The 72,089-nt window shown below is 34.7% G+C and overlaps 5 protein-coding genes and 1 pseudogene across 5 annotated transcripts; 5 read left to right on the top strand and 1 right to left on the bottom strand.

Moving 5' to 3' along the window:
• The first annotated feature begins 3,891 nt into the window (after nucleotides 1-3,891).
• Nucleotides 3,892-7,427, top strand: LOC120169320 (phosphate transporter PHO1 homolog 3-like). The gene is made up of 11 exons (XM_039177498.1): nucleotides 3,892-4,626; nucleotides 4,692-5,028; nucleotides 5,123-5,243; nucleotides 5,327-5,456; nucleotides 5,529-5,649; nucleotides 5,768-6,026; nucleotides 6,122-6,226; nucleotides 6,324-6,368; nucleotides 6,459-6,887; nucleotides 6,985-7,118; nucleotides 7,200-7,427. The coding sequence occupies exons 1-11, from the start codon at nucleotides 4,035-4,037 to the stop codon at nucleotides 7,297-7,299; spliced, it is 2,373 nt and encodes a 790-aa protein (XP_039033429.1). The 5' UTR covers nucleotides 3,892-4,034; the 3' UTR covers nucleotides 7,300-7,427.
• Nucleotides 7,428-11,797: 4,370 nt separating this feature from the next.
• Nucleotides 11,798-12,806, top strand: LOC120169310 (NAC domain-containing protein 2-like). Its single transcript, XM_039177493.1, has 3 exons — nucleotides 11,798-12,022; nucleotides 12,101-12,381; nucleotides 12,472-12,806. The coding sequence occupies exons 1-3, from the start codon at nucleotides 11,857-11,859 to the stop codon at nucleotides 12,763-12,765; spliced, it is 741 nt and encodes a 246-aa protein (XP_039033424.1). The 5' UTR covers nucleotides 11,798-11,856; the 3' UTR covers nucleotides 12,766-12,806.
• A 22,329-nt stretch (nucleotides 12,807-35,135) lies between these two features.
• Nucleotides 35,136-38,005, top strand: LOC120169301 (expansin-A10-like). Its single transcript, XM_039177481.1, has 4 exons — nucleotides 35,136-35,147; nucleotides 36,619-36,747; nucleotides 36,835-37,147; nucleotides 37,254-38,005. Exons 1-4 carry the CDS (start codon nucleotides 35,144-35,146, stop codon nucleotides 37,558-37,560), a joined length of 753 nt encoding a protein of 250 aa, XP_039033412.1. The 5' UTR covers nucleotides 35,136-35,143; the 3' UTR covers nucleotides 37,561-38,005.
• A 1,811-nt stretch (nucleotides 38,006-39,816) lies between these two features.
• LOC120168053 (agamous-like MADS-box protein AGL30) lies at nucleotides 39,817-43,296 on the bottom strand. Its single transcript, XM_039176903.1, has 12 exons — nucleotides 43,164-43,296; nucleotides 42,749-42,935; nucleotides 42,161-42,217; nucleotides 42,032-42,050; nucleotides 41,838-41,902; nucleotides 41,704-41,719; nucleotides 41,528-41,589; nucleotides 41,340-41,436; nucleotides 41,064-41,114; nucleotides 40,839-40,948; nucleotides 40,316-40,673; nucleotides 39,817-39,885 (listed from the first exon to the last, which is right to left on the bottom strand). The coding sequence occupies exons 2-12, from the start codon at nucleotides 42,931-42,933 to the stop codon at nucleotides 39,817-39,819; spliced, it is 1,089 nt and encodes a 362-aa protein (XP_039032834.1). The 5' UTR covers nucleotides 42,934-42,935; nucleotides 43,164-43,296.
• A 3,149-nt stretch (nucleotides 43,297-46,445) lies between these two features.
• On the top strand, nucleotides 46,446-48,553 carry LOC120166792 (annotated as a pseudogene).
• Nucleotides 48,554-69,834: 21,281 nt separating this feature from the next.
• LOC120166783 (myb-like protein Q) lies at nucleotides 69,835-71,265 on the top strand. The gene is made up of 3 exons (XM_039175985.1): nucleotides 69,835-70,319; nucleotides 70,407-70,931; nucleotides 71,020-71,265. The coding sequence occupies exons 1-3, from the start codon at nucleotides 69,917-69,919 to the stop codon at nucleotides 71,256-71,258; spliced, it is 1,167 nt and encodes a 388-aa protein (XP_039031916.1). The 5' UTR covers nucleotides 69,835-69,916; the 3' UTR covers nucleotides 71,259-71,265.
• The last annotated feature ends 824 nt before the right edge of the window (nucleotides 71,266-72,089 follow it).

Here is a 72,089-nt window from a genome sequence, read left to right as displayed (position 1 = left end):
TCTGGTTTCATCTTCTTGAATTTCACCATCATAATAAACAATAGCTGAAAGTCGCGTCATTCTTTGAGTTTAAAAGTGCGGCAATATTATATCTGCAAAAACAAATAACTGAAACAAACCTGATTAAATAAATAATATATGAACGAAAATATAACACATTAAAATTTTTACACATCAACGTAAATAATTTAAATAATATAATTTTATATTATTACATGCACCACAAAACTATTTCGACGTATGCTCTCGCTCTCCAATTTTACAAACACAAATTAATTGAAAATAATTAGTATAATATTTTTTTCTAATAATCATAATAAACAATAAGTATAATAAAAACAAATTTATAACAACATTACCTTATAACGAAAAATCGCACGAACTTCTAAATCAAATATGAGAAAATTGTCAAAATTATTGACTCGTTGACGGAATTGTTGTATTAATTTATAAGTTGAGATGAGAGATGTGAGGAGATATGAGGAACTTAACCGGGGGAGAAAGGTATTTATAGCCGAAAAAAGTTGTTATAATTATACAAGGCACGGTACCTGCACCGCGCCTTATATAATTATATCAGTTAAAGGTATGGCGCGGCCCCTGCCCCGCGCTATATATAATTATGTCAGAATTAAAGGTAAGGTGCAGCCCCTGCCCCGCGCTAAACCCTATGTGGTGTAAGGTGCACCCTAGGGGCCGCGCTATACCCACGTGTCTATGTTAGCATATAGCGTGGTGTAGGGGGGCGCCTTACCCCACGTGACGCCAAATCATCATATAGCGCGATGTAGGGGGCACATTTTACTGCAAAGGGTGTTAGATCGAGAAATATAATCTGACCGATGTTAGATCGATAAATATACCGGTCACCGGTGATATTTCGGGAAAAACGCCAATATCATCCCTAATTTGGACAAATTATTTTCAACAGGTGTGTGTACATCTCTTTTACAATTTTATACAATGTTTTTAAAATCGGACCGGACATTGAACCGGTGAAGGTATTGGTTCACTAGTTCAACCGGGTTCAACCGCGGTTGAACCGGATTTTATATAAAATAATATTTTTTTTAATTTTACATAATATTCAAAGCAATATTAGTATATATGTAACACTTTTTTTAAGTTTATAATATTAAAAGGTATAAAAATATCACAAGTCATAACATATATAAATTAAAAACCATAAAATCAAGTGAAACAAAATGATTCAAATCAACTACAACATAATATTTAAGGTAAAACATATTAAATAATAAATATAATTATATAACTATAATCAAAAAATAAAATTGTGGCTTAAAAAAATCATAACAAATGATGTCATTTGGTTTAATTTTTTTTTAAAAATAATCCCACATGGCTAAAAAACATAGAAGAGCATCCCAAAAGTTTAAAGAGTAAAAATATGAGAACAAAACAATTCCATATGACTAAGAAACATAGAAGAGCATCCCAACTTGCTTCTATAAATAATAGAGGTAATTTGACATTCAAAATCATGGAGCCTTTTGGTGAGCACAGAGCGAATTATTCTTTCGCTTCAATTGAGCTCAAATTTTAGACTTCAATCGAACTTCTAAATTTTTTTTTAGTTTGAGCCTTTTCGAGTTCAAGTTTTAATATTATATTTCGAGTTCGAGTTGAACTTGATAATTTTTAGCTCGTGAGTTTTTGAGTCGAGATGATCTTACTTTTAAAATTTTCGAGTTCGAGTTGAGCTTAGCAATACTCGAATTTGACTTGGCTCGTTGAACAAACGACGTTGTTTGGTTTAATTTTTTTTAAAGAAAAAAAGTGAATCGGCGGTTCAAACTAGTTTTGCCGGTTTTCAGTCGGTTCATCCCACTTCTACCGGTTTTCAACCGGTTCATTGCCAGACCGGTTTTGTGAGGTAATCGGACCGGACATGCCACCGGTTCACGGTTCAACCAATCGAACCGACCGGTCCGGTCCGATTTTGATAACCATGGTTTTATATAATTAATACATTTTTATTGTTGTTTTACGTTATATTAAGATAAACCTTTTAATATTAAATTTTTTAAAAAATTTTATATAAATCTAAAGTATGTCTTGTTTCAACTTAATCTAAACTTTTCAGAATAAAAAATATTAACTCAAAAATTTAATTTATTTTTAAAAAAAATTACAATATATTTCGTCATTATATTTAACCTTATCTTATAAGGGGACCGCTTGGATATTTATTGATTCTGCTTTTATCGAGAACTCAACCATCTGATCCTATCTTTTTACATTTGTGTTGGTTTATATATATTTTATATTATAATTGTTTAAAATATTTTGTTATGAAAATTAATATTTAGGAAATTGAATCACATGGATTTAAAGTATTAATTAACAATCAGATTCTAATTGAGGAACGAAAATCTATAAGCACAACGCTGTACAATTCGTGGATACAGAGTGGCCAAGCAAGACTAGTTCTAAAACTAAACCAAATTTATTACTTATAAAAGTTACCCTAACGTGCAAAATTGAACTACTCATATTAAAATTATAAGGAACGTGTACAAGTTGCAACTATTTCAGTGATCAGTGAATTTAAAAGACTTTTTATTTTAGTAATCAAATTTTAAAAATCTTCATTTTTAGTTGTATTCCCTAAATTTTCCGTAATACAACTTTTTGGTTGTACTAGAAAATGTTATAAATTTGTAAAAATTTTTAAGTTGAACGTGATAACATTTTAAGTTAGAACAATTTTAAATTAATCTTAAATTGAACTGTCGTATAGACTAACATAAATTCATTAAAAAAAAGTAAAACTATACATCAAAATAGTATTTTTTTTAAGTAATTTAATTATAGAAATTTCATTTTTTGTTAATTGAAGTATTATTTGATATATAAGCTGTGCAAATTTTATTTTACGCTTATTTATTTTCATAATAAATATATATATATATATTTTTTTTAAAATAGTATGGGTGATTATAAAATAATATATATTCATAATTTTTTCTTACCTATCGACAAAAAACATATATCCAATAAATGCAATTATTTAAACCCAAAACCTCTAAAGAGAACAACACTTCCTTAATCGTTAAGGTCATTTGATGAATTTATTTTAACAATAAATCTTAAATTTTAAAGCATAAACCACTAAAGTCTAAACTTAAAATGATACATGACATTAAAATAGATATGTTTGTATAAATTAAAATTTACCAAACTATGTATAAGATAATTTTTCCTTTTAATTATCTTTTTACTTGCTAGTTTTTTTATAATAATTTAATAATGTATTAAGTATTTAAACTATAATTTAAACTAAAAATTATATACAATTAAATTAGCTTACTGTGTGGTGTAGCGATTAAGGATTTAATTATCTGAATTCATTTTTGTATCTTTTTCAACTAACAGTGTAATGACACTGTCAATAACAAAATTTACTCCCCTAATCAAAATGAACATGAAAGCTAATATTTGTAAATTTTTAAAACCTGATGACCAAAATATTCTTTTTAGAAATTTACTGACTACAAGTGTAATTTAATGACATACTGTTTATGTGTCTTCTAGTATTTGTATCCATTTGAACTTTTGGCCAACTAATATAAATTTTTAAGATTAAAATTATATAAAGAAAGGGTTATAATAATACCATATGGGTCACCTAATACAGAAAAGTAACGCTGAAGGGACACATTATTCAATGGTGGGGTAGTCAATCATGCGGACTATGCAACTTTAAAGTAAAAATAATACAAAAAAGAGTAAAGTTTACCTGACACACGTTTTTTCTACTGTAACCAAGGTCAATAAAAGGAGTCTTCGTGTCTACAAGAATTTCTCGGCTGCTTCCGACCCTTCAACTGAACTGCTACTATGTATATTATACCTAACCAAGTCTTCCTCATCAACTTGTTCTTTTAATTCTTTTCTCAACTCGTTCAGTGATTCAGTGAAAACTGTGTTGAGTGTTAGCCTATACGTAGTTACAGACTTACAGTATTTCAGCATTGTTTCATCTGAACTTGCAGCGGTAGTGACCGGAAAAGATGAAGTTCGGGAAGGAATTCGCGTCTCAGATGGTGCCAGAATGGCAAGATGCGTATATGGATTACGGTTACTTGAAGACTCTTTTGAAAGAACTGCACCGTTTCAAACACAGGAACAAGCCGCCGGCTGCTCCCGGGCTAAAGCGAAAGCTAACACTGTATAGAGCTTTCAGTGGCTTAACACAAAGGCACCACCATCATAACCCGACAAGTCCATCGTCACCCGACGATATTGAAAGTCATCCCATTTTGGTGAATTCCGTCGACCGGAATGGGTCGCGAAGTTATGAGACTACGTTCTTGATGACGACGGAGGAAGGAGGAGAGTATGAGCTGGTGTACTTTAGAAGGCTTGATGATGAGTTCAATAAAGTGGACAAGTTTTATAGGGTTAAAATGCAGGAGGTGATGAAAGAAGCTGATGTTTTGAACAAGCAAATGGATGCTTTGATTGCTTTTAGGATTAAAGTTGAGAATCCTCCCGGGATTCATTTCGACAGGTCGGTGGAGATGACTCGTCTTGCTTCGGATATTGCAGCTTCTGCTGCTGCACTCTCGGCTTCTACTCCATCTGGTGCAAAATCAGCGAGCAGTAAGTTTCTCTTCTGTTAAAAGCTTTTGTTGTTTATCAGTCAATTGATTGCCTTTGATATGCAGAAAGGGCACCTCACCTGGAAGCCATTGAAGAAAGCATCCATGGTCAAGCCAATGACGACGACAATGGTGATGAGAAAGAGAGAAATACTCCGATCGAAGAACCCAAACCAGCGAAACCCGAAGTCAAGGTCATCAGACCCGCTCCACTTGAAATACTTGACCGGGTGAAAATGAACAATCACCTCGAGACTCCTCGTTCCACCATTAAAGGTGTCCTCAAGGTTGAAAAACATGCCGAGTTGAGTTTCAGTAGGGAAAATCTAAAAAAAATTGAAGAACAACTTAAGCGTGCTTTTGTTGAATTTTACCATAAGCTTCGCCTGCTTAAAAGTTACAGGTAATGCTTGCTTCTGCTAGTTTTCTACTTATTTCATCATTTGTTACCTATATACTCTGATTGTACCAATACTCATGCTCTTAAATTTCAACAGCTTTCTGAATACATTGGCGTTCTCCAAAATAATGAAGAAGTATGATAAGATCACTTCCAGAAATGCATCAAAATCTTACATGAAGATGGTGGATAACTCCTACCTAGGTAGCTCTGATGAGGTGAAGTTTCTTTAGTACTTCAAAATTACTCTGTTTAATGCCTTAATTTACCAGTGGCCTAATCTAGAAGCTTTTCATTGCAGATTACAAGGCTCATGGAGAGGGTTGAAGCAACATTCATCAAGCACTTTTCAAATGCAAACCGTTCCAAGGGAATGAGCATTTTAAGACCCAAAGCAAAACGAGAAAGGCATAGAACAACCTTTTCAACAGGTAAGTAATGGTGTAAACTAATGTCTTCAAATGTTATTGCTTTTCCTTGACCACGTCTTTGAATTTTTTTAGGTTTTTTCGCTGGCTGTTCAGCCTCTCTTGTTCTAGCCCTTATTCTGATCATACGTGCCCGTAACATTATGGATAGTGAAGGAAAGAGCAAATACATGGAAACCATGTTTCCTCTTTATAGGTACTTTTGTTTCGTTCTTTTTCAAATATACCAGTGTTTAGAACTTGACAATTCAAACATAGATATGATCCAAAGTAGCAATGTGATGATAACAGATAAACCATTTTTCTCTTGGCAGTTTGTTCGGATTCATTGTTCTACACATGTTAATGTATGCTATCAATATATACTACTGGAGGAAGTACCGAGTCAACTACGCCTTCATATTCGGTTTCAAGCCGGGAACCGAATTGGGTTATCGACAAGTTCTTCTTCTGAGTTTTGGTCTTGGGGCATTGGCATTAGCTAGTGTGCTCTGCAACCTTGACATGGAGATGGATCCCAAAACAAAAGACTACAAAGCATTCACTGAACTTCTTCCTCTAATGTTGGTTGTGGTAAGATCATCTGTCCAATATCATATAATTGATATATATTGACCCCATTCATTTTCCGACGACACGTATTAACTCTTCGTTTTGCTATGTTGCAGTGTCTATTTATCATCCTATTCCTGCCATTCAACATCTTGTATCGATCAAGTCGATTCGTCCTTCTCACATGCTTGTTCCACTGTATTTGCGCTCCTCTGTACAAGGTAAGTTGAAGAAATATATGAAGAAAATTACATAAATTTATCAAACAAAATCGTGGAAGAAATCTTTATTCACTTGCAAGTTTCTTTGTTGCTGAAGGTCACACTCCCAGATTTCTTCTTGGCTGATCAATTAACTAGCCAGGTTAGTGGCAGATTACTCCCTGCAGGTTTCTTCTCGGATGATCCTTCCAATTCATTCGAAGTACTCACATCGTTGGATTAATTTTTACAGGTGCAAGCCATTAGGAGCTTGGAGTTTTACATCTGCTACTATGGTTGGGGAGATTTTAAACATAGAGAGAACACTTGCAAAGATAGCAGCGTGTATAATACTTTCTACTTCATCGTGGCAGTGCTTCCATACGTGGCTCGCTTCCTTCAGTGCCTGCGTCGCCTCTTTGAAGAGAAAGATGCGCTGCAAGGACTCAATGGATTGAAATATTTCCTGACGATCGTAGCTGTTTGTCTGAGAACAGCTTACAGCATCAACAAGGGAATAGGATGGAGAATAATAGCCTGGATCGTCTCAGCCATTGCTGCAATATTTTGTACATATTGGGACTTGGTCTACGACTGGGGGCTTTTAAATCGCGACTCCAATAACTTTTTGCTGAGAGATAAACTCCTTGTTCCTCACAAAAAAGTATATTTTGGAGCCATGGTGAGTTACAAAAGTGAAAAAAGAACAGTAGTTTTCAACTTGGAACTCATCAGTTCATCCTACTGATCTCTAACGAATTATGTACACGAAATTTCAGGGATTGAATGTTCTGCTGAGATTTGCCTGGCTCCAAACAGTGTTGAACTTCAAGTTTACATTGCATCCGCAAACACTGACGGCAATTGTTGCGAGTCTCGAGATCATTCGTCGTGGCATATGGAATTTCTTCAGGTAATCAACAGTTTATTCATCTATGACCACCTTAATCATTTCCATCATCTTATCAATTGTGTAATGGATTATGAAAATTAGGTTGGAAAACGAGCATTTGAATAACGCCGGGAAGTATCGAGCATTCAAGTCTGTACCATTACCGTTCAATCATGACGAGGACGATGACAAAGACGATTAAGTTTGTAGCCACCTGGTAAAGAGAAATAAGTGAAGCTGGTGGTAGTTTTTGTCGGTCTAATGTACGAAGTCCACGCTTTGTAACTTTCAAGAGGGGTCATTGTACTAATAACAAAATGACAAAACAAATGTAGTTGAGATTCTTTACATGTAACGCTTCTATCAAAATACATTTGCTTACAACTTTAATATAAGAGTAGTAATGAGAGAGACAGAGCCGCCACGCCAGACAGTCGCAGGTGGTGGTTAGGATAAAATAAGAGAATCATTGACCTGAAAGACGGTACAGATTTAATATCTTACAAGTAGTGAATCAGGTTCGTAGTTCTATCGTTACTTTCCCTCATAAACTAACAAGATATAATAGCTTACAGTAAGACTGTTGCAAAATAAAATTAATCGTAAGGAATAAAGTAAGTGTTAGAGTTTGACTCACATTTATTTTGATTGAAATTAATGAAAATATAAATTTGAGAGAAAATAGGAACAGTAGATCTATTTTGATTAAAAGTAGAAAATATGGTTTGAGTAGAATTCTTATTATGACTATCCAATGTACTTCTGTAATTAAATCCTTATCCCTATAATTAGATACACGGGACTAGAGTTTAGAAGCACGTTGATTAAAGTACTTATATTTAGAAAAAATCCCTTAGTAATCTCTTTTTCGTCATAATAAAATTTCTCCTTTATGATTTTTTATGTTTAGATTTTCCACATAAATTTTGATGTTTTATTTTTGTTTCTTTTATTAAATTTTGGTTTTTATTTTTGTTTCTTTTATTTTACGGTGTGTCTATTCATCGTCATTAAATTCTTCTATTACAAACTGGTATTAAGGCGTTCATGTTGCTCGTCTTAATCATAACAATGACAATATTAAAGTATAATATTCCACTATTAGATCGTAGGTTTGTGTTGTGGCAAGTAAATACTAGGGCAGTTATTGCGTAGAATATAGTTTTAAATTATGTCTTGTCGGGTTTAGATGAGTTGCCTTTGACATTACTATCCATTCTATGTGGATTCGGCATTTGGTGTGTCTCAACACGTCACGCCCATTTTGTTATTTGTATCGACATATGTATACTTAGTATCATAATCACATCTTATTTCACAAGCGATCAGTGACCATTTTGTAAACACTTCGTTTTAGGAAACCATAAACTAAAATAGCATTCGAAACTTAAAATTATATTTTCAGAAGAGTTCCACGCGAACCAAAACCTCAGTGATTGGATTTTTTTTTTTTTTTTTGCGATAGCCACTAGGTCGGTACACTCACACTACATATATATCCTTTTACCATATAATATTGCATTTAAAGGCTAAAAATAATTTTATCTTCAAACTCAATTAAAAAATTAATTATGTCCCTTTTTTACATCATCATTTATATGTAGATATACTATGTACAACTTTTGTACCCTAATGATATTTCTTTTTTGGATAAGTAAAATTTTTATTACCCAATTAAGAGAAATACATAACGCTCAATCAATGATCGAAGACTAGCTAATTACAACAAAAGAATGGTTAGCCTATACCTCAATTGGTACATAGTTGCATATTAACAAAATCAAGCTTATTAAGTTCTCTATTCCTAAGTTGAGAACCAACAATCTCCTTAATAGAAATGAGCAAATCATCCATAGTTCTAGCTCTACCTTGGAATGGACGTCTATTTCTTTCTTCCCAAACAAAGTAGATGAAAGAGCTCCAAGCAATCTTCAAAACAGAGGAAAGAAGAGATTTACCTTTCCAACAAGAAATAGCCCAAGCAAGCTTGATATCCCAAGTCACATGAGGCTTGGTCAAGAGAGAAAGATGCAGAATTCTATTTCAAATAGAATCAACCATAGCACAATCGGCAAACAAATGATTTCTTGTTTCAAGACCATCATTGCATAAGGTACAAGAACCTTTAGTGGTTATCCCCATTCGAATAAGTCTTTTTCGAGTGGGAATCCTGTCAAGAATTGACATCCAAGTGATGATACTGAATTTAGGAATATGGAGGGAAAACCAGATAAATTTATGCCAAGGGACTTTTTCCTTTTTGGTACGAATCTCATCCCAAATATCTTTGCTTTTAGTATCTCCTGCATTGAGAATAGGGATGGCCTCAGCTTTCATTTGTAACAGCCTGTTAAAACAGTTGCTGTAAGTAGCATTGCTAGGCAACTGAAAGAAATCCTTTGATTTAATAACAAACTTTTGGTTCTTAGAAAAGTGACATAGTTTTCCATAACGAAATTTGGTTAAAAGGCCTTGTAAATAACTCATAATTTTAAATTTTACAAATTAATTTTTATTATAAAATATTTTAGATGTCTCATTTTAAAAAGCAACACAGGATCTATCAATCTTTTAGTATTGACCTATTTATATGTGAATTGTCATATCAATATTACGGATCACCATGTTAGTACAATAAACCATTATGTGAATACAGTTAATTTTAACGTTAATATCATAACGGTCAATATTTATCCTAAACTAAAAATAATACAATTAAATGGGTTCTAAAAAAATAATACAATTATAAAATAAAGACAAAATTATCAAAATTCTAAAATCCAAGAGTGAAAGTCAACTTGACTGGTGGTGATTCTATCAATTATTTTGAAAATCGGATCGGACTGGTCGGTTTAATCGGGAATCGTTACCTAGTCCAGTTCAATTTACATAGATTGAACCGCTACTAGTGAACCGACCGGAACCGTTGAACCGTTCGAACCGAACCTGCTAAAAACCGAAAAAAACGGAAAAAACCGTCAATTTTTTTTTAAATTAAACCAAACGACGTCGTTTGTTAAACGAACCAAGTCGAACTCGAGTATTGCTGAGCTCGACTCGAACTTGAAAACTTTAAAAGTAAGCTCAACTCGACTCAAACTCACGAGCTAAAAATTATCAAGTTCAACTCGAACTCGAAATATAATATTGAAACTTGAACTCGAAAAGGCTTGAACTAAAAAAAATTAGAAGCTCGATTGAAGCCTAAAATTCGAGCTTGATTAAAGTGAAAAAATAGTTCACTCAATGCTCACCAAAAGGCTCTATGATTTTGAATGCCAAATTACCTATATTATTTATAGAAGTTAGTTGAGATGCTCTTCTATGTTTCTTAGCCATGTGAGATTGTTTTGTTATCATATTTTTACTCTTTAGACTTTTGGGATGCTCTTCTATGTTTCTTAGCCATGTAAGATTGTTTTTTAAAAAAAATTAAACCAAACAATTCATTTTGTTATGATTTTTTTAGCCCTAAATTTATTTTTTAATTATAGTTATATAATTATATTTATTATTTAATATGTTTTACCTTAAATATTATGTTGTAGTTAATTTGAATCATTTTGTTTCACTTGATTTTATGGTTTTTAACTTATATATGTTATGATTTGTTTTAAATATGACTTGTGATATAAAAAATTATTTTTTATTAAATATTTTTGATATTTTTATTTAATTTTTTAAATAATTATGACATCGTTCGATTTTTTCAACCGATCAAATCGATTCGATTGATTGAATCAATAAACCGATAACATAACCGATTCGCTAACCGATCCGATTCTGAAAACATAATTATATCTTTCCATTTTTATCCATATAAAATAAAAACTAGTAACTAGTAGTACTCGTATTTAATTAAAGAAATATATTCATGTATGAAAGAGAGAGAGAGAGAGAGAGAGAGAGAGAGAGAGAGAGAGAGAGAGAGAGAGAGAGAGAGAGAGAGAGAGAGAGAGAGAGAGAGAGAGAGAGAGAGAGAGATTTATGTAAATAATTAACCCCCTAAAGGATGAGTACAATAGTAGGGTCCATTTAATGACGTGGCTAAGATAAGAACCACAAAGCGAATACTAATCTTCTTTTATTTATTTATTTTAATTTATGCCATACTTATCCTACTCGTCTCTGCTACTTTTGGCTCCAACACGTTTTCTCTCGATAAACTCTACAACCAAACCAAAAAATTTAAGGTTCAATTCCATTACTTGTAGGAAATATGAGTAAAAATTAAAAAGAAAAAATAAGAAATTTTATTTTTTATTAATATTACGTAATTAAAAGTAATATCTATTCAAAAGTTTATTTTACAATATCTATTCAAAAGTTTATTTTATAATAAATGTTTAAACATTATTACAGACAATGTGTTCGAACTCAACATCTTTAAAGATAATAATTATTATTTTAACAATTAAGATTAGTTGATTCGCATAAAAGTTAATTATAAGTGTTAGTATCTCATTGGTTGATATCTCAGGAATACAAGTCATTTCATATTGTTTTTGGGTGGTAGGTGTTGAAAGTGGCACGTGTTGTCCACGTTCTTACCCTTTGTGGCAGTTGATAACAATACGAGGTTCATGTCTTTGATGAAAGTCATTCCAGCAGCCAATCACACGACAATACCATCAAAATTGCTTCAACATAAAAGCCGTAGCCGTCTCCTTGCAAACATTTCAAACACCCTTCTTCCTCCTTATCCTCTTTTGGCTTTTCTTAATCAACTTTTCTTCTTGCTTGTATTACAAGTAACAGAATGGAAAACATAACCAGCTCAGACCTGCCACCTGGTTTCAGGTTCCATCCCACAGATGAAGAACTGATCATGTTTTACCTTAGAAACCAGGCCAAATCTAAGCCTTGTCCAGTTTCCATAATCCCAGAAGTCGATATCTACAAATTTGATCCATGGCAATTACCTGGTTAGTATGTTTTATGATTCCTGGTTAATATGTTTCATGCTATGCTGATTATGTACTGATTTGCCTATGGTTTTGAAGATAAAGCGGAGTTCGGTGAAAAAGAATGGTACTTCTTTACCCCACGAGACAGGAAGTATCCGAATGGGGTTCGACCCAACAGGGCCGCCGTGTCAGGCTATTGGAAGGCTACCGGCACCGACAAAGCCATAAACAGTGGTTCCAAATATGTCGGAGTGAAGAAAGCTCTTGTGTTCTACAAGGGCAAGCCACCAAAGGGAGTCAAGACTGATTGGATCATGCATGAGTATCGGTTAACCGATTCCAGAAACCAAATCAGCGTGCAAAACGGATCCATGAGAGTAAGTTAATTTGTTTATTTTTCTCTCGTTCATTTTCGTGTATTGTTGGTGAGTCAAAGAAAACTGACTAGAACCAGGGGCCTGTTTCAGCTGGATGATTGGGTCCTTTGCAGAATCTACAAGAAGAAGAACTCTGGAGGAGGAAGGGTTTTGGAACAAAAAGGGGTCGAGTCAAGCACCCAAATGGACTCAGTTTCTCATCTGCTGGAGATGGATTACATGAGTTCAGTTTCCCAACTGTTTGGTGAAAATTCAAGCTTTGAATATTTCCCTAACACCATAGGATCAAAAATACCTTACCAATACACTGATTCAGGGAAGCTTCAAGTGAATGAGAGTGGGTTCTTGAACCAGATCAATCCCCTGCTGCATCAGTTTCAATAATGGATTGTTTTCACCTTAACGAAAATGTAAAAAAAAAAAAATGTTAGCAGATAGGTTATATGTAGTTTGCTTGAAATTTGGAATATAGGCTATATTCTAAATATATAAAGGAATCTTACATATGAATAAAATAGATGTAATTTAAATATTTAATAAATATAGGTTATGCTTATCTGTTACAACATTAGCAAGTCCATTTGGAATCGATGAGGATAATAATGAGACAGAAAAGAAGATATTTTGAAATATAAAACTTGGATATTTAAAATTGGAACAAGATTGGCATAGCCGTTCTGAGAAATAATTGGCAGACTTTTGGGATAGCTGGCATCTCTTGCCCACAGGATAAACAATTGCTTGGAAAAGTTAGTAGGGAGTGGTCAAAAGACATTGTGTATGATGCCGTCTAATCTAATATATATATATATATAAATGTCAAATGCATGGGTTAAATTTCTCCATCTTTGTATGTGTGAACGTAAATAAAGTTTTATGATAATCATCATTAATAAAATAAAATTTTAACATAAAAAATATAGATTTTAGAACGAAGACGTGTCGAACGTTACTTAGCTCCGCTACTGCAGTGCACAACATGCTGACGTGGTTATTTCATTCAGGCATCTGGACCTGGAATCTCAGGATTCTGCTTTCAACAAGCTAACCTTATCCTCTAGCATTGAATGAGTCGTATGATTAATGAATGGGGTTAATTCATATTTTAAGCTCACTCAATTTAGCATTAAATTCTATGGACGTACGATATTTTATTTCATAGAACTTTTATTATTTGTCAATTCTGTTGAGTAATTTTCATAGAAAAAGCAGCTCATAATGCATTTGAGACTTAATACTAGTAGACCAGTCCAAAATAAAAGCCATTATCTAAAACTGTTCCAGTCTCAAAACCGGCAGACAAATGATAGGTGGCGGTATAACAGAGGTGAAGCCATGACTCAGTGCAGAACCTCATCATATACCTGGGACCACACCAAGAATCTCACATATTTAGGGAGATTCTAACATTTGGTGTTGTCTGTGGGAACCGAGTGGAAGGCCATGAATCACATCACTGAATTAAACCACAACCACCATTTAGTTCCAAAATCTACCCCTTCATTGCATTACCAACAAATTCCTTTGAGCCAACACAAACATCCCTGATGATTTTAAAGCAGCCGCCAAGGTGCAGGCTGCTAAGTGAACTACCTCTGGTGTTAATACATTCATGGTAAGTACCTCCAGATCCAGTATAAGGTGAACCTAGCTTCACTATCCTCAGCAAAAACATCCTATACTTCAGTAGGATCTTCTACAATGCCATCACTCAAAGCACCTCCAACCCCGTTGGGTGCACCAGGTCTGATTGATTGAAAGATCGGTGGTCAAATTAGAATGTTCCTATAGTTAACTAATCATGAGTGTAGTTTACCCAAAATTAAAATGCCATTTTGGGCTATGAATCCTCTAGCACCTCTTTATTTTTGGTATCCAATCCTAGTACCAAGCTTGCTTGGGCTTGAAGAATATATATTCGAAATGATCGGCTCTTTAGCTCCTGCCCTCAACCCAAAATATAATAATATGGGCCGATTTTGGATTACAACTTGGTTTCTTCATCCCAATCCTAATGCAAGGTATACAACTTGAAGAATATATATTCAAAAGGGCGATATACATTAGGCCCAAGCTGAAGATAGAGCAAGATCGGTCTTATACGTCTCTTGTGTGCAGAAAGTACAAAAGAAACATTATGTAATCTGTTGCAGAAACATAGCAGTGAAGGGTTGCCATCAGTACTGTACTTGTCACTTGTGGTTAAATATCAAATTTATGGACCTCATACCCCATGTGGTTGTGTGAGAGCTCATAGCCTTCACATTTCCCGAGCCATTGATAGTTTTTTGTTTTTTACTGTGGTTCTTGTCGTCTAGGGAACGCAGTTTAGAGTTGAACAAGGCGTATTGTAGCGTAGGGGACCATGTTTCCATGTGGTCTGCTGGAACCACCCGGGACAATAGGATCCTTCATATATAGTTGTTTTGTATGTAAGCCATTCGTTTTCAAGGCCATGGCAAATCTTTTTGCAATTGGGGTCTGTGGGGTTATATCTAGGATGGGCATGGGTCGGGTTCCCAAAAAATATCTGACCTGACCCGACTCGAAAAATATATATACTCCACCCAACCCGAACCCGACCTGATTTTTTGAGATAAAATTCAAACACGATCCGACCCGACCTGAAATAATAAAAATATTATTTTTGTTCAATGAAAACGGTGATTTAATTGAAAAAAATAATATATAAAGAGGTATTATTGTAATTATTCCTAAATATATAAGGTAAAATTATACTTTTTTCGGGTCGGTCGGGTATTTTTCACCCTAAACCTAAATCTAACCCTACCCGTACATCGCCTTTTAAAAAATCTGACCCGACCCGACCCGAACCTAATTTTTTTTTAAAAACTGACCTGATTAGGTCGAGTCGGGTCAAAACTCATCGGATTTGGGTCCCATATCCATCTCTAATTATATCTAGGGTTTACCTCCCCACTAGCCATGTTCTTTAGTGGCCCTCCACTTCCCATTTGGACATTGCTATCCCAATAATTGGATCCCAAAATGAAAGAAACACAAACTCTCCTTAAAAATTAAAATTGGCAAATTTGATTGGATAACGTGATTGCAAATTTTCTTAACTAAGATGGAATGAATAGGGGATAGGGGAAAATGTTCATACCACCTGACGTATTTAGGAAGATGCTAAAATGACATATCTTCTTCTGGGTTGATACGTTATTAAGATTGGCGTTCACACTACATGCAACCTAAGAAAGACGTGTCTTCTTAGCATCTTTCTAAAGACACCACGTAGTAGTTCGAGCTTATTTCCCTATGCACTATTCATTCCACCATAGTTGAGAAAATAACTTCTCATGCACTGTTCATTCATATAATTGTTTTAGGAAGATGATGATTGTAACGACTGTTGATAGTTCACCCTTTTTAGTTTATGAGGAGAGTCGTAGATAAAGGTTCTGTAGATATAGAAGGGAAGATAAACAATGTTGAAGAAGATGAATAATAACTTTAGATTTAGAGAGCGAACAAGAGAGAAAATAGAGAGATCAACGTTTTAACTTTGCATGACAATCTATACAAATTCCGTTAGTGCTTGTGACAAGTTTAAAGTAATGATGGTTACTAGTCGATTTACAGGGTGAGTAGACCCAACCATTATATAGTAAATTTAGTTGATGACAGGATTGACAACAGTCACATCAAGTAATTATACGAATCTGAATGATATAGAACTCTGAAAATCTTAACATGCGGATAATTGTCGGTAGAGATACATTTTGTGACGAAGATCATGACGAGATATAACAATAATCATATATAACATCATCTGTTTTATAGTTTATGATTATTAGGCTAAAACACATACAAAACGGAAGTCTAAATTCAAATTGCCTTTTTCCACATCCCAAAAGAAAACTTTATTTTGGAGGATGACTCTAAAATAAAACCATGTGATGGGAGGGAAACACACAGAGAGGAATCGAAGTCGTAATCAGAAGAACAAAAAACAAAAACAAATGGTACGAATGCAGCTCAGCATGATGGCCCCGACATGTAAGACTGTCCCCAAGCAATTTAATATAATCAGGCAGCAAAGTTAAGTTTATGGGATAGCATGCAGAAGCATAGGTGAAAGTGTTGATTATGGTTGCTAAAACCGAACTATTGAAGTGGGCTTTGCTTTGTTTTAAAGAAAACGGAAATTTCTTAATATATCGTTAAAAAAAATGTTATTGATTTTGTTATTATTTTTTAATAAAATCGGTAAAAAATTAGTTAAAATATTATTATTTTTACCGTTTTGTTATTATTGTTAATTATCGGTATTGATAAACGTGGTAGAAAAATCCGGTAAAAAAATAATGTTTTAGGTAATATTTTATCGGATATGTTACTAAAACCGGTAAAACACCCAATAATAATAAAATCGGTAAAAATAATAATATTTTAGATAACTTTTTATCGATTTTATTAAAAAAATAATAACAAAACCAATAACACATTTTAACAGTATTTTAAGACTGGTGCCCTTATAATTTCCCAAAGAAAACCCCTTACAAGATTGTGACGCTTCCATTAACGCACGTCTATGCTTTTTCCTTTTTGTTTAGGGTGGGATGACTTAATTGTGATGCAGACCTGGCTTCAATCTACCTCGAAAAAGACCAATTTCTTTAATTCTGATCGACATTAAATCTCAAATTGGATTCGGGATCATATCTATATATTGAATCATATCTTGTTTTTGACAAAATGGCATATTGTGATTAAACTTCAAACCTACTAGTTCGTAGTGGTAGAAGCAGCAGCTGGGTGATTAGTGTTTTAGTCACAGGTGAGATGCTGAAAATTATTAGCCATTAGTGGCAAACAAGAGGATTTTTGTTATTTGTGAGGTAGAAAACAAAGAAGATCAAATTTATTTACTTATTGAGAAGATTCTGCCTCTTTTCTTTAACGTGGTGTTTGTGGGATTTGTTCAGCCTATTGACACTATAAATATTTTTTTGGTTGAGCAATTTTAAATTACAAAAGCAAAATCCTACACACACGACCTACCTTTTACAGCATCAATGAATGTAAAATTTAAAACACAAATGGTGCAATAAAAAGCAAAAACTAGAAATGGTGTCGCAAGGCACATTCTCCGAAATTAGTCCCCACACATGCTCCAAAAATAATCAAAGGGTGATGCCCACAATTCATCAAACGGTCCTTAAAACCCCTCAACAAACATGTTAATTGTTTTTTTTTGGATAATTGTTAATTGTTTTTTACCCTCGCCTTGTTATCATGTTTGGAACCCTCTAAAGGTTACCCTAATTATGATAAAGCAGAAGTTTATAGAGCAATTGGGTAGGGCGGGGAATCTAAAAAACACTCCGTTAATATAAGGTTTAAAAAAAATGCAATCAGTTGTAATTCGAAATTTTATCAAGTGTACAATTGTTTAGAGTAAACTGAATAATATTTTATATTGAAACTGAAAATATTACGTTCTTTATAACCGAAAATTTTAGGGTTTTTTAGTTTAAATATTAATCAAATATTAATATTTAATAGACTCTTGTTCCTTCCAATGTTTGCTCATAGATGCGTCCATGTCTATAACAAATCACATAAATTGTTTTACTATTTTAGTTGTAGCTTAAATTATTATTAATTGTTTACCTTTTTATGGTAGACATAATAATATGTTAAGTTAAAACTCACAGTAATTTAACATTTTTAGTTGTAACTAAAATTATTATTAATTATATAAATTTTTAAATTAGAACTATAACATTTTAAGTTAACAAACGCAATAAATTAGCCTTAAATTTCTCCACTGCACAGCAGAACTACCGGGTAGAGTTCCAAAATTTGGTGTTTTAAAAGAATCCATAGGCAGTTAGGGTTTAGGTTAGCTATGCCTTTACGACAATTAAAAGAGTTGAGAGACATTGCAGCAGCATATCTACTCACTCTTTTCCAGGCAAATATTCCATTGATCACGGGCATGAATCGACTCCATTCCACGCTCTGCCCAAGAGAGTGGCTGACCCATCATCTTCCTTCAAATAACTTGGGATTCCATGAGACACTTGTTCAGCTTTTACTATTACTGCAACACACATTTGTGGTGAGCATGTATTGGCAGCAGCTGCTTTCATTTGTTTAATAATTTTGTTTGGGAGACTGACTTCACGCTCCATGAAAAATCTCCTGGCAAAAGGCTTCAGATGTTAGGGAGTGGTGCTTTCTTGTCTGTTTCATTACAGCTTTATGCATGGTGAGATTTACCTTTTCTTAACTTTTCCACCATAAACAATTCTAAAACCTTGTTCTCTTGTCTTAAAAACCAATCCAATCAATGAAGTGAAAATGACAGCACTGAGAATAACACAAATAACGCAAATTATATATATATATATATATATTTGTTTTTCTTAAAGGAACTCTTTACTGCTTTAATTTGAATATTGTGTTCTAAAGGTAAAAATGTGAAGCTAAAGGAGAAGAAAGGTTAATTGAGATTTAGAGTTATAATAAGATATTTTTACATGTTCAGTGAAGCTGTCTCAAAATGGAATGCTCACTATAACGAGATGTAAAACACGACTCACGTTTAAATTAAAAGGAATGAACTTAACTAGAAAAGAACAGAACAACACATCAAGATATTGGAACAGAACAAGTAAAAACATAAAGGTGCAACTTTATAATGTTCCTTAGAGGAGATAAATGTTATATCATTTCATTGATGATCGAAAAGTTCTAAAGCATATGTGTAATAAATAGATTATTCCATTACTTGTTAACGATAAAAAGAATAAATTTAATATGTAAAATCTCAAATTCCATCTCTAATCTATCCCGACTTATGAATTGATCCCCAAATATCCCATCATATAACGACAGATTGAATTAATTTTTTTTTTTTTTAAAATGAGTTTGATCATTTATATAAAATTTATAAATTCAAATTTCTTGATAAATTTTAAATCTAAACTTAATCTTAGAGGGAAAGGAGGATTCTAGAACGAGAGGATGTGCTCCTAGTGGATGTAGAACCCGTAACCTAAAGAAATATAATAAAATAAAGATGAACAATTTAATCAATTAAATGTGTTTCTCTATAAACTCAAATTTTTTTTCTATTGAATCGATTCATCTTTTTTTTTATTAAACATTCACCTCTAGATAAAAGATAAAGTGGGGACTCAACAGTCCATACCAATTCTTAAAAGCATTGAAATTTTTTGTTTTTAATTTAAGGATTAATAAAAAAATAAGTGCTCAAACTATATCTTATTAGGTATTTAAAGAAATTTTTGTTAAAAATAGGTTTTTGATATTTCTAACGTTACACTTTTAGGTGCCTAATGTTTTCACCGTTAAACTTTTAGGTGTCTATATAGTAACGATCGTTCAAAAAATCGTTAAGTGACACATGTTATATTTATATTTTGGCTTAATGCAAAAAAAAGTGTCATTAAGTTAACTTTACATGCCTAAAGAATTTTTCGTTAAAAATAGGTGTCTAATGTTTCCGACATTACACTTTTAAGTGTCTACACAATAATGGGCGTTAAAAAAATCGTTAAATGGCACGTGTCATGTTTATATTTTTAAAAAAAATCTTAATAATATTATTAATTAAAAAAACCATTTGTTGTAAAAAAAACTTGTAACCCCTAAAATCTCTCATTTCAACCCATCATCATTTGTTGTTGCTCATCACCGGTTACCTTTGCCATCGTCGAACAACCACTCACATGTCATTGGACCTCCACTGTCGACCACCGCTCTTATTGTTGTCTCAATCTCTTTAAATCCATAAATCCAAACTTAAATCCCTAAACCTAATACTTGAATTCCTAACCCTAATCTCGAATTTACCATTCTCACCCTAAGTTAACTTTAAGAATTTATGGGTCGATGAAGGGGTTCTAAATGCAACTGAGGTGGGGAAATTTTTTTTTGCGAAGAAAGAAGGAGGATTTTATTCTTAAAAATTATTTTTAATAATATTTTAACTTAAAATTTTTTTGAAAAAAAATTTAACACAACATATGTATTAGTTAACTGCCAAATTTAACAGTTATTATAGCCTAGACACCTAAAAGTGTAACATCGGAAACATTAAACACTTATTCTTAGAAAAAAAATCTTTAGGCACCTAAAGTTAACTTAGGGTATATTTTGAGTATTTATTTTTGCATTAAGACAAAATATAAACATGACATTGTCATTAATTGTTTTTTTTAACTAATGTTACTATGTAAGCACCTAAAAGTATAATACATAAAAATATAATACAAAAATGTTAAACGTTTAAAAATGTAACAAAAAAAAACGTTAGACACTTATTTTTATATTAAACCTTAATTTAAAGAAGAGATTGAAGTTGGAAGTTAAGGATGTTAGGATCTTTCATCGCATCCAAACGACAAGTTGGTTATTGGCGGTTAAAGTTCTGGTGTTACCGCCCATTCCCATTTGTTTCATCAAATATTATTACTTATTGTTTCGATTTTGGATGGCTTAAAACCTCACCTTTTCTACGACTGGGATTTTATACTTTGATTCGTTTAAATCAAATTTATTTATATTATAATTTACAAAAATTTAAAATGAAATTTATTTATGTTACGATTTTTCAAATTAAATTTATTTATTTGGATAAAAAAAATTAAATTATTGAAAAAGTCAACTCAAATTATAAAAAGATTTAAATTTATTTATTCCAATAATTGCAGTAAATTTTTGTCTAAGAGTATGTTAGTTCATGTAAAAATAAGTATTCTAATTAAAAAAATATAATATTATATTAAATATTTAATTAAGTAGGGACCGAACTAAAGAAAAATAATCACATGTTCTCAAAATTTTTGGTCTAATAACAATTTATGTCAATACAAATTTAAACATTAGACAAATTAGACATTGTCTTTTGAATTTTGAGTTTAAATATCTAATAAGCCATTTATTTTTCATAAAAAATTCAATATTTCAACACCTGCCAATATTTATTCATGTCTTTGTCCCTGCATGTGTGTATGCATTATCAACAACTAAGAAATATTCTGAATATATACTACCTTATAATCACCACAAGACTATTAAAAAATCTATTTTAAAAGGAAAAATCGATTAAAACTTGGGTAAATTACATGTTTATTACATAAACTATTACTTTGTGTTGTTTTGGTACCTAAACTTTTGTTTTTTTTTTTCAAAATCATACATGACATTTAGTTTAGGTTTTATTTTGATATTCTGCCATTAAAAACTTAACGAAACAGTTGTGTATGCGGTATTTTTTATGGGTAAATTACATCATTAATTAGTTAACTAACTTCTCACTCCTATTTTAGTCTCAATTTTACTAGTCAACTTTCAAATTGTTCATGTTTTAATCGCTCTAATTTATTTTATTAATAATTTTTGTGATATGACATTTTTATTATTATTTTATTAATATATAAGTAAAATAAAAAATTATATTTGAAAGTTAGAGTGCTTAATTTAGGAGTAATTTGAAAGTTAAGTAATTAAATTAAATTAAATAAATTTCAGTAATAAAAATTGAGTGAGAAGATAGTTGAATGATGAATTATGTAATTTTCTCATAAAAAATGTCATGTATAATAGTACCGTCAAGTTTTTAAAGAGATGTTAAAACGAAACAAAAAGTAAATGTTAAGTATAATTTTGATAAAATTAAAAACTTAGGTATTAAAACTAAAAAAATAATAGTTAAATACTAAACGTAGTTTTTCCGAAACTTTTACTTATTATATTCGTGATATTTTAATGATCAAAGTTTGATTGAAAACATGTATTTATTTCCTGACACAACACTAAGTAAAACTTTTGAATTACCTTAACTAAATGATGAATAATAAACACTTTTAACAACCCACATGCAGTTGAAAATATTCTTTAAACATCTTTTTCAATTTATGCAAACCCTTGTTAAAAGAGTGAAGATTTAACTTTATAGCATAGTTGCACGAATCCCATTGACCTCGGTAATAAATGAATTATTATTATTATTTGAGGTCTTGGGTTCAAGTAATAAAAATGACATAAATACGAGCATTTAATATCAAATGATTAAGATTGAATAAATATTGTATTGTATTTATCCCAGATTAATAAAAAAAACTTTTTAACATAGTTAATTTGGTATTAATGATAGAAATTGAAGTTTTGAAATTTTAGAGTTTGGTAATCTATGCCGTTAATTGCTCACTTTTTATCTTGATGGTTTAATTTTAAAAGTTTTTGATTATCCATCAAATTTTCAGATTTCATTTTTTGTCATTCTATCATTAAATGTTTAATATCATTTATATTTTTAGACAAATTTATGTAAAAACTCTCTAAAATTTGTCTCTCAAACTCAGATTTTCAGACACCATTTGATTCATCAACGATAGAGTATTGTCTTTATATTTGAACTGTAGAGAGATTGAAAAGGAGGATAAAAAGTAGAGAAAATAACCTCAGTAACCAAAAATGCCTTATAATATACAAATTTAACAATTTTTTTTTGGATTTGCCAAAATGACCAACAAATTCGTAACGCGAATTCTAATTTTGCAACCCAGTTTCCAATTTTGCAACGCGAATATGTAAATCGCATTGCGATTTTCCAAATTCGCAACGCGATAGTCAATTTCGCAACGCGAAAGTCAAATTTGCAACGCGAAAGTCAAATTCACGTGCGAATTTGTAAATCGCAACACATAAGTCAAATTCGCAACGCGATAGTCAAATTCGCAACGCGAAAGTCAAATGTTTTTACGCGAAACACAATATTAATCTCGCAACACAAATGTAAACAGTATTATCACAAATCATCTCTAACCTAAAACCCTAAAGCACAACTCAGTCCCATCTCCATCTCTCACTCTCTACGGCAACATCCGTCCCCATCTCCGACGAAATCCGTCTATCTCCATCTCTCAGAGCAACCCTCACAACCATTCACGGTCAGAAATGGAAAATTAACCACCGATGGTTAGTTTTTTCATTATTTTTATTTTGAAATTTTTGTATTATTATTAGATTAACCATTTCACTGAGATTGCTAAATTCATTCGGTTGCTGCCAATACTGCTAAATTGTTTAGTCTTTAACCCTGTGAAGTTAGTATTTGTCTTTGTTTTGTCTTTTTATTGTCTTTTTGTTGAAGAAACCCTAAATTACAACACCAAATTCGCAACGCGAAACTAAAATCGCATTGCGAATTTAAGTTTCAGAAACTTTTTTTATTCTGCAAATTAAAACTTGAATGAATTGCATTTCTTCAACCAAAAAACAAAGACAAATACTAACTTCACAGTGTTGCTAATTTAAGTTTCAAGAATAAACTATTACTCTTTATGTTATCCTTGAACCTGCATTAAACCTATATGTTGTCCTTTTAAATGTTTATATAAGTGTTTACTTCTGGAATGTTATCTGATGCATTTTGTGAACTATGATGGAATAATGACTTGGGTGAATACCATACTAGTTTGAAACATATTTGGCTTTGTTTTCACTGTTTAATATCATGTCTGTTTATAGTGTATAATTTGTAGTTTTTGGTATATCTAACTTGGTATGTTTATTATTTTTGTAGAAATTTTTTTCGGCTGCATTGACCTTAAGGAATAAATTAAGCCTAGCCACTAAAATTGCGTCGACGCTTACACCTCTACAAAGAAAATTGTTTGAGGATACTTGCTTCGGGCCATGGCTGAAAGTGCAACATACGGGTGGAGATGCTATGTTGACACATTTGTTTCTTCAGACCATGACTAACGATATACCCGAGGGGGTACAACGTGGTGATGAGGAGATATGGTTTCATTTTCCTCCGGCACTGGCGTATACTTGTTTTGGGAGGGAGGAGTTTTGCTTAATCACCGGTCTACGCTTCAGACACGATGATGTAGGTCGGTACACTAGTCATATCGCCCGCCCATCATGGTTATATCGGGTTTTTCCTAAGTTGGCAAAGTCGAAGCCGAGTATACACGTCGACGACTTGAAGAGATTATTTGATAAAGATGGTTTTACTCGGATGGATGACCTTGATGTTGTCCGAGTATGCCATTTATTACTTTTGCATGCCGGCTTTTTAGGCAAATAGGGCAGACAACCAATTTCCGAGGACCTAATATTATTGGTAGATGACCTAAATGCATGGAACCTGTTTCCGTGGGGTTCATATCTATGGAAAGCTACCTGGAAGAAGTTGTCGTCTGCCTTTGAGGACTGAAAAAGTTTGTGGGGCGATGGTTCTAAATACACTTTGACAGGCTTAACTTGGGCCTTTAAGGTATGGATTTCTATATTATAATGTTTCCAAAATTATAATTAATTATTTAACAATTACTAATGTTTGTGTATTATATTGTTTGTAGATTTGGATATTTGAGGCTTTCCCCAACATGCAGACATATGCGATAAAAAGATCAAATGATATTCCTAGGGCTATTACCTGGAAGAGGATCCGCATGTTGGATTGGGAAGAGTTACTCCCATATACGACGATGAATGATGTAAGTTAACACACAAATAATACCATATAAACAAGTTGATTTCTAGTACAAGTTTAACTTTGTTTGAGCTTTTATATTGTTAGGTGGCCAACTATCCATTACAGAGGCTGACACCCACACAGGCTGAGCTTGCCACTGATTGGTGGCAAGCTAGTAAACGGTTTTTTGATGGGACGGATGATGAACACCCCCACCTCGAGAGTCATCACCTGATCGGGCCGATTCTACAGCTCGACACTCGGAGCCATCACCTGATCGAGCCTCTTCTCCACCTCCACCATCACCTATTCCATCACATCATCGAGTCTCTTCTCCACCATCACTTCATGATAGGCGACCGACAAAGAGCCAACGACATTTATCTCCCTGTTCTCCACCTCCACGGGATGAGTTAGGGGAATTACGTGATGAGATCGGTGCTTTGCGTCATGAGGTCGGTACTTTACGTGAAGATAATGGTGCATGGCATGATGAGGTTCGATCTTTACGTTGTGAGGTGGATTTTTTACGCGATGAAAATGGTGCGTTACGCAGTGAGGTATCTACCTTACGTGATGAGGTTGCCGCTCTACACGAGATTGTTTCATTGTTGCAGAATGAGGTTAATACTCTACGCAATGAGGTAAATTTATTTAATACTATACTAAAAATGCAAATAACTTTTTTTCAGCATTATTTATTTATTTATTTACTGATTTATATATTAATTTATTTTCAGCGGCCCGATAAGGTAGATTCTTTACGTCAGGTTTTTCTTGCATAATGGGGTTCACGCATCAGACGTCGTGCACGTGCCATTACGTCTTCGTTCACCCCACTAGTGCCAAGACTCCGTAAGAATAAGCCCGATGCACCTATCATCATTCAAGAGGCGCCTCCTATAGTTCAAGAGGCCCCTCTCATCATCGAAGAAGCCCCTCTCATCGTTCAAGAGGCCCCTGTCATCGTTCAAGAGGTCTTGCCCGCCGTTCAAGAGCCTGATTCACATGTCGTCATAAGTTGACATATTGATAAACCCCCTCCCGTGCCCGATATGATGGATACGAGTTGGCTTTCGTATGTGCTACCGGCCAGTACCATTCCTCAGCAGGAGAGGGAAACACTACCAGAAACAATTACGGATAATACCCTTTGGGCTAAGACCGCAGTTGATTTTTATCTACATGAGCAGAACAAGGGGTGTTATTCTGACCTATACCAAATCAACGATGCTATTCATTTGTTTCTTGATTGGTCTTGGTGGGGTATTTTATTAGGGGTTGAAGATAATGGCTACCTCGAAGGGTTGGTAAGTATTATATTCTTCTTATATTGTATTTTGATTATTTTTTTTAAATTATTAATAAATTCACTAATATATTTATTTTTTTATAAAACAACATATTGATGCATGGGTGTCACGTCTTCTAATAATAAGGAAATTGAAGAAAAGAGGTACTCGATGGACTATTATGCCGACTTCTTTTTACGCAGCTCACTTGAAGGATCAGAGAGATGCTTCATATAAGTTGGCCAATGGAAAAGCTAAACTTTATCCTGCGTGGTGGGAGGTCGATAAGGTTAGTATTTATTTTTTTGAATATTTTAAAGGTTTTCATAAATTTTATTTAATGTGCGCAATTATTTATGATTACAGGTGTTTATCCCTATTTTAGAACGTCATCATTGGCTTCTCGTCGAGCTTCAGCTCCCATCCCTGAAGACAATGATATATGACAGCGTGTTGAATTACACACCATTGTCTGATTTGAGAGATATTATTACAAAGGGATTGAGCGATCATTTGGCTAAATACTTGAATGCGATTGATTATTAGACAAATTCTGGAAACAAGAAGCCAAAGAAGTTCAAAATTATAATGATCAGAGACGAGACTGCGCCACAACAAACGTAGGGAGCCAGAGGGGATTATGGTCCTCTCGTATGCTTGTGCTTGGAACGTTTGATGACAGGAAGTATACAGTATCTACCTCCCACAGATAGAGATAGAGTTGCAGTAGGCTTGTTGTTTCGGCATTATATGGCCATATCGATATATGCGAGACACTGCCTACCTGCATCCGCGTAATGAAAGTTGTACATAAACAATTGGTAAGTTTGAGCAAGTGTTGTTAACATATATACTCTTTAATTGGTTTGAAAATATTTGGTTAAGTACCTAGAGTAATTTGATGTTTGTTGGTTTTAGATGTGTAGAAAGTGTTGTTTGAGCAAATGTTTGGTTTCTGCAGGTTAATCCTAAAGTGAGCTGCGTGAAATGTATTTGTGCATAAACAACAGTCTGGGGTACACTTTTTTTCTTTGTTTAATTGAATTTTACATTGAAATTTGATTTGTTTAATTGATGAGGAAACAAGATTTATTTTTTGATTAATTGATTTGTAAAAGTTGATTTGTTTAATTTGATTTGTAAATAAGAATTATTTTTTTGCTTATTTAATTGATTTGTAAAAGTTGATTTATTGTTTCTAAAAAATTCAATCTGCATTATGTTTGAAGGCAAAAAAAGACCTGTTGAAGGTACAAATTCGCAACGCGAAATAAGCGTTGCGATAGTCAAATTCGCAATGCGATTTTTGGTTTGCGAATTTGACTTTCGCATTGATCGCAACATACAACATCAAGGTATATACAACATCAAACACATTCCAAGCTATAAATACAAGCTAAGGATACTTGAAGAAGCAAGAGAACAACTATCCAAAAAATCAAACACAAGAGAAATCTCAACATGATAACAACTGAACAGATCATATCAATGTTCAAACTCAAGTTGTAGATTTTGATTTCCTTTTGCTTGGCACCATATGAGATTTGGATTTTGATTTCCTTTTGCTTGGCACCATATGAGCTTTAGATTTTGATGAGCATCGGAAGCATTTCAGACTTATGATTTGTGTGGTACTCAGAAGCATTTCGGACTTATTATTTTTGTTATTATTACAAGTTGTATCCCTCAATTATCAGGATTTTTAGTTGTCATTTGTTGCATTTCTCGTATACCACCCAGATCATACGCCTGAAACGTTTCTAACGCTTTAAAGTTGACCAAAAAATACGATGGTCGGGATTTCCTTCGCGTTTAAAGTTAAAAAAACAATGGAAATTAGGAATAATCAATGATAACATGCATATTGGCTTGGGCTAGTATTTATAGTGGAGCCGAAATTTATATTGAAATTCAAACTCAAATTGAAATTTAAATTCAAACTCCAATTACATATGAAATGAATTTGTAATGTGGTGTTAAATTGAACATGGAAATTGCATAATTGATTCTTACTGTTCAAGTAACATGCTTTATGAACCATCAAGCTAAAAGACAATATTGATTTAGTTCAAAGCTGAGTTGTGAGTTAATGGGGTTGTCACACTTGTCACATGGTTGGAATAAAGTACTCACATGGAAGAGATAGATTGTTTTGTTATACACAACCCATCTCATCTGAATGAAAATATACATACAATATAATCAAACCAAAACATACATACATAAAAAATTTATACATAACAATGTTCAAATAATGTACCCACAAAAACAAAATTAATCCGATGAAAAAGGGTTATTTCTAACGAAGTCCGAAACATTATTTTTCCAAATAATGTACCCATAACAATGTTTAAATAATGTACCCACAACAATGTTTAATTGATTTGTTGTTTAATTTTCAATCTGCATTATGTTGAAGGTAAAAAAGACCTGTTGAAGGTAAATTCGCAACGTGAAATAAGCGTTGCGATAGTCAAATTCGCAACACGAAAGTCAAATTCGGTTTGCGATTTCGCGTTGCGAATTTGACTATTATGTTGCGAATTTGTCTTTCGCGTTGCGAATTTGACTATCGCAACTCTTATTTCGCGTTGCGAATTTGACTTTCGCATTGATCGCAACATACAACATCAAGGTATATACAACATCAAACACATTCCAAGCTATAAATACAAGCTAATGACACTTGAAGAAGCAAGAGAACAACTATCCAAACAATCAAACACAAGAGAAAATCCCAACATGATAACAACTGAACAGATCATAGCAATGTTCAAACTCAAGTTACTAATGAATGTCTAACTGAAAATGTATGCATTCATACATAAAATACACATAATACAACGTTTGCATTTAAAAATCACCTAAGTTAATAAGTCCCAAAAGGTGAAGCCGGTTGTGATTGGGATTTTGATTTTGATTGCGATTTTGATTTCCTTTTGCTTGGCACCATATGAGCTTTGGATTTTGATGAGGATCCATTTTTTGGTAGAGGAAAAGATGATTGTGATGACACTGGTGATCCACAAGTCAACCTTGTATGACCACTTTCCTTGCATCGACTACATGTCGATATCCTCTTCTCTTTACCCTTAGACGGTATACGATCGTGATTTTTTGGTCGGCCAGGTAGCCTGCTGTCCATGACTAGTGGTAAAACTGTTTTTAAGTCATCTGGTATGTCCCACTCAGAAGGATGTGGACATGGGTAGACAATCTCGACATAAGTCTGTCGATATACTTCTGTTGTGTAGCAATCCATAGCGTATGCGCTTGAATCATATTGGTTTAGATGAAGAGAAACTTTTATAACATGGCCACACAGATAACCAAATGTTTGCCATTTCTTACAACTACACGTCTTTGCATTTAGATCGACAAGCCAATTTAAGTAGTTATCCAATACTTCAAACAAAGTGTTTGAACATGGTTCAACTCTCCAGGACGTTGACTTCACAACACGTTTCGTTATCTTTTTTTCAGTCCATGGTGTAACACGACGTTCCAATGTTCCTGTAAATTTAAATAAATAATACTTAGTAAAATATATGATAAGTTACGAATTTAAAGAAATAATACCTGCATGGTTTCTTTTCTTGTAGTACCACTGTTGAATAGAGGCTCGAAAAAACTCTATTAACATAGTAATGGGTAATTTCTGGGAATGATGACTTAGAGCGTTGATTGATTCTGCACTATTAGACGTCATGAAACCATATCTTGCTCCAAGTTGATGTACTCTTGACCATCTTTCAAACCCGAAATCTTCTAGTGTTTGAGCACATTGAAGCAAAACACGTCTTAAACAATTTATATGCTTATTAAAATCTACTTCCCGATAAGCTTTTACAACCTTCCAGTATGTTCATTTGTGATTTTTTATACCAGTAGACATTGATTTTAGATTTCTGTACAAATGAACACCACAAAGTCCATGAAAAGTATATGGTAAACACCTTTTAACAGCGTTGTCAATTGAGTTTGCCCTATCAGATATGATTGTCAGATTGCTAATACGATCTATGAAATCCCTAAGATGCCCCATAAACCATGTCCATGAATCAGAGGTTTCAGATTTGCCAACCCCGTAAGCTATTGGCAGTATCCCATTGTTAGCATCCATGGCTACTGCTAATAAGTTTACTCCAAGGTATCGACCTTTCAAATGTGCTCCATCAACTATAATAACTAGGCGCATGCAAGTAATAAACGAACGAATCTACAAAATCATATACACAAGAAATATAATCATTTAAATGTGAAATGCATGCAACTAACAAAAATGAGTCAACAAAATTATAATTATTTACTAACCGCAACACCAATGGCGATAAACAACAACTCAAAGCGTTCATCTCTATCTGTTTTGATATGAGTTACCGACCCAGGATTTTTCAGCTTTAAATTGTGACAATAAGCCGGCAGTTGGGAAAACGATGCTTCTGGCGACCCCCTCAACAATTCCAAGGCATAACATTTGGCTCTCCAAGCTTGAGAATATGAGATACTAATCTTGAACCGAGCATTCATGTCAGTCATAATTTCATGTCCCCGATATACCCTTCCATTCAAAAACATTAACTCAGCCAGAAAACTACCCAACACCTTTTTGTTTGCCTGTCTATAGTGAGGAAAAACTTGGGTTCTTGAACATGTATGTTTATCAATAAAAGTCCTAACTTGAAACATTTCGCAATCTTTTATCCTCTTTGCAATCATACACTACGTACAGTTTTTGTCAATCATACACCTTGTTTCGAAACGATCTTTGCTTGATTTGTTAACTCTTAGTTGATAACCATCTTCCACACATTTCGTATACAAAGCTATCTTCAAGTCTTCCTTTGTATCAAAACAATCATCTTTCTTGATACGAATAACTTTTGTGTAACAATCAACTGATATCTTTACCAACTATTCTTCCGGTATCTGAAGTAATTCTGGCATATTCCAGTTATACTCCCGTGGTATTTTCTTTTTTTTCCTTTCTTCGGGGACTTATTCTTCTTCTTCTTCTTCTTTTTCTTTAGGGTTATATGAATTACAGAATGGATGTTCAACATGTTCATTCACAATCGTAACTTCCTCATTATCATCAACAACATCTTCCTCGGCAGTGGCTGTTTCATCATCAAAATTCGGGTATTGACCAATATCAAAATCATTACATGCAGGGTCTGTTTCTTCTTCCATCACATCATCAAAATCCGAGTATTGACCAAGATCAAAGTCCGGGTATTGACCAAGATCAAATTTCGAATACTGACTAGTACTCACAATTTTTTCTGTTGGCTCATAATCGTCTAACTGGTCAATACGAAAACCGGAATTTGGTGCTGAAAGTTGATTGGGATTTGGATTAGGAAAAGGTTGTGAGTTTCGAGATTGTGTTTGATATTGTGTTTGGCATTGGAAATTTGGTGAAACAAAATTTGCTTGGTGATGAAATTGTGGTGGAACCATTAAATTTTGGGTTGAAGAACTTAGTTGATTACTACCCGCTACTGACCCAACTTCACTACTTCTAGGTTCAACAACATACAATGTAACATAATCTTCTTGCGAAACACTAATGTAAGCAATGAATCGTTCAACATCTTCATTGTCGGTTAACAAATAAACTTTACCTTTTCTCAGATAAGATAGCCTAAATCCACTTAGAGGCTCTAAATTCAATTTCTTTGCAACACGTAACATTAGAGTTTCATAAGTTAAATTTTTTAATGGCAGTTTTAGTTGAAGATTCATGGGTAAAGGCACATATTGTAAAACACCATGAACATTCTCCCATGACCCTCTAAAACACAAATCTATCCAAACATGATCAACATTAGATGATTTCATTCTAAAAATTGTAAATTAATTTACTAAACAAACGAGCTATAAACTAGATATCATCACTAACTTAGAAAAAAACATACCTTTATTAAGTTGATAGTTGATAATTTGGGAGAGAAATCATTGAAAAAAAATATAGAAATAAAATTATGTAAAAAAATAGAGATGGGGAAGGATGTCGTTGGATATAGGAACGAATGTCGCCGGATAGAGTGATAGATGGAGATGGAATGAGTTGCGATTTAGGGATTTAGGTTACGAGTTGTTGCTGTTGCGTTGTTATATACCCAAAACATTTGTGTTGCGAAACTAAAACCTGTTGCGAAATTAAATTCGCGTTGCGAAATTGGAAACTGGGTTGCGAAATTGGAGATCGCGTTGCGAATTTGTTGGTCATTTTGGCAAATCCAAAAAAAGTTAGTTAAATTTGTATATTATAAGGTATTTCTGGTCACTGAGGTTATTTTCTCTAAAAAGTAATATATTTTGATTCTGCAATGATCAAGTAATGGAGATTGCATATCGAACCAAGATAATATACAACTATTGATTTGAATTTTATTGATTTGAATTTTATCGATTTTAAGTGAATTTCAAAAAAGAAAAATCCAAATTGCGAATAAGAAAGATGGGATAAAGGAGAATGTTCTAATATCAACTATATTATAAATGATTGTCGGCAAAAGTTGAACGACGATAGGAACACATATCGAGCATGAGAAAAATAAGGGTGAAATATTAGATTAATTTTATAAATAATACTGCCAAAAATACATTTTGGTATTTTCGTTACACAACTAATATTGTGTAACAAAGAAATATAACTTAAAAATTAGACGGTAAAATAAGATTTCTTTTAAAGTTGAATAATAAGAAAAAGGGTAAAATTGAGTGTCTAAATGTGTAATTTTTCTTTTTTAAGTTTTAGGTTTATATCACATATGTATTTTCTCATAATTTTAATATAATTTAAATATTTATCATGTACATAACTTTTTTAATTATAAGTGATTTTAATAATACATCACGATTATAAGGTAATATTTAGTTATTTTTTATTATTGACAACACATATTTTCTTTTACCACCGATATCACTCAATGAGTTATTAATTTTTTTTGAATAGTTTGAGATGATTACATTGTAATATATGTTCATAAGCTGCCCTACAGACGTAACCATTCGAACCCATGACTTCAAAAAATCAAGGGAGAATAATGCTCCATCTAACCACTAAAACTACTAAATGGGTTCAAGTTGTTAGAATTTTTTTAAAGAATTTGATAGTGATAAATGAAGTAATAGAATGATATTGGAATAAATATACTTACATTGGTATACCACAAAAATACTTATTGGTAGCCATTAATTAAATCCATCCACCACCTTCACTTCCTATGCCTTTTATTTTGGAAATGACTGATAACATGTTACTATTCCCTTTAAAATTTGAATAATCCCATAACTGAACAGCAAGATGGTGGTGGACGAAAAGATCCAATTTTCAAATGAAGCATTAATAATCAGTACCATCAATACCGCCATTGTTGAAAGCAGAAAGAAAGTCTAATACTTATATTCAAAGTAGATGTTTAACAAACCAACCATGTGTTCTGGCGGGATCAATTAAATAACCCAAATTGCTTTATTTTTTTAGCAGTTATTGATAACTAGAGTTGGGTATACGGGCTATCCGCCCGTTTAGCCCACGGGTTTTGACGGTGCGGGTCTAAACGGAGCGGTTTAAAAAGCCTACAATCATAAACGATCTTGAATTCTAAGGCCCACAGTCCGTACCATTTAACCCGCGGGCTAAACGGGTTTACCCACGACCCGTTAAATAACAACAATTTTAAATGCTTTAAATGCAATAAAAAATAATATTCTAACTTGCTACACCTTTAAAAATAATCCAACAACTTGAAAAGGAAGATAACAACAAAAGTTTCAATAAGTCTCAAGATAAACAAGTAAATAAATAACACCATAACACTATTAAGTCTCAATAAGTCTAAAATAAATAACATCATAACACCATTAAGTCTCAATAAGTCTAAAATAAATAACATCATAACACCATTAAGTCTCAATATGTCTAAAATAAATAACACCTTTAAGTCTTAATAAGTCTAAAATAAATAACACCATAACACTAATAAGTCTCAATAAGTCTAAATAAAATCAACATCAATAATATTCAATGTTTTTTGAATCCTTTGATGTAGTTGAATCTTCCATTTTTCCAATCACCAGAGACTTGTCCACTTCATCTACAATATAAGAAAAATTATAATATATTAGATAGTTTAAATTTTGAAATCAAAAGTAAATTTATAAAGAAACAATTTTACTAAACATTAGGAATTATAATATTTACCTTCAACCTCAAATCATAACAACCAATTTTTGGTACATATCAAAGATTGGATATTTTCCGGAAGGAGACAACTTCGGTATTTGTTGAGAACACGAGAGCCAATGCTAAATGTCGATTCTGATGCAACAATTGTAATTTGAATGCTCAAAATGTCACATGCCATCAATGCAAGATCTGGAAATCTAAGATGATTCTCCTTCCAATAATGCAAAAGATCAAGACTTGGATGGTAAGTTAAAGAAAGCCTTTGTTCATTTAAATAAGTATCCAATTGAGAAGTTCCTTCTTGTGACAAAAAAACATTCTCAAATTGTAGGAACTCCTATATCATTTACACAAAATTAGAAGTTAGATTAAAAGAAACAACCAACAAATAATTGAAAATCTGAAATAAGTAAATGAAAGTAAAAAGAGACAAAATATAAACTTACATCCACAAGTGCTAGTGACTTTCCTTTAGGCATGCTACTTGGAGTAGATAATTGACGCATTCTATTTTGAATATGATCATTGCTAGTTGACTCTTTCTTAGACATCTTGGAATACTCATGAAAGAGAGAATTCAATTTGTGCTTTCACAATATTCAATTTTGCTTGACAAGAAATTGGATCAAGACCAATCTTTGAATAGGCAAACTTCAAAAATTGCATCTTATAACGAGGATCAGGAATGGTTCAAAGTGCAAGCACATCACTATAATCACTCCAATATTTATCAAACTTCACTTTCATATTGACTACCATTCTTCTAATTGTTTCATCATCATGGGTACTATTTTCTACCAACCAACACTCAATTTTCCACACTTGTGCAAAATATAAATTAGATTTGGATAAGAAGAACCGAACATCAACTCAGTGATAAAAAAGAATGGATGAAAAAACTGACACATTTTTTCTCCTCTTTCCCACTCTTCATGATTAGGGCAATCCTTGTAGTTCACATCTTCAAATGCAAGATTAGTTAAAGAATGTCGATATGCAAGTGCACTTTCAAGCATCAAAAAAGTGGAGTTCCTTCTAGTAGGGACATTTAAACGCAAACCAAGTTTGGTATCAATATCACCCACTTTAACCACACAAGCTTTAAAAAGATTCATTCTTGCCTCTGACGATAAGATTTAGTATGTGAGCACAACATCGAACATGGAAAAATTCTCCACCACATAACAAACCATTATTATTATTCAGAAGTTTATCTTTCAATGTTTCAGCCATTCTACCATTTGCAAATGAATGCAAAGGAAACTTGATGGTTTGGACCTAACCTCTTGACTCAATTTCAAGCTTAATTATTGGAGTTTTGTAATTGAAATAACCAAAAAGGCAAGTTGTTTACAAGAACCTCATGAATTCCAATTGGTCTAATTTGCAAGTACATTGTATTTGAACAAGGAAGCCACAGAAACGACAAGCCTCGTTAAAACACATGGCATCTTATCGGTTTCAAGATTCACTATGCAAAAAAACTTAATCATGCACAACATGACTAAAAAACGTGAATTTTCTTTCGTAAAATATAAAATAAATTAAAAAAAATAATTAAATTAAGCGGATTTCCCGCGTAGCCCGCGGGTATATCCATTAAACCACGGGTTTAACGGTCCGGGCTAATAAGCCCGCAATTTAAATGAGCTTTATTTTTTTAGGCCCGAAGCCCGCACATGTCACGGATTAAACGGGTAACCCGCGAGCCTTAGCTCATATACCCAGCTCTATCGATAACACATACACGTCTTGCATATATATATAACTCAAAATTGGATTAAAAAAAAGGGAGAGAAAAGGAAAATTGGGGATGTTTACCATGCATTATGCAATAACTAAGCAGTAGGGTAAAAAGAGCAATTTCCTACTCAGAAAGCAACAAAACCACGCGGTTTCTACTTTCAAGTTTCAACCCACCAAAACAGCTCTCATGTGCGTCTGCATGCACATACTCCACCCTTTGTATGTACTGATTAAAAAAAAAACTATTTGGGCAATTTGGGTCTGGTCCCCCAATGCCCAAAAGTGGTAGTTAGTTCTAGTTGTAAGCTTCTAACGGTGCCCTTCTAGCTAAACCTTTCTATAAATCCTCCCCTCACCCTCTCCCCATTTCCTCATATTCATCTCAGCTTCCTTCTTCATGTAATCTTCTTATCCCTTTCATGAATGATAGCATTTTGAGCTTATGGTTTTTGCTTGGAAGCTTTAACCAAGTGCTTGAAAAGGGGTTTTAACTTGTTTTGTTTGCAGGGAAATGGGTTTTGCTAAGGTGTTTTTGTTGGGTTTTCTTGCAATGGTGTCTGCTGTTGATGGATATGGTGGTGGTTGGACTAATGCACATGCAACCTTCTATGGTGGGAATGATGCTTCGGGGACGATGGGTATGGGGCACTAAACGAAGCAACCTTTTTCCCAATGGGTGGGCTTGTTTTTGTTTGATTAATTGCTTTGAGTTTTTGGTTTTGCAGGTGGAGCTTGTGGTTATGGAAACTTGTATAGCCAGGGTTATGGGACGAATACTGCGGCTTTGAGCACTGCTCTGTTCAACAATGGGCTGAGCTGTGGGTCCTGCTATGAGATTAAGTGTGTGAATGACGGCAAGTGGTGCCTGCCGGGTTCCATTCTTGTCACGGGCACCAATTTCTGCCCGCCGAACAGTGCTCTGCCGAATAATGCAGGAGGCTGGTGCAACCCTCCCCTGCATCACTTTGACCTTTCTCAGCCTGTTTTCCAACACATTGCTCAATACAGAGCTGGAATTGTGCCTGTTGCTTACAGAAGGTATGTCAAAATTTCATTTTTTTACCCTTTCCTCCAGTAAATGCTTTTGTTTTTACTGCTTCGCAACATCAGTTTGTAACTTTTTGTTGGGTTTTGAAATTTGTAGGGTTGCATGCAAAAGAAAGGGAGGAATCAGGTTCACAATCAATGGCCACTCCTACTTCAACCTGGTCCTCATCACCAACGTCGGCGGCGCCGGTGATGTACACGCGGTGGCCATCAAGGGCTCCAGGACCGGTTGGCAGCCCATGTCTCGGAACTGGGGCCAGAACTGGCAAAGCAACAGCTACCTCAACGGCCAAAGCCTCTCATTTAAGGTCACAACCAGTGATGGCCGTACCGTGGTGTCCTACAAAGTTGCCCCTGCCGGTTGGTCCTTCGGGCAGACCTTCACTGGTGCCCAATTCCGCTAGATTATCTTGAGCTTTTTAATTATTAAATACCACAAATATACAAAGTATTAACTAGCCGGACTTTTAGTATACCTGGCTAGCATACTCTATATCATCTATAGAGCCCTATAATGGGACTCTTGGGGGTCAGAATTGTGAAAGGGCTTACTTTAAAATAGCCCTTTTATCATTTTGGGTTTTTAGTTTTATTGTGGGGTAGTTGTCCTAATTAAAGTAAGATACCCTTTTTTACAAGTATTGTAAGGGTCATTTTTCCTTGTGTTGGAGGAGGTGGACTTTTACCATCCGCCACTTGTATGATTAACCTATTAGGGCCGTTTTTCGCCCATGGGATGTTGAAAAACAGCATCGTTTTGGCTTGTAAGATCAATTTGATCTTATATATGTAGGAGAGTAATCTGTAAAATTTGCAATTACCACTGGTAATGCTGATTTACTATTATTATGTTTCCATGCTCATTTCTATTCTTTGGGGTGATAAAATTACCGAGTGATTGCACAATCTTCAATCCCTCCATGGGTTAAATATTAAAATTACATATAAATTTTAATCAATTGTATAATACGATACATATATAAATATTAAAATAGTAATTATTTATTAATATTACACATATCACTTCAAATATCCTTCACTTATTCATTGTGTTTTTCAAGTTGATTATTAGCGCTAATTTCAAATATAAATTATATATATTTAAAAAAAATTCTTAAAAAGTAAATTATTATACAATATAATTGAACTAATAACTAAAATAAATATAAATTTAAATAAAATGTTTATATGATAAAATAAAAAACTTCAAATTCTCAAAACTAAAACCCTTTGATTTTGAAGCAAGCAAGCGCGAAGTTTCTTAGAAAACTCATTTGTATATAAATTGGAAACCTTAATTTATTAGAAAATTTGTAGGCAATGTTGATAGTTACAGTGCCGCAGAGCTGATATAATGTTGAGTCAGCCACGTGAATTAACTTAACGCCCATTTTTAACCTATCAAATAATCTTAAAAATGTTATTCAAACAATTACATTTATAAAATATATTTTTAATAATTTAAAAAGATTTTATCAATAGAAGTTAACTTAAGTGATAGATAATTTGATATCGTTTCAAGTTCGAAATTTTGCATAGGTAGAAAATTCCAGTCGGAAGACTCACCCATCAACGTAAGATGTACGACATCGGTTGGTCCGGATTAGTCAAAGCAAGAAATTTTTTTTTGAACATATACTACATTACAATCATCTCGACTATTAAAAAAAAGAGTAAAGTATATAAGTGGTCCTCCGACTATAAAAATATTGTTTTGTTGAATTCTCAACTATAAGATGTTACTTTGTTGAGTCTCCGACTATTAAAAATTACAAAAATCATTACAATCATCTCAACTATTAAAAAGGGTAAAGTAAATAAGTGGTTTCCCTGACTATAGGAATACTGTTTTGTTGAGTCCCCGACTATAAGGTGTTATTTTGTTAAGTCTTACGATTATTCATATATTTCAAATTCATCATTTTCCGTAAAAAACTTGACAACAGTTTAAGTTAAACGTTAATATATTAGCTCATTTTATAATTTTTAATACTTTAATGATTTAATAAAATAACGTCTTATAATCAGATGATCGTTTATATACTAAAAAAAAAATCTTAACGCTCATTTCTCCTCCTCCACGTCTCTCACACCATCACTATCTTCCCTCCTTTATCTTATATCTTTATAATTATCATTAACTTTTAATTTTTTATACTTTTTATATTTAATTTATTAATTAATTGATTTAAATTATATATTTTATTATAAAATAGATTCTTTTAATTTAAATTATTTTATTTACAATATAAAAAATTAAGGAATATTTCAAAAAAATTATTAATTGATCGAATAATCAAATATATTCATATTATCTCATTTTATATGAATTTGAACCTTACATTTATAAATTATAATATATATACTTAATCAAAAAAATTATTAATTAAAGAATTAAGTGTTTATGAATGTATAATTAAATAATTGTCATCTGAATTTATACACAATAATGTAATAATTACATATTTTATAAAAAAAAAATTGACACACTGGCTTTAATTTTCAATAATTCGGTTCTCATCTCCTTCACCGATTGCATGGCTAATTTTCAGGAATCTGGACGCCATTTTTTTTTCTTCCGGCCCCAAATGTCCGTCATTGTTTGTCAGTCACCTCCTGGTAGTTAACATGTCAAAGTTTGTGTCTTTGTACTGGTAATATCAAGGATGAAGAGTTTTAAGAGCGGAGACGAAGCCTTCCCCATCACCATCACCTGCTACCAAATCTGTCTGGGTTCAAAAGGTCTTGAATTAGTTTCAATGGCGAGATTTCACGAACAAGAAGATAATCCAAGACTTTTACATCCCCTGTGATACACCTTCGATTTGTGGGCTCAAAATAGGACATTGAATTTAATTACATTGAAAGCTCAGCTCAATCCACATTGCACACTGAAAGAAATTACTCAACTTTTTTCCTTTTTTTCCCTTTTTTTCTTTTTAATTTATAAAAGGGTCCAATTGGACAAGTATCAATCTTACATTTTCATTGTATATCAATACACATATATATATATCTATGTATTATTTCTCATTCTGGTATTGTAATATATCAATACACATATATATCTATGTATGAAGTAGTGGGGTGACATGCAAACGTTACTCAAGAAACGAAAGCATAGTAAGAGTAAAGAGGGGGGGGAGGGGGGAGACTTACTCGGGAATACAATGGCTCATCGAACATGGTAACGGCACAGGGGCCAGACGTGGAAGCCCAACTACCTGGGGTAGTGTCGTATCCAGTTCCGGTACCTTGTTCAACACCATTAACATGATACTCTGAAGGAGTTTCATGAAAATTCATCTCTGCGACAGGAGGGGCATCATTCAGTATATTAAGATTGTACGAGAAGAAGGGGCATTGTCCACCCATTTGCAGCTGCAACGATCTGTTTCCGCTCAAATCATTCAGGACGCCATTTTCTTGTCCAGAACTTGATAGCTCGGAACTTTTACCGGTGCCAAAGTAACCCGAATAACTTCCAAAGGAGGAACTTGCAGAACCCTGCACATCTCTGGTACTATAATACATTGTCAAAGGTCACTTCCATTAACTTGTACGCTTAACAAAACAAAATAAGTAGGAACTGATAATAATCTGTCATGCTACTTGTGATCTACATTATATACCAACATCTTCGTCTCATGTTTTACAAAATATTTCTAGAAAACCTACTCACCTGTGGGGAATCAAATTCAGGTCCTCTGACAAGGCCATATGTCTACTGTCATGATTAGGCATCCATGCAAGATTTTGGAGCTGTTGTTCAATGCCCATTCTATAGGGTACCTGCATTTCATTTTGGAACTGCAAGAGAAAGACTTGTTAAGATACTATATTCTCTAGTGACTTTTAAGGAGTAAATGAAGCAGTAAAATACTCCAAGCGTATCACACATTCTTACCTGACTTGTGCATTCTAATGACAGAAGCTGCTGCTGCTTTCCTAAATTTTCCTGCCAAAAGAAGGTAGATAAGGTAGGAGTCTCTAGTGTACAAACATATTTGGCACTCATTGTTTAATCTTTCAGAGGGAGGATGACAAGTTCGTGTTGTTTCCAGTGGCACTCGTCAGTTCACGTTGCACAGCAAATTACTATTTAATCTTCCACACATGCCCCTTGGGAGGGCACTCTATCATTTTCTATGAAAAAATATAACTACACAGGAACATGGCATACCTTACGGGATTGAATTTGATTTAGAGATTCTTTGAGTGAATCCTCCATTTGCCCCAATTGTTCTACATTGTTGATCTTGTCTATGTTAGTCCAACAGCTGAGAAGCCAATACTAATATTAGCAAAAGTCAACAGATAGCATATTTACCGGATTATGATAACACAAAAAACTAAAACTCCACATCTCACCTTAATCTCCTGTGTACTTCAGAAAGTCGAGTCTGTAATAATCTTGCTTGGTTAGTCAGGTCCTGCATATAGAAATCACAGAGATATCAAAAAGCATGTTAGAATGAAGATTAAAATGGTCTAGGTATTTTAAATTCTCATTATCCACCAAGGTAACAAGTCACATCCATACATACCTCTATTGTTTGTGTGCTGGGGAAAAAGGGGAAAAAAAGAAGTCATAATACTATCAGAAATATATTGTAGAATTTAAGTAAATGAATGAACTTTTCTAGGAGACGTTTCTGCTAAGAAGAAGATCAATGTGCACCTTGTAGCCAGATATTCATGAATATTTACATCATGGTCCAACTTCTTGAATGTTTTTTTCAGTGCCTAGACTCTCGAAGAGAAAAGAAACTATGTAATTGATAAGAATGACGATGTTTCGTGCGCACACAAAATGATAAAAAGCAAACAAAGATCTTAACATTCTAAAGAGAGTGGGTTTAGGAAACGACTTACTTCAAGGCTTTCCAACTTCCTGTTACAGTAAAAATAGGAATGAAAATGCCAGTAAATTTCATTTCAGTAAGTACAACTGTTAAGCATGAAAGATAAGTGTGATCATTGACTCAGAAAATGCAACCACACCTTTTGGCCCGTTCCTGTGGAGTGAGTTGAGCGAACTTTTCAATGATCTCCTCAATGCTGCATGATTCACACAGCAGAATTAAATAAATGAATGTGGCTACCATACATGTTAGCCTTCTCTATATATATGTATGTACAAAAAGTTTATCAGTGGTGTGCGAGCAGATCTTAAGGAAACTCTGAAATTCCTCCATATTAGTAACATGTCTGGAGGCATCGTCTACTTCACTATCTTATAATATGCTGCACACACCTTAGCATATCTTGTAACTATCATGCGTCTCTCTAAGGCAAAACTAAATTATAGCAACTACTTTATTCTGTATATGTGAACACTCCCTCAAGAACAATAACAAATATTTAATCACTTCCTAATTATCAACATTGAGATAAAATTATCAACATTGTAAAGTATAAGCCAACATCTGAGTTGATATTCATTATTAAACAGTTTATGCCAATGCTTCACCAAATAGAACATCACCAATGGCTTGCAAACACAATACTAATCCAATTCGAGGAGTTATCTATCAATCATCTTCAAAGCTAAGTATATGCATAAGAAAATGGTGATAATGAAAGGGTTACTTGCGCTTCCCAATGCATAAGGAAGGCTTGTTAGTTGGGGAGAACATAAGGAGGACAATCTCTACATCACATAGGATAGATAGCTCATTAGCCTTTTTCATGATGCCATGCTTCCTTTTGGCATAGGTCGCCTGACGGCCATTTGGGTTCTCTAACTTCTTTATCTTTAGCTTAACCCTTCCCATCCTGCATAATCAAAATCTCAGAATTTATGCGATGAAAATAATCAAAACACTTGCTTTGGCACAACTGGGGATGTGGTTTAAAAAAGAAAAGAAAATAGCGATGAGTAGTCGTTATATTAGTGTAGAGGCTGAAAGAAATATAATCAAAACCCAGAAAAAGAAACCCACTTTAAGATTCATGGAATGAGCTTTTGGGTTCATAAATTTGCAAGAAAGAAGGAAAGAAAATGCATACCCAAATGAAGAAAAAAATCAAACGACGAGTTGAAAGTGCATGATGCAAAACGTCTTAAAAGTGGAGGGGGGGATTGGGTTGATTATTGAGCCAAGGAAGAGAGAACCAGAGGGGGGGAAAGAGAGAATTTGAGAGGAAGAGAGAGAGAAGTAGAGAGAGTGCGTTGGGGAAAGAAGAGAGCATAGAAGTAGGATTGCGATTACACGACCGGGTGAGCGGCAAAAGCGGACGTGAGAATAGGGGGATCATCGTCACACAACCAACCAACCCACCCCTCCCTCCAAACCTTAAACCCCACAATTTGGACAACACTACTTTCTTGACCCATCATATTTTGTGATATAAAAGGGTGTTGCGATGATCTCTTAACAACTTACGACTGTTTGATTTGTACTTATATTAAGAATTTTGAATATAATATAAGTACGGAATCGATTTAGGTATTTAGTTATAAAAAATAGGGTAAAGTATAGTAATGGTCACTGAATATTTCTGAAGCTTGCATTTAGGTCCCCCAACATTTAAAACTTGCAATACAGTCCCCCAACATTTATTCCGTTTGCAATATGGTCCCCCAACTTAAACCACAGTTAGAAAATTAGGATAAATTATATAAACGGTCATTAAACTTTTCAGTCACTTGAATTTAGGTCCCCCAACTTTTAAAACTTGCAAAACAGTCATCAATTTCATTCTAAACCCCAATTTCCAAAGTAATTCAATTTTATTCTAAACCCTAAATTCTAAAATACTTCAATTAAATTCTAAAATACTTCAATTTAAGGTAATATAGGCTTGAAGAAAGAGTTCAAGGCACATACACAACGAATAAAAATATATTTATATAAATGTATATTTATATTTAGATGTATAAATAAAAAATATATTCATATATTAATGTATGAATCATTTATATTTTTTGAATATTTTATTTTTAATAAGAAATTAAAATTATTAATTATATTAGAAATACTCAACTTAAGATATATATAATCATGAATTATAAATATGAAAATATAATTATTAAATTTAGTTTAAAAATATATAAATCTTAAATTTATTCTTTTAAAATATTGTATCAACTAATATTTAAAAAATATATTAAATCTATCAAACAATTTATCAAATATAATATTTTTTTATTGTAAAAATATAATATTTTCCCATCATTTATTGCTTTCAAATTTTTTGCCGAAGTTCAAATCTCATTATTTCCATTTTACATTATATTCTTTTTTTTTTCTGGCATTGATCATACTATTAGTATATGTATTATTGTATATCTCTTAACACAAACGATGGTGTTAGCTTAGTGGCTCCACCCTGTATCTTTCATTTGCGTGACTCAGGTTTGAGTTTGCCCAAGACCCAAATTTTACTTCTTTGTAACTTAATTTTCTTCTAATTAGGAGGTGACATGTGTCACCAATAACACATATCATGATCATGTGTTAACACATGTCAGATCCTGATTAAATGATTAATTCATTAAATTTTATTTAATTTAGGACCAAATTGATAGCATATATAAATAATTAGGTGGTAACAAGTGTCACCAATGACACGTGTCATGATCATGTGCTAACACATGTCAGATCCTAATTAAATGATTAATTTATTAAATTTAATTTAATTTAGGACCAAATTGATTATATAAATAATAAAGACTGAATGTATAATAATACCAATTCCTTTTAACTGCCACATCATCATTTTTATCAATTGGTAACGACTAGTGGCTTAGTTGAAACAGTTAAATAATTATGTGGTATGATTGATAAATTTAAAAGATCGATGACAAAAGTAAAAAGGGCTAGATAGTTAAGTTGTCAACCGAGTAGTTTACACTTTTATTTATACGTCAAAATAACATTTTATAAATTTAAAATTCGAATTATTTTCAACCTCTTCTATATCCTAACTACTTTTTTTATTTAAAAAATTTCTTCAACAGATAAGAATTATACTATTATATTTATATAAAAAATACGTATCACATGAAATAAGATGAAATTAAATAATAATAAATTTGACATAATTGAATTTAATTTAAGTATTTTGGAATTTAGGGTTTAGAATAAAATTGAATTACTTGGAAATTGGGGTTTAGAATGAAATTGATGAATGTTTTGCAAGTTTTAAAAGTTGGGGGACCTAAATTCAAGTGACTGAAAAGTTCAATGACCATTTATATAATTTATCCTAATTTTCTAAATGTGGTTTAAGTTGGGGGACCATATTGCAAACGGAATAAATGTTGGGGGACTGTATTGCAAGTTTTAAATGTTGGGGGACCTAAATGCAAGCTTCAGAAATGTTCAGTGACCATTACTATACTTTACCCTAAAAAATATTGATGTTTCTCATACATTTAATTTACAAGAGTTACATAATTTTTTATAGATTAATTAATAATAATTTGTTTTTGTGTTTTTATTATTTTCATGTTACTCTCTTATGTTACATTTTTATAACTTTTATATTAGATTTATGTCATGAAACATCCCAAGTTTTACCATGTCATATTTTGATTAATTTTGACATTAAAATGTTATTTTACTATCATATAACGAGTTTACTATTAAATTTAGTTAATAATATTACATAAAATTAAAGGATTAAAGACGCTTTTGAGAGATTAAATCATGTCTATATAAGATTTATCGTATTCGTGTAAGATACTTTCGATATAAAATGCCTCCTAGAAAACACAATTGATAAAAGAGTATGGTATCGACAATATGTATTATTATAATAATAAAATATACATTTTTTTAGTATGTTACCTTAAAAAATAAGAATGAGAAAAAAAAATTTCGATTCAAAAAATTGATTTTATGTTCAACTCATAAAAAATTTCAAATTCAAGTTGAATTATAAAACATTACTCGAATAATAGCTTGAATATTTTAGTAATTAGATTATTGATTTTTAAGTTTGAGTTAAGTCATTCGACTCTATATGACATATGTATATCACATATAAAAAAAATATGAAGAAATATATATAAATTGTATATGATTATAAAAAATTATTTAAGTTGAAATCATATAGTATCATAATATTATAAATATTTATAATTAAATTAAAATAGAAATTCGAACAACTCGACTCGAATTTTATAAATTAAACTTAAGTAAAAAATTTCAAATAAAATTTAAGTTATAAAATAATATTCATCTCAAAATTTTTTAACTCGATTTAACTCAACTAGAACATTAATCCCTATTTAAAGGTCCCAAAATTTGCCAATAAAATACAAAAGTAAACAGAAAATATGCAAACTTGCAGATTCCAACTCCATTATCCTCAGCCCTTCCTTTAGTATCCGGCGACCGCCCCGCCGGTATCCAATGACAGCGGTCTTCTCTTCCGAAAAAAAAACTCCTTTACCTCCAATCCTTAAACATCAATCCCCACAAAGCACTCCGTTTAAACCCTTCCCTTCGTTCCATCCCTCTTTCCTCTCTCCTCTCTCCTCTCCGTTGAGCACTCCCTCTCCTCCGTCGGCCTATGCCGCCCTTCTATCGGCCGTTTCCTAGACATGTTCCCTCTCCTCCTCACCTCCGACCCTCTCCCTCCGATCAACTTCCTCCTCCTCGAAGTCCCTCTCCCTTTCCCTCACCTCCCTCTCTCCCTCACATCGCCTCTTGGTCTCATCCGTCGCCACCGAACTCCGCCCCGCTCTCCATTTCCTCACTTCCCTTGGACTCGTTGTCAATTCTCACACCAACCTTCTTTTAGTTTCCAACGTGGAAAACACCCTGAAACCCAAACTCAACTTCCTTTGGTCTCTTGGTTTCGACGAACCGGAGGTGAACCGGATGGCGGTGAGGTCACTTGTTGACTCTGAGTGTGGAGAATAATATGAGGCCTAAAGTTGAGTTTTTCTTGGTGGTAATGGAAGGTGACTTGGAGGAATTAAAGAGGTTCTCTCAGTATTTTTCGTTTAGTTTAGAGAAAAAGATTAAGCCGAGGCATAGCGCTTTAGTGGAACATGGATTTAAATTGCCATTGTCCAAGATGTTAAGGGTTAGTGATGGAGAGTTCAATGCCAGATTGATTGAGATGCGATTGCAAAGAGCTCATAAGACATAGCCTTTTGTCATTGTAAGTTCCTTTTTCAAGTTTATTTCAAATTTTCTTCTGTTCTTAATTTGATGGTGAAAAATTGGGAACTTGCTTATAATTACGAGGCTTCCATTGAAGAATGTGTCTGTGACGTAAGTGATTTCAATCTTAAGCAGCCATGTGCAAGTTAAATCTTAATTGTATTAGAAAAATGACTAAATGTTTTATTGTTTGAGATATGGTATGGTAAGTATGATACTGAGATTTATATGCTTTTATCAGATTCATTTTAGCTCCACTGTTTATGTTCGCATAGTAGAGGTTCGGTGCTTTTACATTTCCCCACGATTCGGGGATATTGTGGATAACATGTCTCCCGGTGAGTTGGAACTTTGTAATCAGCGGAGAGGAGGAAATACTCGGTCATTTGCTCATCACACTTGTGAGTTGTGACCTAGAATGTTGATAAATTTAGCACTAGATTTATTACCAGTAATTTACATAAGACTATCTTGGTAACTCAACTGTTACTCAGTTTTTGGTACTATTTCGGTTGTAGATATTTTATTGCGTTTGATTTGTCCTTTTGATTTTCTGGCTCTCCCCTTACGAATATAATGGAAAGAGATACTTTGTTGTTGGCATTGGCAGTCAAGTTGCATCAGATATATTTCGTCGAATTACTATTCCACATGATTAATTTACGAATAAATACTTTTTAAGTAGCAGCACATTCATTTGCCGGATAAGTATGGCTAGTTGTTTGGTTTCTTCTTTTATTTATTAGCTTCATTTTATCATTGCTAGGGAATTTTGGTGGTTCATACCATTGTGCTGCTTTCCACTTGGAGTTTGGTGCGAATGCGATTATGTGTGCCTCGGGTCTTTCATGTTCACAAGGTTTCAGTCTACCATTGAATATATTCCTTTTATGCTTTAACTTATCAACTTGGGGATTTTAGCCTGCTGGAATGCTAGAATGTCACTAAGATGATGCTTGGACTTCAAGGGATTACAAGAAGTAATATAGCTAAAAAAAACAGTTTGTCAATAGGCTGAAAGTTTGAAAGTGCTGGTAATTATTTTCTGATGTCACCCAGAAATAACAAAATCTGGATTTGCCGGTGGTTGTTCCCCTCCAGTAGAAGATCAAAACTCACAGTTTAGTTGTACTTCTCTTGGCCTTTTTCATATGCACTAAAAAGTGTAGTCATATTCTTGTAAATCGCCGATGCTGTCGGAATTTGTTGTTTTATCGGTATATTTTTTGTGCATCAGGAAGAAGGAAAAGGAGAGAGTTGAATTGATTTCAACCTGAAAACATATTGAAATCAATAGATTTTTATGTATAGCTAGTAATGCCTTCCACATTTCTGTCACCTCTACCTTAGATTTTAATGTATTGCTTTTTTTTTTGATTAAGTAGAGAGGAATTGCAATTTTAAGGTAGATGTCGAGTTTCGAGTTTCGAATCCTCACAAGGTTAAATAACACATGGATTCTTGATCATTCGGTCAATTAATAAATAATGACCTCGTCACAACTCAAAATATGTATCATTCAAGATAACTTTAGTTAAATAATGATGACCCATTCTTTAGGGGGGGGGGGAAGGTCTCAATTGACTAAGTCATAAGGCAAATGCCAATCTCATTTTTACATGGACGTTTAAGCCTAACAAGTCTACTAATTAGCTTGCCAATCTTGTATTGGTTCAACATAAATATATATTATTTTTCATGAGCATTACAAGGCCCAAGAATAGCTCCTAAACAAATGCCCAGAAGAACCTCAAATATATTTTACTGTGATTATAACATTAATTATTTATATTTTACAATTTGATATATTTTAAAGAACAATCTCAGACATGGGTTTGCTTAGTGTTCAAGATTTAAATTGATGTGATGTCTGGTGGAGAAGGAAAGCACATTAAAATTTTGCAGGCGTTTATCTATAGCTACAATTTGCATTAATTTCTCCAACGACAACGGTTGAGAAAAGAAGGCTTAGGTTTCAGTCAGCCAAGTATGATTAATAAAGTAGCATGTGCAACGCTGTCTGGGCGTGGGAGAGCAGTTTTATTAGCTTTGACCCCACGTTTCCTTTTTGATCCATATCCATCGGTCTTTTGCTTTGCCAAGGCTGTTGTTTTGGTCTTCGCAAGAAAATCACAAACTAGTAGGGTTTATGTTAGGATGTTACAGAACCCAAGCACATTTCGTTGTGTTTTGTTTCGTTTTCTTACATATTCACCATTCCATGTTTGAAAATTATACATGGAAAGGTAGCAATTGACACAACACGCAAGCCTTTATTGTAAGATGTCGAAAGGACCATGAACCGTTGGGCCTGCTTCTGCTTTGTTTGTTTGGAACAGCAGCCACCATGGAGGGTCTACGCACGTGTTGGATAGCTACAACAATCACTTGTTCCTCTTTGCTCGTGTAGTAACTATTTCAAATGACTTTCAGGTACACACAATTTTCTCAATCATACTGATATGTGTCTCTTTCCCTCAAAGAAAATCTCAAACAAAACCAGTCCCCCATATGCACATCTACAAAACAAACAATTACAGACTGATTAGAGAAAATATCAAACCGACATTGCTTTAATGAATCTTCCTCCTCTATCTTATTTTTTTATATTGTTTTGTTCTTTTCCCTTTCAACTGTTGTAAATAAGGTACGGCATCATGTTCTGATCTCTTGTCCAATAAGAGAAAGCATTTATGTGGTGCAGTCAGGCATGCATCGCTCGCTCTTCTTTAATAACATCCAGACAAGCTCAGCCCTTACCTTGGTCTTGGACGTTTGTCTTCAACATGAAATTGCTAATAATAATGAGGTTTGCAGATAGTAACAGTCAACTTTCTGGGAAAAAGTTATACAGACAGAATTCACGTTACTGTTTATAACTACTTAAAGGGAACATGATATTCAAAAAATGTGCAAGGGAAGTAGGTCACATCTTGCACATTCACATGGTATGGGCAATGTATATATCCTCAGACAAAGCTAACTGACTTCCATGCTTGATATCCAACAAATGTTTTATTTTCTTCCCTCTAAATTAACTTCGTCTTTGCAAATTGCTATCTAATATCTACCGGTCGGATTTGTCTTGTTCCTAGGGGCTATGGGTGTACCCCTTGAGGAACAGTGCACCATCTTGCCTTGCTTTTTCATATTGGTTTCCTAGGACAGAATCTTAAGGAACAGCCCTACAATTTATATGGTGTACATCTTGCATTGAATGGATCATTGGAAGAGTCATGTTGGGTATTAACAAATTGAAGCACATGTGCTTGTAATTGTTGTGGGAGCCCATCCCCTTCTCTACAAGAAACCAAATCTTGCTACATCACAATGTTGACCCCACGCTTTGCCTCTAAATACTTTATCCAACATTTTTGCTTCCTGGTTTTTGTGATTCAATAACGTATAGGCTAGAAAATTTAAGGTTAAATCACTATAAGTTTAAATCTAAGATGTTATTTTGTTTATTCTAAAAAATTATATAATTAATAATAATTTTGATTACAACAAAAAATATTTCATTACGGTAGATTTTAACCTAAAATATTACTTTGTTTACTCTAAAAAGTTTGACAGTGCTTTTCGGAAATTTAGTCCTTCATGCAGGGAATGAGCTTTAGACTCTTTGAAACTTGTATGGATTACTAAATTCAATGATCAAGCATCATTATAAATTTATGGTCATTCATCATCACGTGATGGCTGATTTGCTTCGCTTGACTGAAGATATGAGGGCAAAACAAATCCCTGTTCACAACCAAATTGTCAGACTATTATTATGTTATGACGTAATGTAAAAATTTGAGTATTATTATCAATTTGTATACATGTGATCCATAATGACATCAATTAGCCAAGGCGTGGGACATGAGGACACATAGACAAACAAAATGGGGCAAACCGAAGCATCCTATGTTTAATGTTTACACTCTTTCTTATACCTCTAGACAGGTCCATGCAATGCTTCGTCTGCAAATACGCAGTCGCAGAGAAGAATAACTTTGATTTTGGGCGAAGATCATCATATCCCAGAAATGCTGCTGATTGGTAACGATGATTAGCTGCTGCTGTATCCCCCCAAATCTACTGCAAAACCATTTTTATCTGCCTCTGTTTTACTACATTATACAATAGCAGTTGAAGACCTATACTTTCTCCTATTGGCTTTTACCTATACCAAGCCGGACTGTTATAGCCAAAAACCGTGTTTATCCGAATTTTGCCAAAAATAGAAAAATATCGGAAATCACTCTAAATTGAAATTCGAAATAAAATAAGCAATCTGCAAAAAATCCAGCCCAAATCGGATTTTAAATGATTTCCTAACTGACAAGCGAAATATTACCATAAATAGTAAAAAAATAAATAAAACTAGTAATTCGGAGGGGAAAACAACAGAATTTTTTTGAGGTCGAAAAAAGAGGCATATGGAGCCGTTCTCAATGTGGATAGCGTGCGCGTCGAAAGGAGCTTTTCGAATTGGGGTCTTATGTGCGATTCCGACACCCGTAGCCAAAGTTATGGCAAAAAGACTGAAACGCTCTCAAAACGGCCCCAATGAGGAACATATCACAATCAACTCCCGCATTTGCGCTGATCTACCAACTCATGGTATCTCAGCGCCATCAAGGTACAATCTGACAGTTCAACATCATCTGTCTCGGATCCCCCTGCATCAGTCACCCCGGGTTGGAAAGAACTCGTCCTCGAGTTCAGAGTAGTGTCATCAGAATCCACAAAACAAGGACTTAGGTGATTCACATTAAAGACATCAGAAGTCTTCGAGTGACTGGAAGGCGCAACCTGTAAGCATTATCATTGATCTTCTGCACGACCTCACAAGGTCCAATCTTCCGATCCTTAAGTTTATTATACTCACCAACAGGAAAACAATCATGAGTTAATACAACCCAAACAAAATCACCAACATCAAAAAGTTCCTGACGACGATTACTGTCAACCCGAGTCTTGTACTTGGTATTGCTCTCATGAATGGTCTGTTTCACCTGCTCATGGATACCCTAAAGATACTTTGCCATCTCATATGCTTTAGGACTGAAACGTCCTATACGTGGAATAGGGGCTAAGTCCAACACCTCGGATGGGTTTTAATCATAGACAATCTCAAATGGGCTTAAACCTGTGGTTCTGTTTTTTGATCTGTTGTAGGCAAATTTTGCTTGAGGTAATGCCAAATCCCACTGCTTCGGCTTCGTTCCTGTCAAACACCTCAAAAGGTTATCCAAACTCCGGTTCACTACCTCAGTATGGCCATCCGTCTAGGGGTGGTAGGAGCTACTAAAATTCAATTGCGATCCTAGTTTCCCCCACAGGCTCTTCCAGAAATGACCGATGAACTTGGTATCACGATCTGAAGTGATGGATCGAGGAACACCATGTAAACGCACAATCTCCCTGAAATAAAGATGGCCAATCTGAACAATATCCATAGTCTTTCTGCAGGCTACAAAATGGGCCATCTTGGAAAACTTGTCAACCACAACAAAGATAGAATCCGAGGCCCTTTGGGTGCGGGGTAAGCCCAATACAAAATCCATGCTAACATCGAGCCAAAGAGCTTCAGGAATAGGTAAGTGAGTGTACAAGCCTGCATTAGTGAGAACTCCTTTAGACCGCTTGCACACATAACAACGGTCCACATAATGGGCCACATCACTTGTCAACTTGGGCCAATAAAAGTCAGAAGAGATAACAACCAAGGTCTTATCTCGGCCAAAATGTCCCTCATTATGAAGTTCACTTATAATTTGTTGTCTCAATGAACAATATGGAATGCACAACTGTAATCCACGAAATAGATACCCATTATGCAAAATAAAATCATGACGGTGACCCTCAGTTACCTCCTGAAATATCCTTCCAAAGGAAGGATCGGTTGCATAGATATCTGTGAACGTCTCAAAGCTTGCAACTTTGGTACTAATGGTGGTGAGGAGTAAAGTACGACGGCTCAGGGCATCTATGACGCGGTTCAAACACCCTGCTTGGTACCTCAGCGTAAACGTGAATTCTTGCAAGTATGCCACCCACTTGGCATGACGTCTACTCAGCTTGTGTTGGCCATTGATGTACTTCAAGGCCTCATGATCGGTAAACAGAATAAACTCCTTTTGTACTAGGTAGTGACGATAATGCTTCAGGGACTGAACTATGACATAGAACTCCAAATCATAAGTGGAATAATTTTTCTTTGTTCCCGATAGCTTTTCACTGAAAAAGCAATCGAACAACCTGCCTGACTCAGAACACCACCAATGCCAACGCCAGATGCATCACAATTTACCTCAAGCACTTTGTCAAAATCAGGAAGTGCCAAAACTGGTGCCTCGGTCATCTTCTTGTTGACCAGTTGAAAATTGGCCTCTGCCTCCTCAGACCAGTGGAAATCACGCCCCTTGAGGCACTCTGTGATAGGTAATCAGAGTACTGAAATTTCTAATGAACCGACGGTAGAAAGATGCCAATCCATGGAAACTTCGGATGTCATGTAAGGTCCTTGGTCTGGGCCACTCCAAGACTGCATCTATCTTTGACTGATCTGCATGAACACCATCAGTAGACACAACAAAACCAAGAAAAGTCACAGAAGTAGTGAAGAAAGAACACTTCTTTTGATTGACAAACAAGCACTCCGTTTTCAGCATCTCAAAAATAACACGGAGGTGATCAAAGTGTGAAGCCCATGTCGGACTATAAATGAGGATATCATCGAAGTAAACTACAACTAATTTCCCCATAAAAGGCAGCAAGACCTGATGCATAAATATCATGAACGTACTGGGCGCATTGGATAGCCCAAAAGGCATGACTATCCACTCATACAACCCTTGTGGCGTTTTAAACTCCGTCTTCTACTTATCTCCAAGCCTTATTATGATTTGGTGGTATCCGCTTTTAAGGTCAATTTTTGAGAAGACCTTATAACCGGATAGCTGATCAACTTATCATCTAGACGAGGAATTGGAAACCAGTACTTCATTGTAATTATGTTGATCGCTCGGCTGTCAACACACATACGCCAAGAACCATCTTTTTTGGCACTAGTAGGGTAGAGACTGCACATGGGCTCATACTCTCTCGGATATAGCCCCTCTCCAACAACTCTTCCACATGTCGCTGCAAATCTTCAGCCTCCTTGGGACTGAGGCGATATGCTGGTCGATTTGGCAAGCTTGACCCAGGAATAAGGTCAATTTAATGCTGAATATCCCTCATAGGCTGTAGCCCAGGAGGAGGATCATCTGGCATCAAATTAGAGAATTATGCTAGCAGCCGCTACACCTCTACTGGTAAATATGTATCCACGTCTACTGTACTATTATCGCAAGGTAGTAAGGCATAGATCACGCCTCCATGCTCAATCTCATCTAAAAACCTGGACATAGAAAGCATATTAGTATTATTGGTTACCGGGGTAGGAGTGAGTCTTTCCCGCAGGGGCGCCAACACAATCTTTTTCCCTTGATGCTAAGGGAATATGTATTCTTCTGTCCATCATGAATGACACTCCGATCATATTGCCAAGGTCGACCCAACAATATATGACACGCATCCATAGACACAATATCATACCAAGCATTATCAAAATATTTTCTACCAATTGAAAAAGACATGAGGCATCGCCTATCAACTGTTACCTCACTGTCTTTATTTAGTCATGACAACTTGTATGGCTTAGGATGGCGGTTCGTCTTCAACTGTAATTTCTGGACAGCCTCCTCAGACACTACATTCTCACAACTTTATCAGTATACTCTTGAGAACGACTAGAGTCTCATGACCATCTCCATACAGCACATCATTAGTCTCATCATCGTTATATACGGTCTCGCCAATTTCCTCATTCCCGTCTACCGTGTTTTCCTCAATCAACAAATTTTTGCCCTTTTGATTAGCAGTCCTCCTGCAATCAGTCGCCCTATTCCCTTTTTCACCACAACGAAAACATCTAATAGTAGGGTTAGAATTACCCTGCGGTGGCTGCTGAGCAGGACGGGAATCCTGAGGGAAAACTGGTCGACTGTTGTGATCGCTTCTGATCACTGGTCTCCTGTTTTACAGTTTTTCAATAGCAAGTGCACGCTGGTAGGCTTCCAAAACATTCCACAGTGAATGAAGGCTAAGGACATCTTGCAAGGGTTGACGTAAACGCCCCAAATATCGCGCCACTATCTGCTCCTCCATCTCAGATAAATCGTTCCAGGTGACCAATTGGTAAAACTCCTCCATGTAATCATCGACTGATCGGGCGCCCTGCCTCAACGCATGAAGTCGCTAAAACAAGGTTTGTGTGTAGCCGAATGGAAAGAAGTGACCTTTTATATTTTTCTTCTTCATCTTCTCCCAATCAGTGATCTTAGCCTTGCCCTGCCTGTCTCGTGAACGTCGCAACTGCTCCCACCACGCAGATGCTCTGCCCTTGAGTTTGATGGCGATTAATTTAACTTCACACGATCGGGGACTTTCTAATAATAAAAAATACGATCTACATCATTAATTCAATCCACGAATCCCTCGATCTGTAACGTACCAGAAAACTCGGGGAGATCGATCAGAAAACTGAGGTCTCCATGACGCTCCTCCCGACCACGGTGCTCCCGGAATAGAGCACAATTGTGATATGGATTTTTGAAAGTGGAATTAGTATTGTGATCAGAGGCCTCGCGATCCTCGAAATCCTGCGCCGCCAGACGCTGGGTTAATTCTGCGACTTGCCTTTGCAAATCCCCAATCATTGCATCCTGAACGCAGCGATCATGGCGTTGGGCTTCCTCATTCGGAACCTGTTCACGACCTCCAGCCATTGAAACTGATGAAATTTCCCAGGAAGATGTTGAAGCTCTGATGCCAACTGACGCCAGACAAGATAGCAATTATCCTGCAAGCTAGTTCCAACATATGATTCACAGGAGAAAATTCGCCCAAAACCAGAGAAAAAAATCTCTAAGGTTTAACGGAATATTATAAAACCAAACAATGCCCAAAATCAGTCTACAAGCCGGACTGTTATAGCCAAAAATCGTGTTTATCCGAATTTTGCCAAAAATAGAAAAATCTCAGAAATCACTCTAAATTGAAATTCAAAATAAAATAAGCAATCTGCAAAAAATCCAGCCCAAATCGGATTTAAAATGACTTCCTAACTGACAAGTGAAATTTTACCATAAATAGTAAAAAATAAATTAAACTAGTAATTTGAAGGATTTGAGGTCGAAAAAAGGTACATGGAGTCGTGCTCAATGTGGGCAGTGTGCGCGTCGAAATGAGCTTTCTGAATTATGGTCTTATGTGCGATTCCGACACTCGTAGCCAAAGTTATGGCCAAAAGACTGAAATGCTCTCAAAACGATCTCAATGAGGAATATATCACAATCAACTCCTGCCTTTGCGCTGATCTGCCAACTCATGGTATCTCAGCGCCATCAAGGTGCAATCTGACAGCTCAACATCATCTGTCTCGGGTCCCCCTGCATCACACTTTCACGATCGTTTTTCCCATAATCAAAGTCTTTCGAAATAAAAGGTTTTTGGAGGATCTCTTTCATTAATCATAGTCTTCGAATTTCACATTCTTCGACTGATTATCCTCCTTTGACATTATTATTAATAGACCTATGTGATATGTCAAAATCAAATTTGTTATACGATAACTGTATATGTTTACTCTGACACCATCATGACTTTAGATATGAAAATGATATTAAGACTCAATATCTAAATCATCTAACGTGATTAGAGAGAATGGTCGAACCTTATCTTCTTTTTCTCAATTTTTATTTATTTATTTATTGTCTTTAGTTTTTTAATCTTCATACAATAATTAATTACGACTCTTTATTTAAATAAAAATAATTATTTACTGCGATAGTAACCTAAATATTAACATATATGATAAAAAAAATTATAAATGCGCTTTATAAATTGGTATTATTGAGATTGCTAGTAAATAAATAAATATTATGAAAACAAAAATGCACTAACTGTCATGCCAGTTCCCGATGTCATGGCGACATGAAGACAAACCTGTAATCTTATGGCTATGAGCATACTCACATGCAAAAGAAGTAAAAGGGAAACTTCACCTTTAATGATCAGTGCAGTAAGTTTGACGGGGAACCCCAACCGCATATGAGTTTAACAAATGACTGAGCTAAGAAAGTAAAGCTTTCAAGTTCTACGTCTAACCTCTCTTCGGTGACGGAGACCTTTCCTCTTCATATCTATTTTTGGGGTTGGTCTCTCTCTCTCTCTCTCTCTCTCTCTTCACTCTAATTTTAGGGTAAATTTTATAGTTCATCATTCAAGTATCTGTTTACTCTTATTTTGGTTATTGATGTTTAAAATTTTTTAATTTAATTATCAAACTTTAAATTACTATATTTTAATCACTCTACAATAATACGGATTGTTTTATTAGTATTTCATGTGATGTGATATATTTCATTAGCATTTTTTGTCCGCTAAGATTTAAAATAAAAAAAAAATCTTTATACATTAATTTCAATCCCTAATATATAAACCATAATCTCTAAAATACAAACCCTAAACCTCCTCATTAACTGTACCCTCAAGCCCTCATCTTCCATCATCGTCAATCGCTCCTCAAACCTCATCTTCACAGTTCTAACTCTCACTCGCAAAAACTTTCTATTAAAGAGAGAGGAATACAACGAATTTGGGATAAAAGAAGGTGGGTTCCTTTTTTATCACAAAGTCGACTTCTTGTTGTTGCCTAAGCTTTTGTTGATGCCTATCGGTGCTTTGGTTGTCTTCGTTCAGGTCATGTGTGTATGGGTCATTGTCATTGATTTAGTTATGTGTTATTGTCATTGTTTTTTTGCATGTGCTGGTTTTTAGTTGATACGCTGGTGGAGGGGATTATCGTGGTTGTGCGTGTTGAGAGGATGAAACTAGGTCCTCGGCCATTCATCATTAAAGAATGATAATAATCGTTAGATATGGTTTGGGTTCTAAGATTATGAGGATTTGTCTGTTATTAAAGAAGGGGTCGATGGGCAGAAGGTGGACAAATAGGGGCTCGAAAGGAAGGAGTTAGATGACTTTGGATTGTTGCTTTAATGTTTAAATTTTGGATTTTAGATATTTTGTTTTTTTAAACTTTAAATCTTAGATGACATTAAATATTAATAAATCATGTCATGTCACAAGAGATAAAATATGTCACTTCAAAGAAAAATAACTAATAAAATAATTCATGTCAAAAATTCAAATTTTAAGTGAGTAAATTGAAAATTATTTAACTTTACTGATTAAAATAAGAGTGAAAAGATAGTTCAGCTGTAAACTATGTATTATACCCATAATTTAAGGTTTTATTTTCAAAGTTTTGGTCGTCCAAATCTTTCGTATCAGCATCAGAAATATAATACATCTCTGTGACTCTCTGTGATCACATTAAATGTGACGTCTGTCATTAGGTTTCTACTTTCCAATTTACTGAAAATTGAGAAAAAGATAACAAATATTTGGAACCATCTGATGTCCATGCTATTTTCAAATTAACCAATGGGTAAATTGTATTGATGGATACTAAATTTTTAAGACACTTGCATTTTAATCATTGAAATCGAAAAACTTCCATTAAAATCACAAATTTAAGGAATATTTTTATTTCAATCCTTACCGTTAGTTTCACATTAACTGTCGTTCATATCACATCATTTGTTATTATTTATAATGCCTTAAATAAAAGTATTATCTAAGTTTAGTGACTAATAAAAGTTTTTTTTGATATTAGAGATCGAATTGTAAACACTCTAAAAGTTTAACTATCATTAGTATAGTTTATCTTAAAATAAATATAATCAATTTCCATTATAATATAAAATAAATATTATTTTTGTCAAACTTATAATAACTACATAGTTGGATGGTGATTTTCCCGGTATATCACCGGTGATCGGTATTATTATCGATCTAACACCGGTCAGATTATATTTCCCGATCTAACACCTTTAGCAGGAAAGCGCGCCCCCTGAACCGCGCTATACGCTGACTGGGTACACGTGGGGTATAACGCGCCCCCTGATACGCGCTATACGCCACGTAGGGGTATAGCACGAATCAGGGGCCGCGCTATACGCCGTACCAAAATTATATTTAACGCGGTCCTTGATCCGCGCTATATCTTTTATAATATAGCGCGGTACAGGTACCACGCCTTATATGCTTATAAATACTCTCATCCGGCTCACATCTCCTTACATCTCTCTTCTCTTATAAATTAATACAACAATTCCGTCAACAAGTAATAATTCTAGTAATCTTCTCAAATTTGATTCAGAAGCTCGTGTGATTTTTCGTTATAAGGTAATTTTGTTATAATTTTTTAATTATACTTATTGTTTATTATCATTATTTGAAAAAAATATTATACTAATTATTTTCAATTAATTTTTATGTTTGTAAAATTGAAAAGCGGGAGCATACGTCGAAATAGTTTTGCGGTGCAGGTAATAATATAAAATTATATTATTTAAATTATTTACGTTGATGTGTAAAAAATTTATTGTGTTATATTTTCGTTCATATATAATTTATTTAATCAGGTTTGTTTAAGTTATTTTTTTTGCAGATATAATATTGTCGCACTTTTAAACTCAAAGAATGGCGCGACTTTCAGCTATTGTTTATTATGATGGTGAAATTTGAGAAGATGAAACCGGCGTTGTTTTCGTATCAAATGAGCGTGTTAAAATATCATTCAAGAGCAACATAACTCTTGAGGAGCTAATAACGAAGATTTCGAGGAAGATTCATATTGGAAGTAACAGAAGAATGTCGTCGTTGCAGTACAGATTTCCAACATCATTGTTGCCATTAACTTATACAGCGTTCGAACTTTCAAACAATGACGATGTTCAAATAATGGTTGAAGCTCAAAGTAATTATTCAGACGCCGCTATTGAGATGTATGCATATTTTGTTCAAGTGTCTGTTGTTCGGGGTCAATCTTTAAGCTCACACTATGGGCTGGCTGAACAAGTTGACAGCCCGACTACAATAATGTGTAATGATTTTAATGTCATAATGGAGAGACATTCATCCGCAACTCCTTACGATATGTACCGATGTGGGTCCATGAATAATACGTATGGCAACATCGCGTCCAGTTCAAGGGGAAGGCATGCATCTGCAAATCCCTTTGACCTTAATATGGAGATGCCATCGACGCAACCATCTGTGTAGTTTCCATTTGACACGATGGCTTCAAGCTCCAGGGGGAGGCATTCGACTGCGAGCTTTTTCGATCTCAATATCGATATGCCTTCCAGTTCAAGGGGAAGGCGTGCAAGTAGTAGGTTATTCGACCTAAATGTGGAGAGCATGGATGAACCATCATCTCCACCAGATGATCCGCTTCGTGAGCCTGGTGCAGATGGTGCTGAGACTGGACTATTCATTCACCCAGAATCACCGCAATTCAACTCCGATGATGATGAAGTTTCAGGAAATATGGCACAAACTGACCCTCCTGCATACATGTATGAAGCTGATTATGGTGCAATGTACGGGCCAGAATTTGTGGATATGCCTCATCTCGGTGACTATGGATATTACTCATCAATAAATGATGGTGAGTTATCTTTAGGCATGGAGTTTTCAAGCAAAGAAGAAGCGATGATGGCTATAAAAAATTACAATATCCGTAATTCTGTTTAGTCTAGAGTCAACCAATCGACGACCGAAAAATATGTATGCTACTGTGCCCGACGCGAAAACAGATGCAATTGGATGGTTCGCGTATCGAAAATGAAGAGGAAAAACAACATATGGGAACTAACAGTATACAACGGTCCTCATACATGTTGTGTTGGAGGGGTCAGTCAAGATCATCCGAACTTGGACTCTGAAGTGATATGCCAAGCCATCATGCCCATGGTAAAAGCAAGCTCTCATATAGCTGTTGCAGTGTTGATTTCAGCTATACAATCGCAGTATGGGTACACCGTCTCCTATAAAAAAGCTTGGTTGGCAAAACAAAATGTCATTGTCAAACTTCATGGCGAATGGGATGCATCTTACAACGAACTTCCAGGTTGGTTTAGGCTGGTGCAGACGTTGAATCCTGGGATAATTGTGGACTTCGAAACCTCCTATGCATACCATAATGATCGAGTTATTCGTTATCGATGCCAATTCTATCGGGTTTTTTGGAGTTACCCGCAGTGCGTTAATGCTGCCAAATACTGCAAGCCTGTGGTCCAGATCGATGGGACTTTCTTGTATGTAAAATACAAGCAAGTTTTATTATTGGCAGTTGTCCAAGATGGCAATCGCAACATTCTTCCAGTTGCTTTTTCTCTTGTCGAAGGAGAAGATTAAGATTCTTGGGCTTTTTTTCTCCGAAATTTACGTGCACATGTTATCACGAGGGAAAAAATTTGTGTCATTTCAGATCGCAGAGCTGGGATCAAAGCAGCAATAGAGTCTTTGGGTCCAATGTGGCAACCACCCTTTGTCCAACATAGGTATTGTCTCCGACACATTGCTGCGAACTATCATGGAAGGTACAAGAAGAATGATGAGTGTCAATTAATTGTGCGCATGGGTAAGTGAAAGCAAGTTAGTAAGTTATACATTTTTTGATCATTTTAATTTTGCAAAGAAAGTAAGTTAGTAAGTTATACATTTTTTGATCAGGTTACGAACTATTTCCTCGAACGTTTGAATCAATGCTTCAAGATTTGCGGGCGAAGAACGAGGAAGGTTACGAATACATCAGCCTAATCGATAAAGAAATGTGGACGAACGCATATGATGGTGGATATCGATATGTACACATGACGACCAACTTGGCTGAGGCAATCAATTCAACCTTAAAGGGTGCACGTCACTTACCTATAGCGGCTTTGGTAAAAACTACATATTTTTGTTTGGGGGTGCTTTTTGCGAAGCTCGGGGGACAAGCTCAAACCTATATGCAAGGCGGTCATGTCTATCACCCTAGATTAATTGCAGATCTACATAAAAAAATTGCTGCATTAAATGGAATGTCTGTAACAAGCTTCTCTAGAAGGCATGAAATGTTTCGTGTCACAGAGTTGCCCCGACCTCTTCAAGGGATTGAAGTTGTGTCGCTAAGAGTAAATCTAAGGGCCAGAGCGTGCGACTGCGGGTTTTTTCAAGCTCTGAAGTATCCATGCTCTCATGTGATAGCAGCTTTTTTGCATACACGTCAAGACTATAACCATTTTGTGGATTCTGTATACCTACTATCTGAAGTTTTTAAGGTATACAAATTTGAGTTTCCCCCCATAGGTAATGATAAAGACCCTGATGAGGTTTAAGATTGGCTTTCGATTGTACCAAATCCGAGTTTATTGAGGGAGTGTGGTCGTCCAAAATCCAATCAAATTCATTGCGATATGGATATTCAAGAAAGATCTAGACAAGACAGAAGATGTGGCCATTGTAGAAACCCATGACACACTAGAAAAACATGTCCACTTCTGTTGTCATCAAGTAACAGCTGATGAGGAAATGATGTATTTGTTTATCAAATAATAATTCTTGTATTTTAATTTGCATTTACTTCAAGTTAATGTGATTTGATAATCGCTGATGAAGGGTTGGGTATTTAGGGGTATAGCGCCCCCCCAGCACCGCGCTATACCCCACGTGTCAGATATCCAGGTATAGCGCGGATCAGGAGGCGCGCTATACCCACGTGGTGCCAGATCACCGTATATCGCGGGGTAGGGGGCACGCTATATCCACGTGGAGCCAAATCAACATATAGCACGGTTCAGGAGGCGCGCTTTCCTGCTAAGGGTGTTAGATCGGGAAATATAGTCTGGCCGGTGTTAGATTGGTAATAATACCGATCACCAGTGATATACCGGGAAAATCACCTAGTTGGATGTAGTGGTTAAACATTTGATTCTTTTACAAGAATTTTGAGGCATTGTTTGACAAAATATTTGTCTCGTTTTCTATTTACCAATAAGATAACTATATAATTATCAATTACAATTTAATATAAATGTTATAATTTTAAAATATGTAACAACTATCCAGTTGAAGTGGTTAAGAATATATTAATTATAATATAAATGATAAGAATATAGTTTTAGGATAAATTAAACTAATGATTTAATGAATTTTTTTTTATGGATAATTCAAAATTTTATTACCCAATAACAGAAACAGATTACAAAAACCTCAAAGTTCTGAAAACAAAAGAAGACTACTTACAGAAGAATCAAATCAAAATATTTCCCAATGTTCAACAAGAGTGACATTAACATTGTCATTCATATTTATAGACCTATCCCTCAATTGTAACCTCACAGTCTCCTTAATGGCATGGAAAAGGTCTTGGGCAGATCTGGAACGGTTTTGGAACTGACGTTTATTGCGTTCATCCCATAGGGTGTAAATAAGAGCAGAGAAAGCAAGCTTCATGATGGAAGTAAGCAAGGATTTTCCCTTCCAAGTGGAACATGCCCACTTTAAAAGAACATCCCATGAGCTAAATTTAAAGGTAAGACCAACATGAGAGAAGATAGTATGCCATAGTTGATTAGCCATAGAACATTGGAAAAACAGGTTCTCCCTAGTTTCAAATAGATTATCACAGAAATTGCATTTACAATCAGAGATTAGACCCATTCGGAGGAGTCTAACTTTCATAGGGAGATGATCAAGCAGAGCCATCCAAGTGATCAAGATATATTTGGGGATATGAAGAGAAAACCAAATGATTTTCTGCCAAAGGACTAGATGATGTTTTTCTCGTAAAGAATCCCAGATTTCCTTCACTTTAACAGATCCAGCAGAAAGAAAAGGAAAGGCCTTCAATCAAAGTTTCAAAATGCGCCTAAGACTCCAGCTATAATTAGGTCGAATATTAACGTTCCAAAAATCATTGTCCTTTAGAGCATAGAATTTAATCCAAGCGACCCAAAGAGAACCCTCTCCTGCTAAAATGTTTTTAATAAGGTGGATCATACAAGCTGTGTTCCAGGTTTTAAGGTCTTTGATTCCTAGACCACCTTCAGATTTGAGAGAACAAATATTCTGCCAGCTCACTCTAGCACCAGATGCAAATTTGTCAGTTCCTTTCCAGAAGAAACGAGAGCAAAGTTGCTTGATCTTATTTAAAACAGAATTCGACAGAAAAATCTGTCTGAACCAGTAATTTGAGATACTAAACATGACTGTTTTAATAAGTTCAAGTCTACCCGCATAGCTTAAGGATTTAGAATACCAATGATTCAATCAGACTCTAATGTTATCAAGAAGAGCTCCACAGTCTTTTTCAGTGATTTTTCTAGTAACCAAGGGAATGCCTAAGTACCTGACAGGGAGGGTACTGCATTTGAAACCAGTGACGAAATGGATATATTCCAGAATTGAAGAATGCATTCCAGCAGAAAATAATTCACATTTAGAGGCATTCAATTTTAGGCCAGACATTTCATAGAAGGAATCTAAGGCAGTAGTGACCCCAATAATCGATTCAGAAGTGCCTTTATAGAAGATTAGAAGGTCGTCAGCAAAGGAAATGTGAGTAAGACCAATTCATTTACATTTGGGGTGGTAGTTAAATAAGCCTCTAGCAGCTGATAAATTGAGAAGTCTTGAGAGCACGTTCATTGAGAGGACAAACAAAAGGGGGGAGAGAGGGTCACCTTGTCGAATACCTTTTTCTCCCTTAAAAAACCCTATTAAGCTCCTATTGAAGGATATAGAATATCTAGCAGTAGAAAAACATATTTCAATCCAGTTGATGAAAGTACAAGGAAGACCAATAGCTTTTAGAACACTAGAGATGAAAGCCCAATTAAGAGTATCAAAAGCTTTGTGAAGATCAATTTTTAAAGAGCATATTGGAGAGATATTCTTCCTGTTGTACCCTCTAACAAGTTCTTGGGCAAGAAGAGTGTTATCTAAAATACTTCTTCCTTTAACAAAAGCTGTTTGGTTAAGAGAGACTAGATCAGGTATGAGCTTTTACAGTCTACTAACCAGGATTTTGGAGATAACTTTATAGAAGACAGAGCAACAGGAAATAGGTCTGAAATCTTTGACTTTGCTTAGATTAGGGGTCTTGGGAACCAAATCTATGGTTGTAGTATTGAAAGCTGGAAGAAAGAATGAATCAGTGAAGAATAATTTAACAGCAGCAATAACATCATCTTCTATGATATGCCAAGCTTTTTTGAAGAAATAGGGAGAATAGCCATTTGGCCCAGGAGATTTGTCATTTCCTTGGCAGAAAAAAACAGCTTTTATTTCTTCATTAGTGACATCTTTTACAAGATCTTGTGCATTTGATTCAGTCACAGTATATTGTAGAATATCTTTTAGCAAGGAAGAATCAATAGCTTTTACATCATGGTCAAAGGAGCCAATCAAATTGTAAAATACTTAATCACCTCAGTTGACATTGAATCGAAAGTTTCCAACCTATTTCCTTGGTCATCAACCAGGATCTGAATAGTATCTTTTTGTTCTTTAAAGCAAGAGCAGAGTGAAAAGCTTAGAACATTTATCACCATCTTTAAGCCATTGGAGCTTTGATTTTTTTCTTAAGAAACGAAATTTCAGCAGTTTCGAGGCTTTGTAATTCAGTCTGAAGAAGGATTTATTTATCAATAGAGTCTTCACCCCTAAGAGTTGAGTTGTTGAAGTTCTAATTCTGATTTCTTTTGGATGACTCTAGCTGAAATATCACTAAAATTGGACTGGTTGAGTTCTCTAAGTTTTATTTTCAGCCTTTTTAACTTAGAAAAGAGGAGTTGCATTCGATTTCCTTGGCCAGGAACAATCCAAGATTGATGAACAGTATTCATAAAGTTAGGGCGATGAGCCCAAAAATTGAAGAACTTGAATGGTTTGGGTTTACTAGCATGAACTTCTTTAAAAGGCCAAACCAAAGATAAGCAGTGATCAGAGACTCCAGGAGCAAGAAATTCAACGTGTGAATTCTTAAAGCTGCTCATCCAGATTTGGTTAACTAAGACTCTGTCTAACTTCCTTGCAAGAAAGAATGTTGTTGTTTGTTGCTCCAAGTGAAGGAATGACCAAAAAAAGGGTGATCAATGAGGTCGATGTCAAGTGATCAAGACTCCCAGGAGCAAGAAATTCAACGTGTGAATTCTTAAAGCTGCTCATCCAGATTTGGTTAACTAAGACTCTGTCTAACTTCCTTGCAAGAAAAGAATGTTGTTGTTTGTTGCTCCAAGTGAAGGAATGACCAAAAATGAGTGATCAATGAGGTCGATGTCATAAATAATAGTTTGGAAGTCTCTCATATCAGCAGAAACAATAGGGCCAAGAAGAGTGAAATTTGAGCTCTCATTAGGATAGAGAGTGACATTGAAATCACCTCAAAAGATCCAGGGGATATGATAAAAGTGAGAATTCAAATCATGAAATTCTTGCCAAAGGAGTCTTCTCTCAACACCATCATTACTCGCATAAACGACAGAGATAATAAGAGGATTCCAAGATGAATCCCCTTAATAGAGATACACTGAGCAGAAGAATGGATGACAGAAAAGTTCAGACCAGTTTTCCAAAGAAGCCAGATTCGACCATTTACAGCAGAATTATAATTAGTAGCAACAACCCAATTATTGAATTTGGATTGCAGAATTTTCTCAACCTTATCAACTTTTACTCTAGTTTCCAGCAAACAGAGAACTTCAACATTATTACTAATAACTATTTTAAGGAATTGAGCTTTCTTTATAAGACTATTAAGTCCTCTAACATTCCAGAAGGCAATAATCATTGAAGTTGATTGTCAATGGAAACAACTTTGCCATTAACCACGCTAGACTTAGCCACTGCTAGTTTATCTTTTTTCTTGGATTTAAGATCATTAACTAGAGTTGCTACACCTAAAGAAGATTTCCTGGGTTTACGTTTAAGGCCTATAGAAGAAGATGTTGAATCATCAACCACACTAAGGACTTCAAATCTGTTAGATGAGGCAGCTAAGGAAGCAACGGGTTTGACCTTAGATGGCCTACCCCTTTCTTTTTTGGTAGCAGCCAAGGAACTTTCTTCTTTATCAATAATGAAAGGAACATTAAGATCAGAACAATGAGGCAACTTCGCTGCAAGAGCATTAGGGACTGTTTCATATTCTTTACTGGTTGTTTCAGAAACATCAGTCTTAGAGATTTGATCTACAAGTTCCTGTTGGGGTTTTTCTTGTAAGAGTTCAATACCACCAGAAGAAGGCTCGCCCTCACCAGCTTTTAAGGGAACTTCCTTTTTCCTCCAAGTCTGAGTCAATACAAGAGCTGGATTTTTTTTATGTTTGCAAGTTTTATCAGAATGCCCAAAGATCTTACAAAACCTACATCGGGGTGGTAACCAAGGAATTTCGACTACAACAGAAACTGTTTTACCGTCATTAAGAGCCACTTCAATATATTTAGGGATGTTTTCAGTCGCCCCTAATTCTATGCACACTTTAGCATATTCAAGATGAGTCTTGGCAGTTGTTACCGAGTCCATGGAGATGGGGATTCCGATGGCACTCGCGATGTAACTAAGTCCAACATTGGAAAAAAGTTCGAGGGGGACATTAAAGAGATTAACCCAAATGGGTATCCTAGAGAGATCAAAGTTCAATCCACATAAAATCTGGTTACGTCCATCGTCCACTGGAGAACGTTAGCTGGCCTAACGGAATCTGAGGATCTTCGTCGCGTCTTCCTCTCCGTTCTTCTCTCCGCTCGGTTCTTTTCTCTTTTCCCTCTTCTTTCAAGTGCAAAGGCCCTATGAATTTGAGAAACCTCTTTGGATGTACAGAGGGACAAGGATTGGAATACTTCCCTCTTAGGGTTCAAGACGGTGCAACCGTGGTTCATCCGTCTCCGGAGGTACTGGAATCTGGAATCTCTAAATGAAAACTCTCGCTTGTGGGCCAATTTCTAGGTGCTGCTCCCAGATTTGCAGCTTTGTAGCGAATCGTGGAAAACCTATAGAAAAAAGCTGGGTCTAGCGTAAAGGTATGCTATGCTGGAAACAATCTTTACGTTTTCTCATTTTTTTCAGAATCTGATAGGGATTGGGTACTAGATTTAATGAATATTTTATTGGAGTCACTTAATTTAAATTATATTTTCATTTCGATCATTATTATTAATGTTACATCAATTATTGTTAACGGTGGATGAAAAGAACGTATTTCTTAAGCTTAATGATTTTAATAAAACTTTTTAGATTTTAATGACCAAAGTATAAAAGTCAAAACTTCAGTGATTAGTAGTGTTATTTACCCCTGAATTGGTTATGAATTGATAACACTGTAAAAGGAGTACGGCAAATTTAATATATCTTTCTAGTGATAAATATTGAGGATATTTCTTACCATATGCTCATGATTTTGATATTTTCATTTAAAAATATTATATTCAATTTTTTAATAGTTTAAGATAGTTATAATATAATATTTATTTTAAAAAAATTAATTTATTAATAATGTATATAATGTAATTGTTCAAATGTAAAATATCTAAAGAGAATAATATTTTTTACGAGATAAAAGCTACCAATTTTATTAAAAAATATATTCAAATTATAATAAAAGTTTACTATCTCAATAGTAAACTTTACATAAAAATTACATTTATTTATAAAAATTACATCCAAATTTGTCACATATATAAAAATACACGTCACATCCCATACAACCCTAAAATAATTTATCTAAAACAATCCTAATATAAAGTTAACTACATATAATTAATAAAATATTAAAAATTATAATAATCTAAAAATCTCATATTAGACATATGTAATTTTATGATTGCATTGTCTTCACTAAAACGAGAATATCTTAAGTTATCGATATTCAATTAAAACATTTTAGGATACATTAGAAAGATAATTAACAATCAATCTTTTTATAAGAAAATATGAGATTTAAATCTTTTTAGTCCAAAATGATTAATTTTACCTCTCATATTCAACGACAGGATTGTCCACTCGAATAGCTGTCTGTATACGCATAAAGACCCGAATTGACGCAATACAATAACGATAATTGATAACAAAAGGATTAAATTGATGCAATTCATAAATTCGAAGATTAAATTGATGGTTTTTTTTTTAAAATAAATTAATTATTTTGACTGCTGTAGTTGGTTTGGACTTTGGAAGGAAGTGACATGGATCCGGTAAAAACTTCTTGGTTGAGGGGTTTGGTTGTTGGGTCAACTGAACCCTGAATTTAACCCTTTCCAAAAGTAAAAAAAAAAGTTACTTTGTTTGTGAAGAGGACTGATCACTGATGTTTGATAGTCATAGAGTGTTTGTCTCACGCTCTAAAATTTTGTTCAAACATAATACTAGACGAAGCCTTACACACGTGCGAATGATGTTGGATTTGTTGAAAAGGAGGAAACTGGATCAGTCAGGGTGAAGCACTCTTTTTTAGTCCCCTTTCTTAACCAGCTGTGTGCATACACGCACCCCTTGTACCTATTTTTGCTATTTCCATTGCCTTAACTTCACTTCTTTCACTGTTTCTCAAACTTGCTTCTCTTGTATACTTTTTTTGTTTAATATTATGTGCGCACGAAGATAACGCAACGTTGTAGCGCGACAGAATTTGTCAGGTGAGGAAATGGAGGCATGGAAGAGTGTTTTATATGCACCAGACAATATGAATAGTCTCCGCTGTCAATCTTCAACTTCTTCTTCTTCACCTGGTTCCTCTATGCGGATGGTTTACCCAGACATGAGTTGTCTTTCTATTGCTCCAAACTACGGCACTGTTTTTTACTCACAGGAAAGCCACAGCTCTGATGTTGTGGAGGGTAAGGGCTTTGACTGCAGTGATGGGTTTGGAGATGATACTAATGCCACCATTAACCTCAATGCCGGCAAGGAATCAGACAGTGGGCAGTCAAAGCTTTGTGCCAGAGGTCACTGGAGGCCTGCAGAAGATACTAAGCTCAAGGAACTTGTTGCTCTTTGTGGTCCTCAGAACTGGAACCTTATAGCTGAGAAGTTGGAAGGAAGATCAGGTAAAATAGTGGCAAAAAAAGTGTTATTGTATTCTTTGTTTTAAGCTAAGGCTCATTTGTTCTGAATCTTGTGTCTTGGGTTTGAAGGTAAGAGCTGCAGGCTGAGATGGTTTAATCAGTTGGACCCTAGGATCAACAGAAGAGCTTTTAGTGAAGAAGAAGAGGAGAGGCTAATGCAAGCTCATAGACTTTACGGTAACAAATGGGCAATGATAGCTAGGCTGTTCCCTGGAAGAACTGATAATGCAGTGAAGAACCATTGGCATGTGATAATGGCCAGGAAGTATAGAGAACAATCGAGTGCCTACAGGAGGCGGAGGCTGAGTCAATCTGTTTATAGGAAGATTGAACAAACTCTAGGCTTTGTCTGCAGAGATGCAGCAACAAAAGCAGAACCACCCCAACACTGTCTCAATATGCCCAATAGAGGACCAGACATTATCTCCCAGTATCAGTTTGGAACCTTCAAAGGTGCTGTTGGTGCATGTGGGGTTGATGGTGACTCAAATGTTTCACCCCACATGACCAGTGGGAGAGAAGCAATCTTAAGCATGAAGGTCCCTCATCATAATGGGTTTTGTTCACAACACAAACCTTTTGATTTCTTCCCTGGTGTGTGTAACTCTTTAGTCCCCCTCGTAAGCTTCTCTTTTAAATGTTCTTATCATTTTTAATTTACTAGTTTCTCTACTTCTTTTAGATGTTAAGAGCAATGGCATGTTGAGCCAGACCAGATTTTGGGAAAGGCCCATTGATGAGCCCCAAATATACAGGAATTCAATGCAACAGTCCCAAAGCATCACAGATTCCAGAGCATCAATAACACCTCAAGTTTCAGCCACTGAACCTTCATCATCAGTGGCAGCGAGCAGCAACCACTGCCCCTATGAGACCGTTCCACCACCTTTCATTGACTTTCTTGGAGTAGGAGCCATATGAAGTCACGAGTAAAACCAAATGGAGGGAAAAAAAGGAGAGAAGAAAGGGCCTGTAAAGGGTCTTCCACCTTTATGTGGAAGAGCTCCAAGAAAATTGAGAGCCCATTAGAGGTAAAAATGATTTGTTTTTCAGATGGTGACAGTAGATATAGTCTCTGTATCAGTCTGCCACAAGTCATAGCCTGGAACTCTTTTCCCACAAGTTCAAAACAAATTTTTTAGAGTATAATATTATTATCATAAATAAAGCGTTTTATCTTTTTTCCTTCTTTCATTTCATTAACGACTATAAATGCTTCCAATGGTTTCTGAACCAGATAAGCCATGACCAGAGATCAGTTGAGGCCCAAAGTGAGTGTTGAAATAGACACTCCAGACCAGATTTTTGTATTACACTAGTTACTATACATCTACGATAACATAACTTAAATGGAATAATGGAAACGAAAAGCTATGGGAAATCAGACAGAGATGAAACCACAGATAAGAACACAATAAGCAAACTTCATGTTTCCATTTACAAGCATGAAACTTCAAAAAAACGACGCCTTTTCTCTCATGGAACTGCATAAATTCATGAACAAATTATGCAGACATTATTTCTCGAATCCATTGCCTTCATGTCAGGAACTGTTGAATATCCTTGATTCCAATCACCTGTAGAATCTTTCTCAGGAATCAGGATTCATGCCAACTACACGGGAACATATCTATCATAAAGCTCTTTAGGAACTGTCTTTAATTTAATAATCTAAATTGTTGGCCTTGGACTTGTATTGAATAAACTTTATATCACACGACTAAAAAATATTTCATTTTAATTACTGATAGT

Source organism: Hibiscus syriacus, unplaced genomic scaffold (assembly GCF_006381635.1).
Source record: "Hibiscus syriacus cultivar Baekdansim isolate YM2019G1 unplaced genomic scaffold, ASM638163v2 tig00003041_pilon, whole genome shotgun sequence".
Classification (NCBI taxonomy): Eukaryota; Viridiplantae; Streptophyta; class Magnoliopsida; order Malvales; family Malvaceae; genus Hibiscus; species Hibiscus syriacus.
Note: the sequence above shows the minus strand (reverse complement) of the source record. Positions and strands in the feature narration are given on the sequence as shown.

Bases quoted from the DNA above. Each gene is read 5' to 3' on its own strand.
- LOC120169320 (XM_039177498.1), top strand. From the start codon at position 4,035: ATGAAGTTCGGGAAGGAATTCGCGTCTCAGATGGTGCCAGAATGGCAA. The intron at 5,029-5,122 runs GTAATGCTTGCT...AAATTTCAACAG, and splicing joins CGCCTGCTTAAAAGTTACAG to CTTTCTGAATACATTGGCGT. The intron at 5,457-5,528 runs GTAAGTAATGGT...GAATTTTTTTAG, and splicing joins TAGAACAACCTTTTCAACAG to GTTTTTTCGCTGGCTGTTCA.
- LOC120169310 (XM_039177493.1), top strand. From the start codon at position 11,857: ATGGAAAACATAACCAGCTCAGACCTGCCACCTGGTTTCAGGTTCCAT. The intron at 12,023-12,100 runs GTTAGTATGTTT...ATGGTTTTGAAG, and splicing joins TGATCCATGGCAATTACCTG to ATAAAGCGGAGTTCGGTGAA. The intron at 12,382-12,471 runs GTAAGTTAATTT...GGCCTGTTTCAG, and splicing joins TGCAAAACGGATCCATGAGA to CTGGATGATTGGGTCCTTTG.
- LOC120169301 (XM_039177481.1), top strand. The intron at 36,748-36,834 runs GTATGGGGCACT...TTGGTTTTGCAG, and splicing joins TGATGCTTCGGGGACGATGG to GTGGAGCTTGTGGTTATGGA. The intron at 37,148-37,253 runs GTATGTCAAAAT...TGAAATTTGTAG, and splicing joins GTGCCTGTTGCTTACAGAAG to GGTTGCATGCAAAAGAAAGG.
- LOC120168053 (XM_039176903.1), bottom strand. From the start codon at position 42,933: ATGGGAAGGGTTAAGCTAAAGATAAAGAAGTTAGAGAACCCAAATGGC. The intron at 41,437-41,527 runs GTGAGATGTGGA...TTGGCTTCTCAG, and splicing joins GAAGTACACAGGAGATTAAG to CTGTTGGACTAACATAGACA. The intron at 39,886-40,315 runs GTAAGTCTCCCC...TTTTGAACCCAG, and splicing joins ATGAGCCATTGTATTCCCGA to ACAGATTTGGTAGCAGGTGA.
- LOC120166783 (XM_039175985.1), top strand. From the start codon at position 69,917: ATGGAGGCATGGAAGAGTGTTTTATATGCACCAGACAATATGAATAGT. The intron at 70,320-70,406 runs GTAAAATAGTGG...TTGGGTTTGAAG, and splicing joins GAAGTTGGAAGGAAGATCAG to GTAAGAGCTGCAGGCTGAGA. The intron at 70,932-71,019 runs GTGTGTGTAACT...TACTTCTTTTAG, and splicing joins ACCTTTTGATTTCTTCCCTG to ATGTTAAGAGCAATGGCATG.